This window comes from Rhinolophus sinicus, chromosome 17, assembly GCF_057876585.1.
Source record: "Rhinolophus sinicus isolate RSI-liver-muscle chromosome 17, RSI-T2T, whole genome shotgun sequence".
NCBI lineage: Eukaryota > Metazoa > Chordata > Mammalia > Chiroptera > Rhinolophidae > Rhinolophus > Rhinolophus sinicus.
This window is the reverse complement of record NC_142517.1, coordinates 72,435,723-72,507,811: the sequence shown is the minus strand read 5'-3', so window position 1 is coordinate 72,507,811 and position 72,089 is coordinate 72,435,723. Positions and strand designations below refer to the sequence as shown.

The following is a 72,089-nucleotide window of genomic DNA, read 5'->3' as shown; positions in this document are numbered from 1 at the left end:
GAGGTGATATCTCATTGTGGTTTTGATTTGCATTTCTCTGATGATTAGTGATGTTGAGCATTTTTTCATATGTCTATTTGCCATTTGTATGTCCTCTTTGGAGAAATGTCTCTTCAAGTCCTCTGCCCATTTTTCAATTGGGTTGTTTGTTTTTTTTTGTTGTTGAGTTGCATGAGTTCCTTGTATATTCTGGATATTAGCCCCTTATTGGAAGCACTATTTGCAAAAATCTTCTCCGATTCAGTTGGTGGCCTCTTTATTTTGTCGATGGTTTCTTTTGCTGTGCAGAAGCTTTTAAGTTTCATATAGTGCCATTCGTTTATTTTAGCTTTTACTTCCATTGCCTTTGGACTCAAGTTCATAAAATGCTCTTTGAACCCAAGGTCCATAAGTTTAGTACCTATGTTTTCTTCTATGCAGTTTATTGTGTCAGGTCTTATGCTTAAGTCTTTGATCCATTTTGAATTAACTTTGGTACATGGTGACAAATAGCAGTACAGTTTCATTCTTTTGCACGTGGCTATAATAAGGAGGGTCTTGATGAGATAGAATCAGAATCTCATTTCAGCTAAAGGGATTTAGATTATATATAAGGATAGGTATGGTATGTATAGTTTACTTTGAAATGGATAATTGGGTTGTTGGATAAATATGACAAGATACAGTGAAATAAATGCAATTTGCATAGGTATGTAGGTTGGGTATATGTGACTGATTTCACTACCCTGTGAGAACATATACAATAATATTAACATTAATATCTAGATCTCAATTGCACCAATACCCAGAACAATTTGTGTGACCTTAGTCTACTCCCAAATATTAAGTCTCCCTTGGTAATGTCAGATGGATCCAGCATGGTGACATCATCTGTGCTTTTGAATAAGGCTTCTCATGCGCTCATGCCGATTCCTGACACGTCAAATTGTTCCACCAGTCTTTGACATTGGAGACTTCTAGGTACAAATACTTTCTTCTATTGCTCTCCTTTAATTCTCACTTGGGCCTCAAAGCAGTACTGAATAAGTTCAGATTCTCATAACATCTTTTATGTATATAACTAAGTTTCTACCCTAATCTCTTCTTCTACAGAGGTTTAAAGCTAGATAATCGGTTCAAGTATGGGAAAAACATCTGTCTCTTTTACGGAGTTTATCAAAACTTTCCCAACAGATCTTTGTCTTAGTAGTAGTATCATCACCATAAACAACAATGAAACACCCCCTTTCTCCTTCAATCAAAAATTTAAAACCCCTCTCTCACATCTACAGACACAAATAGACATCCGCAGGTGACACCACACAGAAAGCAATCCAATTTAGGTTCAGCTAAGACACTCTGATAAGGGGCTCTGCGATGACTATCTGTACAAATTGGGTGTGTTTGGCTCATACAATTAATAAGTTGTCTTTTACTTTAGCTAATGCAGAAGTTTGGGTGTCCAAACTACCCAAGGTCCTTGTTCTAGTAGTGTTTTATAAGTTCAAATTGGGCAGGAATGGGATCTTGATTTAGTTAGTTAAATAAAATTGTTAAAATGTGGCGTTAACAACAGGAATGTACCAGTCTGGCTCAGTTCAGATCAGAAACAGATCAATAAAGCAGGAGAGGCTGTTGTGTCCTAACTGAGCAGCTTTGCTTAGCTGTTTTTGAGCAATTAGTAGCATGGGGGAAAATGCAAGGACAATTTCACAACCATGTATAGTTGAACACCTTGCATTTATATGTGCAAATTCTTCAAAGAGATCAAATTACATTTAAAAATACTTAAATTTTTCTTCATAATAACTTATGGAAAAGAAAGGGATAAGTATTCATACTATTATTTTATAGATTAGGGAATTGAGTTGCTGAGAGAGTGTGAAAAAGGAAAAGGTGACTAGACTAAACTAGATTACTAGTCTCTGGCCTAAAATTCTTCTTATAGTCTGTATGATAATGCAATTTAAAACATGGACTCTCATTATACATATTCCTATCATTTGTATGTTAGTATTTTGATTACATCTTATATATGCACTTTCATCTTTTTTTTTTGCTGCATAAGGCTTTATTGTTTCAATTTTGTCCATGGCATAGGAGAGGGTTCCAGGTGATTAGAAGGCTTCCTAGTGGTTGCAGGGAGAGGCTCAGGCAGAAGCCCCACACCAGGGGGATCCAGAGTGGCCCCTCAAAGACCTCTGAGCTCCAAAAGCTCCTAGTCATGCTTTAGGGTGAGCTTTTTGCCAAGCCTGGCCTAAGCGCTGGCCAGCCTGCAGAGGTTAGTCAGGTGGTTGCCCATCTTCTTGACAAGTTTCACCTCCCCATCTAGGAAGTGGTTCTCCAGGAAGTCACAGAGATGGGATCTGCGCGGGCAGAACCCAGGGCATGCAGATGCAAAAGGCCCTGGTTCAGGTTCTTCTCCATGACCATGGTGACTTCCATGGCATCCAGAGTTTCACCCCAGTCATCTTGGGAAGGCTTCCGCAGGTCTTAGAAGAGGGCATGGCCACGACGCTGGTTTTGCATCTTTAATAGATACTCAGTGTCCTTGTGCTTCTCCTTGGCCAACTCATGGAAGAAGTGGCTCATGCCTTCTATAGCCACATCATCGCGGTCAAAATAGATGCCTTGAGAGAGGTAGGTGTAGGAGGCCCGCAGATGCAGGTTGACCAGGCAGCTGATGGCGACCTCCACCTTGGTGGAATAATTCTGACGAACTTGGGCATTAATGGTTGCTCGGCAATAAGGAGTTAAGCTTAAACAATGGTGTTGGCTGGTCTCGGAGGCCGAAGATGGCAGAGTTGGTTCTGAAGATTGAGACTAGAAGGGAGGTTGGAGGGTAGTTGGAGGCTAGAAGAAGGGACGTCCCTGGGTCTGTTCCGTTCAAACACTGTTGAAGCAAGAGACAGATCTGGGGAACCGCCAAGTTCACTCTGCACTTTCCATCTTGATTTCATATTTAAGTCCTTTGAAAACTGCTTTTTCTTATCTAAATTCCTTACACAGATGAATTCACTATTCAGCATGAAGGCATTTTTGGGGTTTATAAGAGCATGGATTCATATAAAGACTTCCAGAACTGCTTCAGAAAGTGGCACGAATGATGGTATGGGTAAGTGTTTGAAGCGAGGGGAATATTTTGAGGGAGATTAATGGCAATGTGTTTTTTACTGTGATAAATTTTTTAAAATGTAAACATTCACCATATTTTTTGATCACACCTGATTTTGTGGGGTAAAGGGGTGATGGGTCAAAAATATTGCAAAGTTTTTGAAACATAGTATTGAGCCACAAATATTCAGGTGTTGAGAGAAAGAAAATAGAGATGACAAAGATAAAGAGCCTGAACTGAAGAAAGAGAATCAGGATATGTAGAATAATGGAAACCTAGGCATTTTTGGGGTTTATAAGAGCATGGATTCATACACGAGGTATGATAAAAAGTTTCATGGGTATTTAAATAAAAAATTATTACAGTAAAAGACACATTCCCATTAATCCCCCTCAAATACTCCCCCGCGCTTCAAATACACTTATTCCCTCATGGGGATGACAAAGTTTTTTGTTTTGTTTTTTTAAATAGTCATAATAGTAATAATATCTACCATTTATTTAGCATGTTTCATGTGCCAGGCACTATGCTAAGTGGTATACACACATTGTTATTTTTTTTTATTGATTTCAGGTGTACAAAACACTGTACTAGTTAGACATTTATACTCTTCACAAAGTGATAATCCCGCTCCCCCAAGCTACTACTCCGCTGACATCATGTATATAGCTGTTACAGTCCCATTGACTCTGTTCTCTACGCTGTTCTCCACATTTTGTGTAGGGATGACAAAGTTTTAATACTAAAGGGGGAACTTTCACCAAAGAGCCCTGTTTATAATTCAGGTCCCCCAGCTCCCATTATTGTCATCTATCCAGTTACTAATTTGGCTACTGGGATTTGAAATAAAGCTATATTTCTTTAACCTATAAACTCAGCTCCTTAGGTAGAAAAAAATGATAGGTCATAACTATTCTGTTTTGAATTATTCTGATTTTCATTTTTAACTATTAGAAAAAAAATAAATCATTTCTATAAAACAACAGAACGTTAACAGTCTCACTTAAGTCTTCACTAACATCATTGTGGATGGTCTATTCCAAGAACCTCTTTCTAAGTCTGTTTTTTTTTTTTTTTTTTTCCGTTTGTCTTATCTCTTGCTCTCAGTTCCTGGGAAACAGAGCCAATGAAAAACCAAGCAAACGGACTGAAAAACAAAACTAGACAAAAAAAACCGCACTTTGGTATTTGGATAACATGAGGTGATAATATCTTGGTTACTGCCTGTTATATTCCAACTATGTCATTTAGTACTCTGAAATCACAAACTCTAATTGATGCACACAGATGGGAGACTGGAGAGCAAAATCACAAAATCTGGGAAATCTGAGGGTAATGTCATCAGTGAATCTTCACTGTAAATTTCACTGTTGTAGTGAAAGTAATTTCTTCTTTCAATAGTAGGGAAGATACTTTCCATGTTGAGTCCTCACTGAAAGATGAAAGACTATTGGTTAATTGCTTTATAACTTAAGTTGATAAAAAAGTTATCTTGATTTTTGTTCCTAGATCCAATATAAATCAAAATGGGTTTAGTTTTTGTCTTTAATCACATAGATATTAACTAATAACAGTGGGAAATTTAATTAAAAGAAGGGAGAACTGTATTCCTGCATAGTTTTTGCATCAGACTTATTGTATGAAGGTAGGAAATTAATTAAATGACTCCTTCACAACATTTGTAATATGATTTATTCTAGAAAGGAGACCTTCAAAAAGTGAGACAATAGGGAAAATAAAGCTATATTTATATCATTAATAGAACATTATATCACATATGGAAAAATACCTATTTTGTTAGTCATTGTCTTTAATTGTGCACAAAGCAAGTGTATGCCTAGATTTAGTATGTGCAGTTTGAAAATATATATTTACTATTGTAACTGAATGCATATTTAGGGTGGATTTGTCTGCACTTTTGTCTATTATTGCAAAGCAAAGCAAAGCAACAGACTTGGTGTGAAAACTAATCTGCAGTCTTATTTCACAAGAGCTAGAAAAGAATTTGTGGTAGGCAAACCCTCTGCACATATTGATAACATATATATTAAACATATATATTAAAATGATCATTTTGTGATTTTTTTCTAAGTAAAATATTTATGTTTAATTTCTAACTAATTCTAAAAAGGGATATTTCCATATTTGTCCAAAGAACACATGGGATAAAAGAGGGTGGGATATTATCTTTTCTAATATTTGTGACACAACTGGTTTTGCAAAAGCAATACCTGGCATATAGGGAGCACTCAATAAATATTTATTCAACAATTGGCTGTAAAATTACTTCATCTTTCTATGTTCTCCTTTCCAGTGGTTAGCTTTAGTATTCCTCCAATATATTTATTTTACTATTATTATAGAGCAGACTGTGAAACCTGGAATAAAGAGATACAGTAGGAAAAAAGTAATGGGACTTTTGGGGGTGTAAAGCTGTGTAGTATATAATACTATTTAAGCTTATTCATTGAGATTTGGGTAAGACCATTTATAAAGGAGCAGGCCACAGAAAAACTTTAAGCTTGGGAGCTACACAGCTTAGGAGAGCAATGGCTTTTGTGGTTGAATTAACGCATTAGAACATTGGTTTCTTGACTTGCTTTGCTGTTGTTCATCTGTAATTTGGATGCAAGCTTTGCTGCTCTGGTTGACTTGGGGCTACAGTGGCTTGAGAATATGTTTTCTTGGCACCGACTTCTTCTGTGACAGCCATAGAGGGGCTCTGAAGTGCAATGTATGAAAACAATCACACTGGAAATAAGCTAAGTGGGCTACACTGAAACACAAATACTTGTTGATTGACTGACTGACTGGATGTATGAGTACATGAATAGACTCATCTCTTTGATAAGATAATGAAGATAAAGATTATATTGATGATGATGACGACAGTTGTGATAAAACACTTACCGAATGCTTTCTATGTACTAGATAGTGATCTAAGTGTTCTTATTTATTTAATGCTCATAATTAACCAATAAGGAAGATATTATTATCACCTCCATTTTACTGATGAAGAAACTGAATCACAGAGAGGTTAAGAAACTTGCCCAAGATCACCGCGCTAATAAGTGATCATATTCATGAATAAATCTTATTGATTAATATTAATATAATGAATAATGGTTAATGCAGTAAATGAGTAATTATCTCTTTTGTATCTATATATCTATATCTGCATCTATTATCTTTACCCTGTGCCTAATAATGTGTGAAGCATGTAGGAGATATTAAATAAGGAATAAAACATAGTTCTTCCTTTGAAGCACATATAATTTTGTTAGAAAGACCTACTTACACATAATACAACCCAATTCAATTTATTTAAATTATTTATTTAATATAGTAAAAAAGGCAGTGAGAAGTCAGAGATTACTTGGTGAGTATCCTGGAATAGTTATTAGAAGGCTTTGTTTAGAAGACGGGACATAAAATCAAAAAATGTAAGATAGGTAATATCGATAAAATAATTTTCTAGGTTGGTAGGAAAATGAGGGAAGACATGAATTACAAATACATACATGCAGGTGCCAATGTAGAGTGAGATCTGAAATTAGGTTTTGGGTTGGGCAACAGAAAAGCTGAATTGAAATGATGATACAGTTTTTGGAGGGTGTCTTAGTCAGCTCAGGCTGCTGTAACAAAAGACCAGAGTTCGGGTGCCTTAAACGATAGACATTTATTTCTCACAGTTATGGAGGCTGGGAAGTCCAAGATCAAGGTGCTGGCAGCTCCCGTGTTTGATGAAAGCCTGCTTCCTGGCATGTGGATGTCTGTCTTCTCGTTGTCTCCTCACATGGCAGAGAGCAGAGAGAGAAGTAAGTTCTCTCCTGTCTCTTCTTATAAGGGCACTAAGTCCATCATGAAGGCTCCATCCTTATGACCTAATTATCTCCCATAGACCCCCATCTCCAAATACCATCACATTGGGGAATACGGTGTCAATATATGCATTTTGGGGGGGATGCTAACATGCAGTACATAACAGAGGGCCTTGAATAGAGAGTATATAACTGTGTTCTACTTTGAAATTGTGAATGTTTTTGAGAAAACAAAGTAGAAAGTGGGAAGTAGTGTGATGACAGGAGTGCTATAGCAGGGTTAATGTATTGTTGGATACAATACAAATTAGTACAGAGACTGAGTAGACCTTGAACTAAAGAAATGTGTTAAAGGTGTTGCAATAACTTAGGAATGGGTTAATGAAAAATCAAATTGAAGTCATGGTAATGGGAATAAAAATCAGGAGAGAGAATGAGAGAGAGAATTAGGAATATATGTTTTTTTAAATGATTGGTATCTTTTTCTTTCTTTCTTTCTTTTTTTTTAATTGGGGAAGGGGAACAGGAGTTTATTGGGGAACAGTGTGTACTTCCAGGACTTTTTTTCCAAGTCAAGTTGTTGTCCTTTCAATCTTAGTTGTGGAGGATGCCGATCAGCTTCAAGTTGTTGTCCTTTCAGTATTAGTTGTGGAGGGCGCAGCTCAGCTTCAGGTCCAGTTGTTGTTGCTAGTTGCAGGGGGCGCAGCCCACCATCCCTTGCGGGAATCGAATCCACAATCTTGTGGTTGAGAGGACGCGTTCCAACCAACTGAGCCATCCGAGAGTTCAGCAGCAGCTCAGCTCAAGGTGCCGTGTTCAATCTTAGTTGCAGGGGGCGCTGCCCACCATCCCTTGCAGGACTTGAGGAATTGAACTGGCAACCTTGCGGTTGAGAGCCCACTGGCCCATGTGGGAATCAAACAGGCAGCCTTCAGAGTTAGGAGCACGGATCTCCAACTGCCTGAACCACCGGGCCGGCCCAGGAATATTTTTGATGGCTGAATTCAGTCACTTGCATTTGGCCACAGGTTAGAAAGTTCACAGTGAGTTTCTGCTGAATATTTTCTGAGGTGCAAAAACAACTTTGTAATTTGGTAGTAAAATAGTGTCTGCCAGTCCCAGATTGTTCAGTTTGTTGCACCTGTAAATCACTATATAAATACCTTGCAACAGGAAACTGTTGTCAGACAAAAATTGTATAAAACTGAAAGAGGAGATATGGCACTCTCAAAAAATAAATATAAACAACTTAATAATAAGAGAATTTGGCATAAATATACTCGTATTAATTGAAAATCAAACAACTCACCTGCATGGATCATCTATGCCCATGTCTAATTATGCTACCATGGATAAATACTTGCTTTAAAAAAACAACCATAACGTTTTGCATGTGTCAGAGATACAGTGCTCTTCAATTTTATGAATTTAATACACGAAGTCATTTTAAACATTAGCAGCAAATTGCTGTAATTAGAAAACTATACTCCCATAAATTTTCACCAGAAAAAAATGGTTACTGGTGATTTTGAGATGTCATAACCATTTCGTTTTACCTGATATGAATATCAGGACAGCAGGAGATGGCAAACTTTTCCAGGGGAACTATCTTGCTACCCTGAAATTCAGCAAATGCCATGAATGCATAGGTGTCAAAGCGTGTACTACATATTTTTTACTGTAGTATTTAACTAATGCCTTTACTGCCATCAGTAGCAGCATATTTTTCAGTTCTTTGGATTGGAATCCAAAGTGATATAATTGCTGAATAGTTTATACTGAAAATTAAGGGATGGCATTTTTCCTGTGCGACAAATTAATAGGAAAAATGGTAGTGACGGCCATCAAATCTATGGACCTGTGAATTTACTCAGCATTATATAATTTCTGTCACCATGAATGACTTCCCTTCGTGAATAGCCCTGGAGGATCCCCAAAACTGGCTCATGGCATGGGGCTGATGAGGAATAAAAACAGAGAGAGTGAGAATTTTCTGTGAGGTATCTTGTAGAAGGGCTGAAAGGTCAAGAGGTAAAGGGCTAGTTTTTGTGCCACAGTGTGAACTTCCCTCTGAATTCCGGCATGCTGAAGAGTTGAAATATAGCCGCTTCTCTTCTCCCATTCACCTCCTTGCTTCACCATCCCCACATTTTTCAGGGTTGGAGGATGAAGCCGCCAAGGATGCTTTTTCACTCTCAGGTTCTCACCAAGCTCTATAGGAAGACAGTTGAGAGAAGACAAAAACTGAAGGCCACTTAAAGCTGGGTTGGGAAGGACACCAAAACTGACTTTCCTCTCTTCTCACCTCTCATTTGTTGCTTTTCTCTGATCCCCTTGTTTGTCTCCTTCCCAGTTTTTATGGACTGAGTTATGTCTCCACCAAATTTCTATGTTGAAGTCCTAACCCTCAGTATCTCAAAATGTCACCGTATTTGGAGATAGGGTCTTTAAAATGGTGGATAAGTTAAAATGAGGCCATTAGGGTGGGTCCCGGTACAATCTCACTGGAAAGGAAGTTCGGATACACAAAAAGAAACACCAGAGGTACGTATGCACAGAGGGATGACCATGTAAAGAGGAAGCAAAGGTGACCATCTATAAGCCAGAGAGAGCCCTCAGAGGAAACCAACCCTGCTGGCACTTGGATCTTATACTTCTAGCCTCCAGAACTCTGAGAAAATACATTTCTGTTGTGTAAGCCACCCAGGATGTCGTATTTTGTGTTGGTCGCCCTAGCAAACTGATATATCAGTGTTCTCATGAAACTCATGGTCTCTCTATGATTGCCTCATTTCTGCCAGTATTTTCCTCCCGTCTACTCATGGGAATTTTTCTGCTTGATATAAAGAGTTACTGCATTAAGCTAATTCACAGTTAAATAATCACTTCATAGAATTATATCATGGCCAAATTGCCCAACAGTATATATTTTGTAAGTGTCAGAGCTGGGATGAAAACCTGGATATTTTGAATCTTAGCCCTAAGTATTTTTTGCCACACACTCTTCCTCTTATGATAAACCATTAGAGAACTGTGACTATGAACCAGGTTGTTTGGGCTTTTCATGATATTTTACTAAACTGTGCTTTGGTGTTTGCCATTAGACTGCATCAAACAACTCATTGAAACTCACTGTTGTATTTGTTGTAGTAGCATCACATAAGGTTGTCATTCTCAGCATCCCACAGTGTCTCTTTGAGGACAATCAAATTATTTTGAAGGAACCGATGGATTGCACTTTTGTGTCTCTGGCCTTTTTTCTGGCTTCCTTTTCCCACCCAAAATATTCTCTTCTCTTAAACTTATATGTAATTTATTTCTTTATGTATACATATTTAAAGTAACTTCTAGTTTATTAATTTAGGAGTATTCATATTTTTCACTTATATTTTTAAAAATTATTAAAATTTTTTTCAGTTACAATTGGCATACAATATTATATTTGTTTCAGTTATACAACACAATGATTAGACATTTATATAACTTACGAAGTGCTCACCCTGATAAACCTAGTACCCATCTGACACCATGCATAGATAATACAATATTATTGACTGTGTTCCTATGTTATACTTTACATCCTCATGGATATTTTGTAACTACTAATTTGTACTACTTAATCCCTTCCCGTTTTTAACCAGCTTCCCAACCCGCCTCCCATCTGGCAACCATCAATATGTTATCTGTATCTATGAGTTTGTTTCTGTTGTTTGCTCATTTATTTTGTTCTTTAGATTCCACGTATAAGTGAGATTATGTGGTACTTGTCTTTCTCTGTCTGACTTACTCCACTCAGTACAATACTCTCTAGTCCTTCCACGTTGTTGCAGATGGCAAAATTTCATTCTTTTTTATGGTTGTTGACTCACATTTTAAGAAGAGGTTTAGTTCAAGCTATTTGCATGCATCTTTGCCATCAATATCTTTATAATCAATAGGCAGTTTTCCAGAGAATGTCCATGGATTGTGAGTATGAATTATGACTGTAAATCCAGTTTTTATCATAGCACCATATCATTCTCAACCCACACATTGATATAGCAACATTCAGGGAAGGACACCACATCTTCTCAGGATCAACATAATAGAGTTGCTTAATTTACACCCACATGAAACATACATGCAGATTGGTGGGGGTAGTGGAACTGAAATATGCAATAATAGTATCTGAGACCAGCATACAGAAATTCACTAAGTATAAGCACCCTGAGCTTACACAGCTTAATATCACTAATTTGCTCTTATGGCAAGGAATGCTTCAAGGTTGGGTCTCTGTCCAGAGGCTCTAGAATGCTCTTTGGAAAACAGTTGTACCAGATCCAATCCATAGTCATGGCCTAGCAAACCCTTGGAAAAGCAAAAGCATCTGTCCCCACAAGTCAAATAATGAATCAACAGCGACACCCATCTATGTGGCCTGATATCCCTACTCCAAGAAATATGTGTTGATGTAGTGAGTATGTTAATAGGAAAGTTCAGTTTAGATTCATTGGGTATTTTTAAATTGAATTTATTTTTGTTGTGTAATACTATAGTAAATATAACTAATTTGGAAAAGGCTACCTCTGATCAATTTCCACATTATTCTGTCAAAGCAGTAAAGTATAATGGAGTTCACTTTAGGTCTTAGGCTGCTGGAGATATGGTCATGCCATTTTCACTTCTGTCTAAATTTTTTTGAGATATGCATTTAATAATTCCATGTATGACGTCATTGGAAAATTCAACTTATGCTACAAAATCATCACATTAGGAAGTGGGTACTCTTATATGCTCTATTGGTGTACATTCATAATCTCCAAAACTAACCACTTGCTAATTTTTTTTTTTTTTTTAGTTTTACTTTTTTCCAAGTTGTACATGTACAAAGTTTAAAGAGGCAAATAGTTCTTACAAGATTTGTTACGAAAACCAGGAGTCTACTTTTCCTTACTCTCACTTTTGGATTATTTTGGGATACACTTTTTTTTTTTAAAAGAATTTTTATTGGGGAATGTTGGGGAACAGTGTGTTTGTTTCTCCAGGGCCTATCATCTCTAAGTTGTTGCCCCTCAATATAGTTGTGGAGGGTGCAACTCCACTCCAAGTCCAGTTGCTGTTTTCAATTTTAGCTGCAGGGGGCGCAGCCCACCATCCCATGTGGGAATCGAACCAGCAAACCTGTTGTCCAGAGCTCGCGCTCCAAGCAACTGAGGCGTCTGGCCGCCACTGGGTTACATTTTTATGTCTCTAAATAACATACGTCATTGCCACTCCTTGGTTTGTCAATTTTAAGCATGACCTATTGACTTCCAACTATGGAACCTGCAGCTTAACTCTCTATCACCACTTCCCCTCTCCACTGCACACTGCCACTTCTCAGCCTACATCCTCTTGATAGAATTAAATACAATTGATAGTTGAGCCATGTAATGAATCTTGATAATTTTGCTTTCCTTGCACCACTTTACGTTTTCCCTGGAGATCATAATTGTCTGAATATCCTCAGGATGTTGAAATATATTAGGTGTTCTATCAGTTTCATCTTCCTGAAGAAATCTCTTCCTGAATAGTTTTCTGCTCTATCCCAATCGGGATTGTTTTCCTTCTTTGCTGGGGCGCAGCTGTTAGCATAGACACTTCCTTTACCATCATCTGGGAATTATTTTTCCCCCTCTCTAGTGAGTATCCATTTTTTCCTTAGTTTCTTATCTTCTTTCTTGGCTTACACCTTCATGTTAGTGAAGCTAACCCTCCTGTAGATTTCTGAGAGGGGGATAAATTTCCAAAATCCAAAGTCCAAAATGGTCTTTACCTTCACACTTAATTTTTTACTCTGGCTGTTATATACCTCCTTCCTTCAGTACTTTAAAGTTATTGCTGTATATCTTTAAGGTTCCAGTTACAGCTCTTGAAGTATGATGATACTGTTTGTATGTGACCTGTTTTTTTTGCTATTCTCTTTGTCGCCAGAGATGTGAAATTTTATGATAATATACCTAATGTAGTATACTTTAACCTATTGTCCTGAATTCTTTCAATCTGAAAAAGCAGGAAATGTCCGTTAATTCTGGGACATTTTCTTGAAAAATCTAAATGATTTTCTCTCTTCATTTTCTATGTTCTTTTTTCTGCAATCTCTATTATTCAGACATTAGACCTCCTGAACTAGTTATTCTCATCATTGTTTTCTAATTTTTCTTCTCTAAATTTTTTTACTCTTTAATATACCTAATGTAGTATACTTGAACCTATTGTCCTGAATTCTTTCAATCTGAAAAAGCAGGAAATGTCCGTTAATTCTGGGACATTTTCTTGAAAAATCTAAATGATTTTCTCTCTTCATTTTCTATGTTCTTTTTTCTGCAATCTCTATTATTCAGACATTAGACCTCCTGAACTAGTTATTCTCATCATTGTTTTCTAATTTTTCTTCTCTAAATTTTTTTACTCTTTAAAATTGAGAATTTTACTCAATTTTATCTTTCAACACTTCTACTGAGGTTTTCACTTCTGTAATCATATGTTTAATTTCAGAGAGCTCTTTTTTTTTTGTTCTGTTTTGTTTTTGGAATAGTTCTAACAGCATTGTTTCAGCCTTTGTGGATGCAATAAATTATTTTTGTCTCTTTGGATATGTTAACAATTTTTATGTTTTCTTCTCTTTGTGTAGTCTTTGTTTCGCCCCAAGTTGTTGTCTTTTGCATGAGAGGCTTTACTCAGATGTTGGTAGTTTTTGCTTGTTGCTCCCATTTAAGAGGAATTTTTGTTTGCTTCTCCCATTAAAAAGCCATTTAAAAGGATGGAGGGTGAAGTTAGGGCTTGTGTACCATGAGTTTTACTGTAAGTTCATGTGGCTGGGCCTTTTGGGGTGAACCTCTGATGTTAGTATCTTCTAGATCTTTCCTCTTAAGTAGTCAGATTCTCCAAAGAAGGCCCTTTGAAACTTCTTCATGGAGATGGAAGGTCTAGCTACTGCTGGTGTTCTGAGACCTGAGTCAAGAGAGTGTATTGGGATCCAAGAACCCAGTAAGCATTTAGTACTCAATCTCTCTATATTTGGTATTGTACTTCTACCCTCAACTCTTTCTGGTATCCCACCACCCACCCCCATCCTGCCCCCAAATTCAGAGGCTCTGTTTTTTAAACTTCTTTAATAAAAAAAACTTCAGTCTTTTGCTGGGGAAGGAGAGAGGATCTGAAGAACTACTGCTCCAAGCAAACCTCCTTATTTTAGGACATTTTCTTTGTCATCATTTCCAAAGTGAACCAGTGCCATCAATTCCTGACTTTTTGAGGATTCTGTTGAATAAATAAGATTTATTTTTGGCATTCTCTTCTACTGCTTCAGGATTTTGTTTCTTAGGTAGTTTATGTCATTACCACTAGCTCATCTATTCTAAAATTTTGCTGCTTTTACCTCCTGTTCTTCCATCTTCTGCTGTTATGTCTTAATGTCCCTGTTTCATTATTTGAGAGGGGTTTGAGGAGAAGGGAAATTGGTGTGCTCAATTTTCCACTCTAATACCTAGATGTATCAACATTTATTTGTTATCTATTGCCCTCTTATTGTATTGTATATATTTCTGTATGCTACCTTAAATTTTTTTTAGAGGGGGAAAAAGGATAAACTAAATAGACTACCCTGATTAGAGTTCTACATGTGTCTAAACTTCATCATATAACAGATAACCTTTTGGTTTAGTGCTACAGTAGAAAAATGTGAATTACTATTAGTTTAATTCTTTGAAACTCACTTTATTTCCAAGGTCTTGAAGCACACCCCAAGATCTTTAATGCATCCCCAATGGCAACTTTCCTACTTCATCATTCAACCTAGAGATCACGTTCCTAAAGTATGTGTCTGTGTGCCTAGTGGCATCTCATCATTTTTAGTCAGGCAAATCGACTTTCATCCTGGAAGAAACCCAGGGAGTGGAGTGAAACTATATGCTAGATTTGGCTGTGCCAAAAATGTTTCACTTTGAGATATTATCTGTTCTGAAACAGTAGGAACTCGGTTGTATTAGGAAATGACATGAGTTTAATTGGTTTTTAAAAAGCCCTTTTTAAATGTGTTCTCACTAACAACCAGAGAGGTCTGGTCATTCTCTTTGCATTCCATGCATGGAGGTTTTAAATGAATGACACATGTCATCTGTTCAGTGAGGTGTGTATTGTGCCGAGCCATCTCAGGGTTGGTCAAGTGTTAGGAAACTTCCTCGAGATGTTGTATATTCAAAGGAAAAAAAAATCATTTTTGAGAAGTTAATCTTAAATCATGGCTGACTCTCTAGTAGCTTGGTTTGATCTGAGACTATGTATACAAAGTAATTTTTAAGCAGAAAAGCACTACATAATTCCTATTATTTTCTTACATTTATTATTTTTCTATGCTGAACTTTGAAATATGTTCTATTTTATGTACATCGTTTAAAAAAGCTGCATTTGGAAAAGGGAATGAAAAAGTATTTTATTTAACAGGTTTAGGGTTCAATGAATGCTCCAAACTTCTGTTTTTAAGATCCTGTGCTGGTCCAGCCTCCGGTTGGCATCTCCATCGATGTGGGCATGGGTGAGTTAGAAGACACAGGAAACAAGCACACACACGGGCTTTCAGACCTCCCTTCATCAAAAAGGTGAGTTTTTGAATGAAACGAAGTTAGTAGGCAAATTTTTATCCACAAGTACCAAACAATAAATCAAGATGAATGTAAACATCTAAGATTTTGCTAAATTTATCTGGGCAGCAGTAATTGTTGCCACCAGTGAGTGTCCTGAAGGGATGAAATGACTTCAATATCCTATACATGGAAATCAAGAAGTCCTCTCTCCCTTCACCCCATATACCGATTAAATGCTGGCAGTGCAAAAACAATATTTTACCTTTATGGAATCTAGTCTGTGTGATTAATTGAAACATGTTTCAAAACAAAGATGCTTCATCAGAAAATACTTGTTAAATAATTTATGTGATTCTAAAAAGGTACTGGCAACAATAAACGGGCAAGCAACTACCCTGACAAAACTTACAGATGAATGAAAAAGATATTAATACAAAAATAATCTTACTTAGGTGCAAAACTCTGTATGATGTAGCTGTTCAACAAATTTGCTGCATTTTTTATTAAGGATGCTTTTAAAAGTCAGCTTTGTTGAGGTGTAATTTGCACAATTAAAATTTATTTAAGTGTACAATTCAATTATTTTTAGCAAATATGTACACTTACTCAGCCACCACAGTCATCATACAGATATTTATATTGTACCAAAGAGTTCCTTCATTTATGATCATTTCCAATCAATCCTCTCCTGTACTTCTGCCATCACTCACTGTTTTCTGTATCTGTTAGTCTGCCTCCCTAAGAATTGTGTATGAATGGGACTGTAGAGTTGAGGGCTTTTGTGTCTGGCTTCTCTCACAGAACATAACCACTTTTGAAATTCATCTATGGTCTTGTGGGTATCAGTAGTTTATTTTTATTGCTGAATAGTATTCTCTTGTATGGATATTTATTTATGCATTCACAAGTTATTGAACATTTGAGTTCTTTCCAGTTTTTTGGCAGTTATGAGTGAACCTGTTATGAAACAGTCTTGGTGTGGACATAAGTTTTCATTTCTCTTGGGTAAACTTCTAGAAGTGGAATTTCTGGGTTGTATGTATGCTTAGTGTAACCAAACAACTGCCAAATTGTTTTCTAAAGTGACTAAAAGCAAAAAATATCTATTTTGCTTTCCCAGTGCCAGTATATGAGAGTTCCAGTTGCTCCACATCCTCACCAAAACTTGGTATTTGGCAGTTTTTAATGTAATCAGTCTAGTGAGGGTTAGTGGTATTTTAAGTTTTAATTTCTATCTCCCAGTTACTAATAATATTAAGCATCCTTCATGTGCTTACTAGTTATCTAAATCTTTAGGGAAGTGTGAGTTCAAATATTTTACCCATTATTTTTTGACTATTTGCTTATCTTCTAATTATTGTGTGTAAGAGTTCTTTATATATTCTAGATACATGTTTATATTTTCTCCTAGTTTGTGGCTTGTCTTATTACCAGTGCGTTTTGAAGAGTAAAATATTTTAATTTTGATAAAGTTCAATTTATCAATTTTCTAAAAGAGTTTGAGCTATTTGTTTCCTATTTAAGAAATCTTTATCTAATGAAAGGTCACTACCAAGTTTTTTTTTTTTCCTAGAGGTTTTATAGTTTTAGATTTTATGTTTAGGTCATGACCCATTTTGAGTTAATTTTTGCATATAGTACAAAATTTTTATCTTCATATTTTTTTATCTTCATATTTTTTTTGCATGTGAATATTCTAATTCAGTGGGAAGAGGATAGTCTTTTAAACTAATGAACTAGTTCATATGTGTTCAGGAGGATAAGTATGATGAGTTCTGGTGGTAAGGCATCCACCTGTGAAAGAACAAATAGTGCAGCGTGAAGCAGTGTGTCCGAGCACTGCACTAGAGTCATACTCATGGGTATAAGTCTGGATGTATGTCATCAAACACCCCCACACACATATGTAAATATATAAATTATATTTTCCTTAATGTTTCCATCTATTTGATCCTTGATTAGAAAATGGCTTAACTCTATGATCCTGAGGATATAATGTAACCCATCTGTACCTCAATTTCTCCATCAATAATGTGGGGATTGAAATAGTATCTGCCTCATAGAGCTCTTAAAGAAATTAAACAAGTAATGCATATAAAGCACTCAAATATTAGACATTATTATGAGCCCCTTCCCCTTCCCAGTGAATGCCCTAAGCAGCTAGCTCACTTATACAGGAGCAAGTCTTCATGGTATCATTCATATTATCTTGCCTCATCTCTTCCTTCTGAGCAACAAGAGTGTCAGCACGAATATCTAGTTACTTTCCTGTAATTAACAATTCTGGAAGAGCTTCTTCTGTCTCAGTCATTTACAAAGACATCAAAAATGATTAATTTAGAACAAGTGAACTCACATCATGAAATTAATTATATAGATATTACTAGCAGTTCATTTAAGCATAAACACAGTTAAAATGATATCCAGAAAAATGTATACCCTTTCATATTTATTACTGACTATTTTTCCAGAGGCTTTGAAAAAATACTGTGCAACTCCTGCTAAGGATATTGTCCTGATATTTACCCATGACTGTTATTTCACTGTCCTTGTTGCTGCTGTCCATTGATCCACTTCTGTATTCCATGCTGGGCCAGTACCTGCTGATCTAATCTGCTTCATGTCTGTCTTGTCGCTCCAGTGATTTAAGACTGATATACTAATTACAAGGATTTCTAAGACCCCATCTGTATTTCAGAGTCTAACAATTCTCTTTTCATTTGTTATTACAGATATTTAAGCCACTGCCTCATTTTTGCCAGTGTGTTGGCTGTAGCCATATATTACAAAATGTCTCCTTTACGTATTGCTCTGAAATGAGGGGCGTTACAGAACCTCCTGAACAGAACCATCCACATAATTTTCTGGAAAAAATATAAAATGAAATTGGGTGGTTCTTTATTAAAAAATCATCAAAATTTTCAAAATAGTGACACCAGGGAGAGAGAGGTGGTAGATGAGAGTAAACGGGGTCAATTATATGGTGATGGAAGGAGAACTGACTCTGGGTGGTGAACACACAATGTGATGTATGGATGATGTATTACAGAATTGTACACTTGAAACCTATGTAATTTTACTAATCATTGTCACCCCGATAAATTTTAATTAAAAAAAAAAAGATAGTGACAGAGAGCATTAAACCAAGAGATGCCTTTTAAGCATGAGTCCTATGCAACCCCACAAGTTGCACACCATAAACTTGCCCTTGATACTGGATTTTGATGGGAAGTAAAGAGCACCCACCTGGGTGTTCTTGAAAATATCTCACCTATTGCTTAGAAAATTTAACTCAATCCTTACTTTCTCTATATTATTTCATGTTCCATTTTCTGCCATCTTTCCAACCCCACTGGTAGCACTGTAGTTAAATATCTGCTTACTGTTTTAATGGTTTTTGTACATACAAATACACATTTGTATGTTTTCTGATTATAAGAGGAAACAACATAAGCCCTGTGATGCTGATGATAAATATGTATTGAACATCAAACTATGTATAGTCTTGTGCTTTACAGTCTACAGAGAAAGCTAAAGAGATACAGTCCTCATGCTGCTCTCATTACAATTGTGTACCAGAGTCTACCTGCTACTGGACCTGAATTACTTATTTTGTCTGTACCATTCCCCAGTTTCCTCATCAGTCAAAATAGAGATCATAAGCTAGGGCTGTTGTTGTTACAGTGAAAATAAAATATACTTAAGACATTTGGAACGGTGCTCGACATATAATAAGTGATCAAAAAATATTAGCTATTTCCCTCAGTTTCCATACCTGGCCCAGGAGAAACACATAATATTCCTACCCTTGGATTTCATGCCCAGCATTTGGATCAATATAGGATTTTTGTGCCTGTATAAGCTGACTGTTGTGCTTGTCAAACATAAAGCAATAAATATCAATCCTGACTATACTTCAAGATTAGAATCTTTAAAAACATATGTCCACTGATTTAGAATCTCTTGGCAGGGGGCTAGGTTGTAAATGTGTGTGTATGTGTGTATTGTAGATGGTACAAAGAAACTGAGCCTGTGATCTTCCTCCCTCCTTCCCTCCTACTTTCCTTCCTCCCTCCCTCTCTCTCTTTCCTTTTCTTTCTTTCTTTCTTTCTTTCTTTCTTTCTTTCTTTCTTTCTTTCTTTCTTTCTTTCTTTCTTTCTTTCTTTCTTTCTTTTTCTTTCTTCCCTTCCCTCTTCCCTCCCTATCTATCCATCCATCCATCCATCCATCCATCCATCCATCCATCCATCTATCTATCATCTATCATCTATCTAGGTTGTGGAAGATAGTGACACTGTGCTAGGTCTTAGGAATTCATTAGCTTCACAGTATACTGAAAGAGAGAGGAAGAAAATAGGACATATTTAGTAAATCTATGGGAACACAAAGGAGAGATACAGAATCTAACCTGGCTGAAGAGTCTCTGGAAGCCCTTTGGGAGGAGGTAACTTCTGAGCGGAGACTTAAAAGTAAAATTGGAATTAACCAGGAGAAAAGGGTGTTCCAGATAGGAGGGATAGTATACACAATGTGAACTTATGCTTTTTTAAGTTCCACAGGCAGTTTTGATGTGGAACTAGGGTTAAAGTTTTTAAATTTAGAGTTGCTTACTAATTCTGAAAATCTGAATAAGGAAGCAGAGAGACCAGAAGAACGACACTAATGTCTTTAACTCTGCTGTTGTCTGACCCAGGCCTGCATCCCAATTAGTCAGTCTGTCCTAGTGCCTTTTGCCTTTTTTCTTTGACTTTACATGGGGACTAAACCAACGATGTGGCTTTTATGTTTTGTGGTTATGATAACTGTCAGAGGATCCTGACAGTATCCTGGGACTATATCGAGACACTGAGTTTGTCTTCCTAAATCTGATTAATAATTTTTTCTTTGAAAGTTACATATTGGCCGTTTATCAGTTCTTTTATTTTCTTTCGCAGGGCCTGCTCCTTGCCTGTTTTTTCTTAGTATGATCTTGTAAGAAAATAATATGAGATAATCAGTTTAGATGAATTGTTTGAATTGTTCTAGGTCACCTTAGTTTATAAATTATAGAACCTGGATTAGAACCCCAATGTTCTGATTTCAAGATCATATTTTTCCATTCTCTTTCAATAAAATTCAGAGACATTATTCACAATTTATTTTGTCTTTGGAACTACTCTCTTAATTCCATTTGTTATACATCAATAGATAAGAAATCTGTGGGGGAAGAGGAGGGTTTTGGTTATCATGATAGCCAATCTCCGAAGATGGCCCCTCCAGTTCCTCCACTCTTGCACTGTGGCCACGCCTCACAGGAAGAGATAGAGTTACAGATATGCCTCAACTTACAATGGGATTATGTCCTGGTAAACATCATAAATTAAAATTATTGTAAATCAAAAATGCATTGAATACACCTAACCTATCAAACATCACAGCTTAGCCTAGCCTATGGTAAATATGGTCAGGGCTAATACGCTTACATTAGCCCACAGTTGGGTAATTGTCTTGCATTTCATCTTAAGTAAGTGCCTTCCTCTTTTTCTTCTTACCAGAAGTAGGAGACACAGATGAGTATCAGTTGTTTACCCTCATGATTTCATGGCAGACTGGGACCTGTGGCTTGCTGCTGCTGTCCATTATCACAAGAGAGTATTGTACTACATATTTCTAGCCTGGGAAAAGATCAAAATTCAAAGTACAGTTTCTGCTGATTGCATATTGCTTTTGCACCTTTATAAAGTTAAAAAATCATAAGTTGAACGATTGTCTGTCAGGGACTGTCTGTATACCCCCCCTCTTTGAATCTGAGCTTCTCTTGTGATACCTTTGACCAACAAAATGTTCTGGGACTTTTGAGTCCAAGCCTTAAGAGGACTAATAGTTTCCATTTCTTTCCTCTTGAAACACACACTCTTGTGATGTTCATTCTGAAAACCCAGCTGTCATGCTATCAGTAGCCTGAAACCTGAGGTGCTTCGGTTTATAACCCAAGAAAAGTCCCCAGTGGACAACCAGTACAAGTACCAACTGCCAGCCTCAGAGTGACCTTTCTTGGACGTCCCAGTGCAGTGAGACCCCAGACAACTGCAGACCCAGTCAATATCCTATGGAACAGAAGAACCGTCTAGCTGATTCTAGTCAACCTGCAGAAACACGAGAGTTACTAACATGGCTGTTATTATAAGTCATTACCATTTTGGGATGGTTTATTACACAGCAATGGATAGCTGAAAATGTTACCTCTTATAATAAGGCTTATACCTTCTTTCAATATTTTGAATAATGAAAGCACTAAGTGAAAAGTAATGAATCCCATGTGACTTACTGAATAGACTGGCTTATTATATATTAAAGTAACAATGATCTCTGCTACAATAAGAGTATTTCTGAAAATTATTTTTTAATGGCCAGAAGTATTGTTATCCCAAGCAGAGCCAAAATGAAAATGACAGTGGAGTTTAAAAAGCCTCATTAATTTGGGCAGAGTGCATGCTCTAAAAGCAAAGGAACTTGGATCAGCTTGCTGAATATCCTTTTGTGACATTAAAAAACACATATTCATTGTTTGACACTTGAGACTTGATTTTGAGCTAAAGTATCTTAAAGTATCTTTTATGGGGACACAGAAGAGGAGCAGAGTGCTAGGGACGAAGAGACATCAGGAGGTATTTCCCACTGGGGGACTCTGCAGCTAGCATTTGAGTTTAGGGAAATTGAACAGTGGTACTAATTCAGAAATATGTTTTCTTTAATTTTGATATAATATATATATATATATATATATATATATATATATATATATATATATATATATAGTAGTTTTGCACTCCTCTTCCACAGAATTTATTTTGTACCTGTTATACCAAACAGCATTTTAAATACTGACATACAAACTCACTAATGAGTAAAGCAAAAACAAAAGTATTTGTCTTATGAGAAACAAGATAACACCATCATTTATTCTTCAAACATTATTGCACTTTAACTTTCATAATTTGACAATGCATTCATGAAAGACTCTGCAGTCTACTAGTTTTAACAGATAAAGAACACTTTTAAGCAGACATGACTGTATTTAATTGTTTACTAGGTAAGAATTTTACAAACATTACTCATATTAGCGGTAACAGTGGAGCTGGAGAGTATTGTGCCTTCTCCAAGCTGCACGGTGAGAACCACTAACAGAATGGTGGAACTTGTGGCCCTTTCCAACGCCATGGCTCTTGCGGCCTGCAGATGTCAGCTTTGCATCTCTCTGTGCATGTGGACTGGTTTTGTGATCCAGTGGGTGTCAGGATTCCGTCTGATAGCTTTATAGAATGAATCAGTGAGGATAATCTCAAAGAATTTGTACCCAGAATTTTCACCAACCCAGTAAGAATTCAGGACTCTCAGAGCCCCACAGCTGGCTCCACGGCAATGGACTGATGGCTTCGAGGAAACCATCTGGTTAATACCGTGATGGACTGGCTTGCCATAGGCTGCACCCTTAGGAACTGGGCATTTGTGGCCCCTATGGCGCACACAAATCTGATAGAAGATGACCTAACTTTACGTGGTCTTGTATCCCAGCTTGCGTGATTTGTCGGGCTTGGTGGGGCGGAGGGCCTTGTGGAACTCAGAGAGCTGGCGGTACTGCTAGCAGCGCACCCTGAGAAGAACCCACATTACATCGGATTGCTGCTTCCCCCATAGCTCCTGGATGTACTTGTAAATGCCCATCTTGGCTTACTTGACGGCCACAGCCAGAAAACAAAGTGCCTTTCTACTACCTGATGGAACATACTTTCCAAACCATAAATTGGAACATCTGGTTGACAGACATATATGAAATTATGAACACATGGGACAAAATCATCAGGAAAAAAAATAATAAAGCATAGCCACACAGAAGGCAATGTAGGTGATAATAAAAATTAGTTAAACAAAATTTATATAGTGCTTATGATATGCCAGGTAGTGTCCTAAGTTTCAGGAATTAACTCATGTAATAGGTACAAAAACTCAATCACATGGGTCCAATGTTAATTCCTATTTTACAGATGAGGAAATTGAGGCACAACCTTTTAGGTGGCAGAACAAGCTGTGAAATCAGTCTTATTCTAGAATCCATATTCTTTATTTTATTTTATTTATTATTTTTATTGACAAGGTTTATAGGAACAAATTAAATATTTAAAATCCAAGGCCAATTCTTAGGTCTCATTTAGTTTATTCCATTCATTTGTATTCTCTAATGTATTAACAACTTTATCAAGAAACAAGTCAAAACTGAAAATCCCTTTTAACTGTCAATAAACACTCCATTGGTTTATCAAAGTCCTAAGTCTCTCATAAGCAGCATGTTTTACTTTAAAATTTGGAGATTACTTAATAAAACTGATTAAGGCAGTCAATTTAAAAGACAAATTAGTCTCATTCAGGGGTGGTCTATATGTTAATCACCTAGACTCTTGACTGGCCCAAATTTAAAACCCAATTGTTCTAATTCCACAAATATGTTAAATTTCTTTAATGTTAACAATAGATCTGTTGTCTCTTTTGAGAAATACTTTGTCAGAGATACCCAGTATTGCTTACACATTATCTTCTGGCATTCTCCTGGTACTTTCTGTCATAATTGTAAAGGTGGCCAGGTTCCCTGTAAATGTCAGCATTTTTATATGGGCAAAAGCAGTTAATAAAAATCAATTATGTATTATAAGCCAAATCCGCTTGTACTTAATCCCAGTCTTCTGCAAATTTGTGGTTTTGATGTGTTGATTTTAGCCTATCCTTAGTATAAAATGTATCTATAGACACTGTTGCTCAGTTAACACTAAAACTACAAATTGACACTTTTAAGACAAAGCAGAGAACTCTGTTCCTTCAGTGCTTTCATTGAATTCTGACTTTCACTGCTCCGTGGTACCATCCCAGTGAACACTGACACTTCATAGTTTATACCTGTAAAGATAACTGCCTATGAGTTTAAAAATTGATCTGCACCAAGGAAATAATAAAAAAAATTATATGCAACAAATTTGTTTTTAAAAATACAAAAATACTATCTGTCACTTTGTCATGCTGACAATTTGACATATATACACCTGCAGGAGAAAAGTTCCAATTTAGTCATCTGGGCAGCTGAAGCTTGTATATTCTTTTTTTTATATAGAAGTTCCTTAATGAATTTTTTTTAAAAAAGATTTTATTGGGGAAAGGGAACAGGACTGTATTGGGGAACAGTGTGTACTTCCAGGCCTTTTTTCCAAGTCAAGTTGTTGTCCTTTCAATCTTAGTTGTGGAGGGTACCATTCAGCTTCAAGTTGTTGTCCTTTCAGTCTTAGTTGTGGAGGGCGCAGCTCAGCTCCAGGTCCAGTTGCCGTTGCTAGTTGCAGGGGGCGCAGCCCACCATCACTTGCAGGAGTTGAACCGGCAACCTTGTGGTTGAGATGATGCTCTCCAACCAACTGAGCCATCCAGGAGCTCAGCGGCAGCTCAGCTCAAGGTGTCATGTTCAATTTTAGTTGCAGGGGGTGCTGCCCACTGTCTCTTGCGGGAGTCGAGGAATCAAATTGGCAACCTTGTGGTTGAGAGCCCACTGGGAATTGAACGAGCAGCCTTCGGAGTTAGTAGCATGGAGCTCTAACCATCTGAGCCACCAGGCCGGCCCAAGCTTGTATATTCTTAATTGATGAACACACAGTCACTGAGGTTTTACACTGACAGAGAGATGTGTACATATTAAAAATATTTCATATACTAAATACTGCGATAGTCTCTGCTTATATGAATGCCAATCATAATAGTTTCTGTTCTACTTGATTAAAAGTATGTCTTTTTTAAAAATTAAAGTTTATTGGGGTGACAATTGTTTGTAAAGTTATATAGATTTCAGGTGTACAATTCTGTATTACATCATCTATAAATCCCATTGTGTGTTCACCACCCAGAGTCAGTTCTCCTTCCATCACCATATATTTGATCCCCTTTACCCTCATCTACCACCCCCATCTAAAAGTATGTCTTAAGCTAATGTTAAGTGCACTAAAAACTACAAAAGTTCAAGAGTATGTTCTTTTTTTTTATTTTTAATTTTATTAGTTTCAGGTGCACAAGACAAAGTAATACTTAGATGTTTATCATTTATATCCCTCACACTGTGTGAACCCCCCTCCCCCATCCACTATCAAGAGTCTATGTTCTTGGGGCCGGCCGGGTGGCTCAGGTGGTTAGAGCTCCATGCTCCTAACTCCGAAGGCTGCCGGTTCGATTCCCACATGGGCCAGTGGGCTCTCAACCACAAGGTTGCCAGTTGGATTCCTCGAGTCCCGCAAGGGATGGTGGGCAGCGCCCCCTGCAACTAAGATTGAGCACGGCACCCTGAGCTGAGCTGCTGCTGAGCTCCCGGATGGCTCAGTTGGTTGGAGTGCGTCCTCTCAACCACAAGGTTGCCGGTTCGACTCCCACAAGGGATGGTGGGTGGCACCCCCTGCAACTAAAATTGAACACGACACCTTGAGCTGAGCTGCCGCTGAGCTCCCAGATGGCTCAGTTGGTTGGAGTGCATCCTCTCAACCACAGGGTTGCCGGTTCGACTCCCACATGGGATGGTGGTCTGTGCCCCCTGCAACTAGCAAACGGCAACTGGACCTGGAGCTGAGCTGCGCCCTCCACAACTAAGACTGAAAGGACAACAACTTGAAGCTGAACAGCACCCTCCATAACTAAGATTGAAAGGACAACAACTTGACTTGGAAAAAAGTCCTGGAAGTACACACTGTTCCCCAAAAAAGCCCTGTTCCCCTTAAAGTCCTGTTTCCCTTCCCCAATAAAATCTTAAAAAAAAAAAAAAAAAAAAGAGTCTATGTTCTTTTATAAAGAAATCCAAAATGTACAAAATACAACTATAAAGGCAAGGAACGTTGACTGCCATGCAAAATTTTAAACTAAAAACTGCATAGAAATGCAATTTAAAATGACAAACTCAAATTTATGTTAATACTCAAGATAAAAAAAAGTCAGCAGTAAGTTCTATCAACAATGCTTGCAAGGATTTCGAAAAAGAAATACATCCTCTTTGCAGGAATAATGGTGTAAATCAGATCTTGAAGTCTATGGAACAAGTCATCTGTCTCCAGAAATTAGCTCTTTAACAGTCATTTTTATGAAACCTTTTCTTTCATTTAAATCATAAGCAGTATAATTTTCATATACCTTTTTACAAATCTGCTTCATTGTAACTTCCTCCAAGTTACCACTGGCAAATAATGTCTTTACGGTTTGTTTCCTTTAACTCTTCAACTGTAGGAGGTTTCTTCTATTTTTCAATTAAAGTTTCATCATCTGAACTATCCTCGGCTTCACTTTCTTTTTTTTTAATTGTTTTGATTCTTCTTGATGGTGCTGCTACCTGCTTTCTTCACATTAGCACTCTTTACAGATTTTTTACTTTTAGAAGGGGTTTTCTGTTTAGGTTTTCACTTTCATTATCTTCATCCCCTGAAGTTTCTTCCTTGTTTTTCTTTTCATCACTGGTAGATTCATCTGACAGGATTTCAGGACATGTGGTTTGCTTAGCTTACCTTGCCACTCCAGAACTGTTCTGTGCCTTTGTTAGAAGTGTTTTTAGATTTTGGCAGTGGTTTGCCAGAAGGCTTTGGATACGTTAAGAAATTCAAGATCCCCTTTACCAGTTCACTATTTACACCTGATCTTTCCAAATCAAGAACGTCACAGATGCTCTTTAACATGGCATTTCTAAATTTTTTCAACATTTCTTCACTCTTTTCATATGGGGTACTTCCTTTTTCAAATGGAAAGCCACTAAACTGACCCACATTCTTCTTTAATGAGGACACTGTGAGTGGTCTGTTGTAAAATAGTTTATGTAGATTTGTAACTTCATCTATTTTCTTCTTACTCAGAAAGAAATATAGTCTTTCAATTTCACAATGTTTCTGCCCCTTTCCTTGTGCAATTGTAAATGGCTGTCTTTGTAAAGAAGAGACTTACATTGTCAACCTCTCTACTTTTTTCTTTTCCCTCTTGCCTTCCACGATGAGGCTCTTTTCTTCCTCCTCATCCAGTATCCATATTCTTTACCACTATATTATACATCATCTAAGTACAGTCAGTGTACAAGGTTAAGTATAAAAGGCAGAAGGCTATAGTTCTTAAGTAACAAGAAGGGGTAGCCATGGCTGGTACAAGCTGATTGCATGTAAAAGAGTTTTGGATAAACAGTGAAGATATCACCTGCCTATCTGACTTTCATCTCCTCTAAAGACACTGATGGCAAAGGTGGAACTACTGTCTAGCAAGTGGCCCCAATGACAAGCTCCCTGGTTACCCAGGATGCTAACTAAACAAGGAGAATGTAGAGACAGCATTGCCACCTCTCCGAAAGAACTGGCCAATGGTAGGGACACACTCATGGCCCCATCAGCTCAAGATCCCATGGGAAATACGAGTTGTTCTTTGAGAAAATCCAATGCTTTGTTTTCTCTGTTTTATGCACTTGTAGTATATCAACAATGAGGCAGCAGTTTGGGTGTCTGATAACAAATTTCAGTGTGCCCTGATTGTCAAGGACAATACAAAGGTCTTCTTAACTATTTCTGTGCAAATGATAGCAGGTTGCTAGCATGTAAGATCTGACAATTAATTTCGCGAACTCATCCTAGAAAAAGTGCTACATACCGCATTGCTGAATATCACTATGGTTACCTTCGAAGTACTCCCCTTGGGAAGCTATGCACCAAATGCCAGTGCCTAGTCCACCCTTCAAAGAAATTTTGGAACTTTTTCTGAACTGGCCATTAGAGCTGTCGTCGTATTACCCTTGATGTCCTGAATGTCATCAAAATGTCTTCCTTTCAATATTTCCTTCATCTTTGGGTAAAGAAAGAAGTCATTGGGGACCAGGTCAGGTGAGTAGCAAGGGTGTTCCAATACAGTTATTTGTTTACTGGCTAAAAATTCCCTCACAGACAGTGCTGTGTGAGCTGGTGTATTGTCGTGATGCAAGAGCCATGAATTGTTGGTGAAAAGTTCAGGTCGTGTAACTTTTTCATGCAGCCTTTTCAGCACTTCCAAATAATAAACTTGGTTAACTGTTTGTCCAGTTGGTACAAATTCATAGTGAATAACCCCTCTGATATCTAAAAAGGTTAGCAACATCGTTGCAACAAGTTTGCAAACTTAATTTACAGACCTCTTATATCAGGACCCAGAAGGGAGAATATAGGATACTATAAATGCCATCCCCTTCAGTAAATGGTTTGATATTTTAGACATAAATTAATTTTTTACCTATTAATTTTTTTGAGTATTTGGAAACATATGTCATTCCATAACCTTGAGGACACTATGCTATTAGCCAGTGTTAGTATTGTCAGAATTGGAGGTTACATTGAGGCTGGATCCCAAGAACTTGGACACAAGGAAGATAACATAACAGCAAAGTTAAAAGTAAGATCAACACAGGAAGGATCTGAGCAGGCAAATCCTAATTCACCTGAAAGAAACAGGATTGTTCCCAGGGCAACCAATCTTACATTAACAATGAAGAATGTATTAAAATATCTATAGAATAGATTTTTAATCAAAAGAGAGTTAATCATCCTAGAGGCACAGAAAAAAATGGAGAGTTGTTGAAGTGAAGTTGGACATAGCCATAGGTACAATACAAGAGAAAAGGATTCTCAACGATTGGAGCAGGAGTATCTCTGAGCTGATGACCAGACCATCTTTGATTTGGACATAGATGTGAGGAATGGAGGGAGTGAATTTATAGTGTTTCTGATCCTCATGGACGGCGCTGTCCCTAATGGAAACTACATGGGACTTGAATAGACTGGGGACATTAAATAATCACAGATCCTCTTATTTTAACTTTATAAGGTAAGCAAACATTTGGTTATGATGTGACTGTCTATGTACTCCTGCATAGGAAAGGTTGTAAACTGAGGACCCAGAGGCCAAATTCAAACCAAAAAATTTTTTTCTTACGTAGTTAAATGTTCATAAATAGTTGTGAACATATGAAAATTGGGAAAGTAGTTTGGGATCAATCTTTATCTTAACTCATCTCCAAATATAGAAAGTTTTTATGAGATTAAGTTCAAATTTCTAGATAGTTGCTACTGATAATGGATAGCAGCTGCTCCATTTAAATAGGATATTTATATTTAATTTTACCAGAATTTTCATCATGCCTTGTGACATTATACCCAGCTGTTCACCAACTTAACTGCCAGCCCTGTAGACTTTTGAGTTTTTATCTTCTAAGCCTAAAGAAAAATTCTCTTATTATATAAGAATTAATTTTTAATATATGTGATAATTCCTCATAGCTAATGAATAAAGTGATCTATGTCTAGCTTTCTATGTAGGTTGGCTGTTATAGTAATTCTGACCTGAATCCACAGAATTTTCTCTTTCTCATTGTTAAATTATAAATTATCATCCTTAGAACTGTTTCAGTGTCAGATACCTTTGATTTAGTGAGATTTTGCTCTAAGGACTTAATTATCCCTGGGCATAGAAATAGCAAGGGTGACCTGTCTAGGCAGAGCATCAAATCTCCGGACATGGAGAATAAAGCACTCCTGGATGAAGGCCACTCTGTCTTCACCTAGATAACACAATTACCACTTCTGATTTTATATAGGAAAAGAACACTGAATGAAGAGCCACTAGAAATCGGGTTCTGTGTAGCTTTGTCATTAAATTGGCTATGTGACCATGAGCAAATACCCTAATATACACCTTGGTTTCAACTTCTTCATAAATGAAATAGAAGAATTGAAGAGAAATATCTCTGAATTTTCATCCTGCTGTGGCATTATGTAAGTCGACCAGACGTACTCTAACATTCTTGAGATCATGTGCACATTGTCTGTATGATTTAGGTATGACTTAAATCCTGTCTGTGTGAAGAATTTCATGAAACACAAATTATTGTGTTACAGGCATATTAGCATCCATATTTATATCCAAACAGAGGAAGTTAGATTTTGAACATATTTCAACAGCATTTGGATATCTGATGATTTTTATAAACTGTTTTTAATCATTCAGTATCACAGAATTCAAACCAAAACAACAAAATGAGCACATAAAAACATGTTTGACTTGCACAAAAATAGGTAGCTGGGGACCCAGGTACACTATGCAAAATAGGCCTGCATATATCACACTTTACATATTTATGACTGTGTAGTTCCAGCAATATTGGCAGTTAATAGAGTGTCAATGAAAGAAAAGCTGCCTCAAAGGCTTGTTTTTATTGGACAAAAGGAGAAGAGCCAGGAAATCTAGTTTTCTTTTTGCCAAATGAAGTTAGCTGGGAGAGTAAGTCATCCATTTTCTTTGGACGTGCCACATATGTTCCTGTTTATCCAAGAGCCAACCCAGCAACACCAGGATAGACTCATCTTCATTTATGTCCAAGTTGAATCTAGGAAACAGAAGCAGAGTTTTCTATATAATTATATTAAAGATTATGGATGAAGGTGATGCATTTGACCAGCAAATTGCTATAAATAAAACAAATAAGTAAAAACAAAACAAAACGAAACAAAAAACTAAAGATTTAACATCTATGCAGAATATAGAGTAGTTTTCATGACAGAATGGCAGAGGAACCCAGGGAAAATTAAAATCATCTAACTCAAATGAGATACAGGGATTTTGGTGATGGTGAGGTAGTGGAAGCAGCACAAGGAAGAATGAAGAAAGCAAAAAAAAAAAAAAAAGATTTATTAAACATAAATGTCATGAGGTATCAGGTATCTACACATATAGGTACTTGTTTTCTACTCAACAGAATTGAAAGGAATAAAATGTAGAAGCATAAGATATGGTTTCTCCCTTACCACAATACAATTGAGGTAAACAAGGAATACACAATTGCTTTAGGTCTTAAATAATATAATAATGCAAATATAATTAGAAAATGATAAGAAGAATGTGACATAGAATTGGTCGTAAAAATCTTTTCATGATCAGGATTAGAGAAGTAGTAAATGGGGCTTAGATTTTGTCCATGGTCCAAGAGGCAAAATTGTGGGGCACAGCTGGTGTCATGGGCAGGAAATTCACTAAGATATACCAAGAGCAAAATTGTGGAGGAATTCAGAAGCATGTCTGGTAAGAGCATCCAAAGATTAGTCACTAGGGCAAAAAAGTGATATAGCTGAAGACAAAGAGTTCTAGGGTGATCCTATATTGAGTGTGCATTACACCTCTGTGGCCTAAAACTCTTTAAGTAGGGTATGTGTCTGTCTCTGTGTGTCTTACTATATTAGTTATTTATTAGCATTAGTTATCTATTGCTACATAAATTACTTCCAAAAACTTAGCAGCTTCAAAGTACAAATACTAACTCACATTTTTTAAAAAAGATTTTGATTGAAATATAGCTAACGTACAATATTAGTTTCAGGTATACACTATAGTATTTCAACATTTATATATCTAAAGAAAGGATTAACATGATAAGTTACAACCATCTCACTTCATACCATGTTATCACAATATTATTGACTGTATTCCCTATGCTATACATTACATCCCCATGGCTTATTTGTTTTATATCTGGAAATTTTAACCTCTATTCCCCTTTACATCCTCCCCACCTTAAACATTTTTCAATTACTGTTGGCATTCAATATTATTTTATATTACTTTTAGATGTACAGCATAGTGGTTGGACATTTATATAATTTAAGAAGTGATCCCCTGATTAGTCTAGTACCCACTTGGCACTATGCATAGTTAATACCATAGTATTGACTGTATTCTCTATGCTGTGCTCATCCCCATGATTATTTTGTAATTTACCAATTCATACTTTTTAATCCCTTCACCTTTTTCACCTGCCTCTGAAACTGCCCTCCCACCTGGCAACTATCAGCTTGTTCGCTGCTTCTATGAGTCTGTTTTTGTTTTGTTTATTTATTTTGTTCTTTAGATTCCACATATGAGTGCATCTCACAGTTCTGTGGATCAATAATTTGAAAGAAGCTTAGCTGGGTAGTTCTTGCACAGTGTCTTTCATGATGTTTAGTCAAGATGTCAACCATGGCTGCAGTCATTTGAGGGCTTGACTGTGGCTGTAAGATCTGTTTCAATCACTCACATGACTATTGGCAGGGGGTTTCAGTTCCTTGCCACATGGGCCTCTATCTAGAGCTGCTTGAGTGGCAACTGGCAAATGGCTTCCTTACAGTGAGTGATTAGAGAAAGAGAGAGAGACAGAGAGAGAGAGAGAGAGAGAGAGAGAGAGAGAGAGAGAGAGAGAGAGAGAGAGAGAGGTCACAATGCCTTTTGAGTCTAATAAGACTGGTCATGTGACAACAGCTCTGTCACTTTCTACAGCCCACAGGAGAAGGAAATTAGGCTACATTCTTTGAAGATAGGTGTATCTGAGAATTTGTGGGCATATTTTAAAGCCAACACAGCGTGATAAAAAATATATGCTATCACCTGAAAGTGAATGGGAGTTATTGGCTAAGGCTTCTTGCAAGACATGTGTATCAATCAGGATCTTAGCAGGAAGTAGATAATTTCAGGAAGGTTTGATAAAAGGTCCATTTGCAAACATGCATTCAGAGTATATGGAAGCAACAGGAAGAGTATATTACTACAGAACTAATAACAATCATCACTATCCTAAGAGACCAAGGAATGGAGCAATTCCTGGAACATGGAGGAAAGGATTCCTGTGGAGACGGCTGCCTTTGGTTGAAGGATGCAGTCGGGAAGGGATAAGTGCAATAAATACCACAATCTCCCGCTCCTCTTTCTTCCTCTCCTATCTCTGCCAGGGTTCCCCTTTGGCCAAACTTCACTGACAGCTAGAAGTCAAGGCTGCCTGTTGATGTAGTCCATCAGCCATCTGGATAGAGGTCAGGGTGGAAAAGTGTGGAGAGTGGATCTGGAAGGGCAGACAGAGGATCTCTTTCATTAGACGAGAATTTAACTTGAAGGATGAGTTAGAAGCAGAGCTATTAGTAGCTGGATCGTATGTTAAGTGAAAATGATAAGGATAAGCAAATTTTGTGGGATTAGAAAAATAACTAAAAGTCAACTAAAACAAATTATGTCATATGGAGAGGCTGAAATAGGCTGGATATGGTTATGGATGAAGCCAGGTATGGAGGATACTGGGAGAAACAGGGGTTTAGACGTCCTGTGAGAAGCAGTACTTGACAGTTTTTAAGCATAGATGTGCCAAGACAATAGGAATGGGAGAGGTAGGGAAAATCTCAGAGACATATGTCTGTTTAGATAGCAAGAATAAATGAAATAATGTCAATAAAAATTTAGTTTTGAAACACTTTTCAGGTAAAATAAATAGTAAGTATTAATGGACAAATGAATAAAAATGTGAATTTGTTAGAATGAGGTATCCATGTTTACAGACTCGTACTTAGTCTACAATTTGCCAGAACTGCAAGCAAAGTAAGCTTATAATTATAAATACTTTAATTTAGAAAAATTATGTCATACTAAAGTATGAACCTAGGGATGAAAACAGTGTTATAACAGAAACAATCATGCCAAAATAGAGTCAGTGATCTGTTCTTTGGAGATCTGTTCTTTGATGACAGCATGGCTGAAGGTTTGGTTTGAGTACACAATGTATTCGAGCATTCATGTATGGTCTGGATACTTAGTACTGCACGAAAGTCTTGTGAGATTCATGGAATCCTTAATTTCTAATTTGATTTGAAACACCCAGAAATTGCAGTGTTTCATATCTATAGAGACTTCAGTGAAGGCAAACATTAGTAGTAGGAAGAAACATTGGAATTTATGCCATGGTTCAGAAAAAAAAATAGAAGTATGATAAGAGTTTACAATGAAAACTGCTTGAATCGCACCCATGCACTTACCACATCTGACCTGCTATCAAAACAGTAAATCAGAGGGGAAAAGTAGCAATAAATACTTAGTGATTGCTAGTGCAGAGTGGGACATGCAAGTGATATATGACTGATTATATTCAGTGACACTTTAATATTACGTATTATAGTAAAGCCTGTTTCACATGGCAGGATGTTAACCATAAATTTCCTAACTGCACTTCCACACATTTACGTAGAATGTAGAAATAATTGACATTAACACAAATGACCAGGGAGTGCTTGCTGAGTTTAGGGGGAAAAAAAAAGAAAAGAGGATGTTACATTCTGAATGCGTGTACTTTAATTTGCAGGTTCTTTCCTGATAGTTTGAAAATTACCAGTTTAGTTAAGAGTGTTGTAACAATTAGTCGGGATAAGGATAAGGGGTAAAGTGTGAATCTTGTTCAAACCTTACCTAACAAGCATAATTGACTGTTACTATTTTTAGGGCTTAACACTTGTTGTGCAGGACCTTCCAGAAACTGTGTGTCTCAGAGGAATGAACACTTAAAAAAAAAAGAAATCTGAAAAATGTTAATATAATGCTACTTACATTCATTCACTCAAATTTTTGAGTGCTTAGGAATTGCAAGTCATAGTAAAGTGTTGAAAACACAATATGTTCTTAGCATGAATGACTGCAAGCTAGCAGTTCTTGCTTTTAATAAATAAACACAAATGATTAATTTACCATGGTAATAAGTGCTACAATGATCTGTTCAGATGCTAAGAGAAAACAGCAATGAAAGATTAGCAATGGCCTAATATGGTAAGTTAGAGGATGTTAAGCTCTGTTAGTCCTAGCTTCACAACTAACACCTCCCTCTTTGATAGAAAATCAACACTTAAAACGAGGAAGATAGCACTAGCCAATAAACAACCAATAATTAACATCTCTTTCGCAGTTAAGCTTTTCCTTAAATTAAAGAATTAAATTTCACCTTGTAGATCTTTATGTGTCTATGGGAACCAATGAAATAATCAGGAAGGTCTTTGGTGTGAGGGAAAACTAGCTTCAGTGTTTTCTCAATGATACCTGAGAAATAGTGACCCCCCCTCCCCTCATGATCTCTTTATTAAGAGTCACATGTAGAAAAGAAGATGAATCGGAAGTAGTCCTACTCCATGGTTATTAAAGATAAACTCAATCCAGTAGAATTTATATCTTAATGATTAATTCTGCTTCTGTCCTGTGCTACTGTTTATCTTGTCGGAAGAGGAAGAAAAATAGGCAAATGACGGACTGGGTGTATGGCAAGCGTTCTACCCCCAAGTTAGCTGGGTCAAGCACAAAAAGGGAAGTGGAAGAGACTCAGGGGGCTAGAAAGATGCGAAGTATAATTTCCAAAAGTAAAAGAGGCCAGAATGAAAGGTTTGGGACTCAGCAGAGTCTTAAAACATCATTTTGCTATACAATCAATTATCAAAATTGTGGTTGGATTATTTGAAAGCTTGGAAAATTAGTAGTGCTATGTTGTGTACTCATATATGTGTGCATGTATGTGTGTGTAATGTACACACACATATGATTTGAAATAATCTGTTCAAATTGGAGATTATATAAATAAAAAAAATATCAAAGAGGAAACATCCAAATAGCTTAAGAAAAGGGAAATGCTATTGTATAAGCAGCCATTCTCCACCTGCAGCTGGGTAATAAAACAGCACAGGTCAGAAAGAGGCCACGCAAGACACTGCCTGACGGACCTGAGACTCAATCCTTCCAAAGGCCTCATCTCATTTGGGGCTTAGGTTTGCCTGCAAATCATGGTAATTGGTAATCAGCTCACACAGCTGTGAACCACAGCTCACAGATACAGAGGGAACAAATTTGAAGTTGAGCATCTCTGCTGGAAAGAGAAGGGAAGTGACTTGTTTATGTACCATTTCATCACTCTCCCCAAGAGGCACTAGTCCCAGGTTTGTGTTCCATTAAAGGTATAGTGACAAGGTTGTAAAGCATTGGCCTCTTATTAGAATTAGGGAATTTGGATTCAATTCTAAGTTAAAAAATCATGAAATGTTAGTTCTGCAAGGAAAGTAGGTATAATCAAATTAATTAAAATTTCCCCATTTATAGGTGAGAATACTTTGACCTAGAGATGTTAAACAATTTGCCAAGTTAGTTAATGATGGCATCTGGACTAGAATCTCCAGTAGCCTGTATTACCACTTCTATGTTATTCGCCCATTCAGGAAAAATATTCCTGGAACCTTGAGGCTCATGCCAGTCAACTTTAGCAATCTCCTTTCTCTATGTAGCAATCTCCTTTCCTCTATGTAGCAATCTCCTTTCCTCTATGTCCTCGTATTTATTATGTTCAAGGTTTTCCTACATACATCGAGAACTCTGTCATATGGTTTATCGTTTTTGGTTTGCCATCCTCAGTCCTGCTCTCATCGAGGTTATTTCCATAACCATGTAGACTGTTAACCCAATTTGCTAAATTCAGATTTTCTTTATACCTTTCTTACTTATTTCACTTTCTATCAGCAACCAACTCTCATGATCCCTTCCTGAACCGTTTATTCCCTAGAACTACATAATGTTTGAAGTCACAAAATGTAACATCCTAATTGCTGATTATAACTCCTTCTGGATAGTACATCATCATTCCACTCACATTCATTGCAGGGTGAGCTGTTGAAACAGACAGACCCCAGAATCCAAGGGCTTTTCCTCATGTAATAATTTAAAAGTGGGTGGTCCAGGGTGGCAGATGGCTCTATTCTACAAGGTCATCAAAGGACCCAAATTCCTTCTATCTTATAGTTCTGCTGCCCTGTAGGTTTCTTCACATATTTGAAGGTGGTTTGCTGCTATTAAATATACTTTCCAGCCCTCAGAAAGAAGAGAGAGAATGAAGGACTAGCATCTTTTTTACTAAAGGATGTTACCAAAAAGTTGCTCATATGTCTCATACCCATATCCTATTGGCTAAAGCTTGGTCACATTGTCATACTTAGTGACTTAGGCCATTTGAGTTGCTCTACCAAAATACTATAGACTAGGTGGCTTATAAACAAAAGAAAGTTATTTCTCACAATTCTGGAGATTGAGAAGTCCAAGATCAAGGTGCCAGTAGATTTGATGTCTGCTGAGAACCCACTTCCTGGTTCACAGATAGTTGTTTTCTTGCTGGATTTTCACATAGTGGAAGAGGCCAGGTAGCTCTCTGAGATCTCTTTTATAAGGGTACTAACACCATTTATGAATGTCCCACCTTCAAGACTTAAGCACTTTCTAAATGCTCCAATTCCAAATGCCATTACATTGGGGATTAGGTATCAACATACAGATATTAAGGGGATATAAACATTCAGTCTATAGCACCTAGCTAAAAAGAAACATGAAGAAATGTATCCTTAGCTGAGCAATGTTGTTTGAAGCCAGAAATTGGGATATTCTATTCCTGAAAAGAAGAAAGATGAAAAGGTTTTTTAGGGCACAGTTAGCTGCTTCTGCTACAACTCTCACTGCACTTGAATTCATTGACTTCATTGGAATCTCCAGTTTCTTGATCCAATATTTATAGCCAAGTTTATCAGTCCCTTTCTAAACTTACATTCTTTCTCCCAAATACGGATCCTATGGAACACAAGCTGAAACTATATCTCACCAATCCTTTCAAAAGTTTATCTCAGTTACCTTCTGCATCATCTCTTAATTTATCATTGTGCACTCCTACTTTAGAGTAGATTAGTGACTCTGGAGAAAAAAATCACACAACTCTTCTCATAGGTGTTGATAGACTGGTGGTTGCCAATCTAGTAGGGGCCATCAAATTTAAATATCAACTGAATCTACTAAACTGTAAGCTCTTCCAAAACAAGAGTTAATTAATTTTTTAATTTTATTTTTATGTTCATTGCCTAGTTCTCTGGCTCTGAATTAATTTAAAAAAATTGTTTGTTGAATGAAAATGGGAACACTAGTGTCTTTCCAACTTTGAAAATTTATTAGTATTTTAAATTAGCCTTTTGTATTTTATGTTTTAGAGGCAGCATTGCCCTTTTGTTTTTACATATTTCTTTTTAATTTTTTTATTTATTTTCATTTCAGGTGTACAAAACAACATAATAATTAGACATTTACACCACTCACAAAGTGATAGCCCCTCAAGTCTACTACCCTTCTGCACTCCTATATAGCTATTACAATACCATTGACTACATTCCCTATGCTGTACTTTACATCCCATGACTATATATATACTGGGGGTGCCAAAACATGTATACAAGTGGACACTTTGGTCACTGTTGCTCAAGCAGTAGTTCGCCGTAATCAGAAGTGTCTGGACACTGATGGTAACCACTTTGAGCACCTCTTGTAATTGCAGAAGTCAAAGGTGACTTGTGTTCATCTTTTGTTATGGTTATGTATTGAGTATTATAATGTTAATACAGTATTCCTTTCTTAAAATGTGTATACATTTTTTTTGTCACTGTGTGTGTGTGTGTGAACTATAATTAATTATAGTTGACATTCAATATTATTCTACATCAGCTTCAGGTGTGCAGGCAGTGGTCAGGCATCTGCACAATCTCTGAAGTGATCCCCTGATAAGTCTAGTACCCATCTGGCAACCTACATAATCTTTATAACATTATTGATTGTATTCCCTGTATTGTATTTCACATCCCCATGACTATTTTGTGAGCACTAGTTTGTACTTGGCCCTTGTGAATGATGCTGCAATTAACATATGGAGGCACATGTCCCTTCGGAGTAGTGTTTTGGGTTTCTTCAGATAAATACTCTGAAATGGGATTACTGGGTTCTTCTTTGTCTCTTGTTATAAACTTTATTTTAAAGTCTATTTTCTTCTGGTGTAAGTACTGTGACTGCAGATTTTTTTTTTTTTTTTTTAATTTCCATTATCATGAAATATATTTTTATGTTCCCTATCTCTTTGTTGAAGTTCTCATTGAGATAATTGAGCATCCTTTGATCACTATTTTGGACTCTGCATCTCGTTGATTGCTTGTCTCCATTTTGTTTAGTTCTTGTTTTGAGCTTTGTTCTGTTCTTTCATTTGGACATGTTTCTTTGTCTCTCCACTGTTGGTGGGAATTTATATTGGTAAAATCACTATGAAAAACACGGAGTTTTCTCTAAAAATTAAAAGTAGCACTGAGACAGGATAGTTAGCATGTTGCTAGGTAGATGGGGGGGTCCATGGTGGAATAAACAAAAAAGCACCATATCCTGAAACTCCAGGTCCTGAAATGTCTCCTTCACTCCAGGACAGAGACATGAGAATATGCCTTGAGGTTAATAAATTATCTCAAATCCCTTCTGGCCAGACAAAGGAGCAGATCTGATAGATAAGAGTGGGTTATTTCCTTAATCCCTTCAGGATGGACAAACAGGACAAACCTGATAGATGAATTCCATTGGAAGGCTCCAGCCCTGTTCCCCAAACAGGCAGGGGAAGATATATAAGTAAGAACTTTTGCCTCAGTCACGGGCACCCCCATTCGGGACACCCTCCATCTCGGGAGCTACAACCTCTTCTTCTGCCTCTAATAAACTATCCTCCTTTACAACTTTTTGCCTCCCCCTGGTCCATGTGTCCATTCTTTGGCTTCACGAGACGCAATCCTGGCCCACCGAGATGCAATCCTGTTGGAAACTGTTAGCAGATCCAACATCATTTGGGGACTCACAGAGAAATATTCACTACTTCAGCACTACCATATAATCTAGCAATTCTACATCTGTGTATTAATTCAAAGCAAACAAAAATACTAACTAAGAAAGATATATGCACCCCCATGATCACTGCAGCTTTATGTACAAGAGTAAAGATATGGAAGCAACCTAAGTGTCCATCAATGGATGAATGGATAAAGAAGATGCGGTATATGGAATGGAATAGTATTCAGCCATAAAAAGAAGGCTATCTTGCCATTTGCAACAACATGGATGAATCATGAGGGCATTAGGCTAAGTGAAATAAGTCAGACAGACAAATGCCATATGATCTCACTTATATGTGGATAGGAAAATAAAAGCAAAGTAAACAAACAGCGAGCTCATGGATACAGATAATAGATTGGTAGTTGCCAGAGGTAAGGGTTGGAGGGTGGGGGAAATGGGTGAAGGGGAGGTAAAAAGATACACATTTCCAGTTATAAGTAACAGGGATGTAATGTACAGCATGGAGACTATAATTAATACGCTACTGTGTATTTGAAAGTTGTTAAGAGAGTAGATTTTAAAAGTTTTCATCACAAGAAAAAAATTTTGTAATTGTTTATGGTGATGGATGTTAAATAGACTGCAATCATTTCACAATAATTACATATAAAAATATATTATGCAACTGAAACTAATGTAATGTTGTTAATTATATCTTAATTAAGAAAAGAATATAATCACACTAAAAAAACTATAAACATCCAAATTTATTGTCTCACAGTTATGGAGCCTAGAAATCTGAAATGAAGATTTTGACAGAGTTGACTCCTTCTGAGAGCTGTTCTAGGCCTTTCTCTTTGACTTGTAAATGACCTTTGTCTCCATGAGTTTCTTCCCTTCATGTTCTCTCAATATATGTGTATCTCATGTCTACATTTTTCCATTTTTATAAGAACACTAGTCATTTTGGATTAGGGCCCATTGTATGACCTCATTTTTTCTTTTTTTTTGAAGGTTTATTGGGGAAGGGGAACAGTGTGTACTTCCAGGACTTTTTTCCAAGTCAAGTTGTTGTCCTTTCAATTTTAGTTGTGGAGGGTACCGTTCAGCTTCAAGTTGTTGTCCTTTCAGTCTTAGTTGTGGAGGGCGCAGCTCAGCTCCAGGTCCAGTTGCCATTGCTAGTTGCAGGGGGCACAGCCCACCATCCCTTGCGGGAGTTGAACTGGCAACCTTGTGGTTGAGAGGATGCGCTCCAACCAACAGCCATTTAGGAGCTCAGCGGCAGCTCAGCTCAAGGTACCGTGTTCAATCTTAGTTGCAGGGGGCGCTGCCCACCATCCCTTGTGGGACTCGAGGAGTTGAACCGGCAACCTTGTGGTTGACAGCCCACTGGCCCATGTGGGAATCAAACCGGCAGCCTTCGGAGTTAGGAGCATGGAGCTCTAACTGCCTAAGCCACTGGGCCGGCCCTGTATGACCTCATTTTAATGTGAGTACCTTTGTTAAGACTCTACAAATTAGGCCTCATTCTGAGATACTAAGTAGTGTTAAGACCCCAACATACCATTTTTGTGGAACAAAATTCAACCCATAAAATATACATAGTGAAATTCAATTTACTTTATAAAACCTGCATAAAAATACAGCCTGTTTGGAGAATCTAGGTTTCTCCCCACCACCTCACTACCATCACTGAAAACTATATGAATCACTGCAACCCTGTATGTTTTCTATTGTTGCTCTTAGCTTAGATTGTAATTTATTTATTTACAAAACAATATGTATCTCTTATTAGACTAGGCCAAATTTCAGAGCAGGAAGTCTTATATTGAACTCATTATCCCCAGAATGGAGAATAAAATAATATTGCTCTTATTATCATTACTATTACAGTGGACACTGAAAAGCTTCATAAAAATTTATATTATTTTAATTCTTAGATACATAAAATAGTATAAATAAGTTTTCAACATCTCTTAGAATAATGTGTTTCAGAAGATTAGCTCCAGAGGCATTTTCAACATACTCCTTTTACTTGTATTTTTCAAAGTTGTTTTCTAGAAATCAATACAAACTTCATTTAGGTGTTGGTGAGTTACCAACTTGAAAGTCCTTTTTATCTGGATCAACCATACCAAAGAATTAAAAAATATTGAAAGCTGGTTGAAATATGTATTATGAATATGTGTGTTTCATATAAACAATATTGTAATAGTGGAGATTAAAAATGTTTAAAAAGTGGAATTACTTAGAAGTCAGTAACCTTAAAAAAAGTAAAATACCTTATATTTTTCAACATTTCACTTCATTTCTGTTCACATATCTATGAAATATATGTCAGTAATCTCAGCATAAATGTGATTTTTCTCACTTTTTAGAACATAAGATTTTATCAAGAACATTTTTCTGTTGCATGAGGAAAGAAGGCTTTAAAAAACACAGCCTTGCTGTTATTAAAAACAAAGATATTTTTAGTTCTCAGTTATGCTTAACCAGTCCTAGCGTAATGGTATCTGTTGCCTATGGCCATTTAGGCCAATATGGTACAGAATCGTGTTCCTGGGTACAGGCTGAGTGGAGGAGTTCTAGCCCTCTCAGGGCCTGTTAGTCTCATACAGTTCCACAGCTGCCTTCCTCTCTGGCCATCTGAAGGCATAAGTATGCAATGGTTTCCAAGGGACCAATTCAGAGAGGATACGTGGGGGTTTCCAGTGTAGTGACAAAATACTATGAACTCCCTCTTTGAGAACAGAGTATTAAATCACAATTCTGAATCAACCTTTAAGAAGAGATTTAATTATAGGAAAATTATGAAGTAATCAATTTGACTTACTGCTTATGCAGGGCATTGCCTTTGAACGATTACTGTAGTTGAAATAGGATTAATTGGGTTAACAGCAAAGGTCCTAGGTCAAAGTGCAGATTACTATGCTCTTTCTCTTGAAGCTTCACACTACTGTTCTGTTTCTTCAAACCAAAGGCTGAAGAACAGCGCTTTCTCAAATGTATTCACAGTCTTTTTCTTTTTATAAAAACATAAATACCAACCTCTATGTGTCTATGGACTTTACATTTCATGAAATAGTTTTAGAAAATTACACCAAGTCACAAGCCAGGAAAAATTTGGAAAATGGCTATCAGTTCATTAGTTTTATCTGTTGTTAATCGATTTTGTTGTAAATTACTGCATAATAAACTCAGTGATTTTTTTTTTTTCTTTCCTTGTCATCTTTCCAACTATATCTAGTGTGTTTTTTGTATCAAACTCTGAAAACTCACTGCGAATCCTGATATTTGAAACAACAAGTTGCTCTTTTTTCTCTCCTGTGCAATGGTTTTAAAAATGCCTCCAATCATTTTTAAACCTAAACCCAACTGGAGCTTTGTTTGTCTTTGACACTGTAGGAAAAACAACTCAATCTGTCCTTTGAAGGAGAGAATACATAATCTAATAGAGTATCAAAATGGAGGACCATCATCAATTTCCAGGTACTGGGTTTGATGGCTTGAGGAAAGATGATTTTTTTTGTCTTTTATTCTAAGTAATGTGGGTCAGAGCTTTTTTTTTTTTTAATCTGGAGTTTCTTGTTTCAGGTCCTGTCCTTGGGAACCTATTGTAGTTTGGGTAGTTTATTTAAAATTAAAAACAAAACAAAACACGAGTGTTACGTTCTGCAGCTATATAACTATACAAATAATGATATATTATTTAAACAAGACTTTGCAAGAAAAGTGTTGCTATTTCATGAGAAATGGAAATCGCTCTGTTATTTAGAATTCAGAGCTTTACTTTCTAAAATGTCTCCTGTGGCTAGGAACAAGATAACCGAATGTTCATATTTCCAAAGAGTTTCAAAAAATGCGGCTCCAAGCCATTCACATTGAAATTCAGTCGTGCACAGTATAACCCTGCTTCAGAAAAAGGGCGCAAAAACTGAGAAATATCTTCAAATTGTCCTTGGTTTTTCAGAGAAATGTGATAAGATTCCTTTGAATGACAAACTGGGAAAGAACATTTGATACGGTTTCTCACAATGTGGTAAACATAAACCAAATTGACCTGGAAAATAATGGAGCTGCATGAACTAAAACCTAGTAAAAAATGCCAGTAAAAGTAGAGGCATAATATAAATGGATTTGAGAGGCTCCCAATCAGGAAAATAAGAGAGTGCAGAGAAAAAGCACCTGGGATGATTAAGAGGATGAAGGCAAAGATTGATGATATTATAAAGGATGTCAGTATGAATAGTCTAAGAAAGCTCTGGAACAAGTTGGAATATCAATAAATAAAATCTAAGCAAAGCAGGCTAAGAACAATCTACAAATGATGCTAACAAAAAAAAATTGTTTAGCACAATACCAACTGAAAAATAGAATTAGGAAAGGGAAAATGAAGGAATAGAATAATAAGAAAAGAAAGCAGCTTATTTGCTGCTTAGAAACGACCTAAACATGCAAATGTCTGTTGCCATTCTCTTTCACAGCTCTCTTCCTTACCCCATCACCATAAACCACGCACAGACCCTCTTTCTCTTTTCATTGTCACGTGAAGAAAGCCACTTCCTTATTCTCAAGAGCCCTCAAAACATTTTCCTGCCTTGTTGTTAGCCTCATTTACAGGCCTTTCTGAGCCTGCCTTGCTTAGATTTTATTTATTTATATCCCAAGTTGTTCCAGACCTTGTGAGACTATTCACACTGACACCTTTTATGGCATAACAAGGTAGAGATGGAAGAGAAGGGAAGTGAATATACTCGTAGATGAGAGCAGGTCCCTGAGAGAAAGACTCTGCTTTCTCCTTACTGGTCAAACTCTAAGGAATGCAAAAGAAGTTGCCTGGTGTTGTCCAGGGTTGTTGACAGCCATACCTCAATTACTGAGCCCCAGCGTGGCATGAAAGGAGCAGAGAGATTTAAGTGAGTCATGGAAGTAGCAGAGATTTCTGCTTTGAAGAGGCCAGTGACAGGGATAAGGAGTGTTTCATGGGGAATCCCTGTGAGGTGAAGACTGAGAACCCAATAAGATGTTTCTCTTTGGACAGACAGCGTCAAACACTAGAGGTCTCAGCCAGATATCCCGGGACTGTGTGAAGTCTCTATAAATTGGATGCTATTCCTAGGAAACTCAAAATACAGAGAGGAAGTTACTGCCATCCCGGCTGAAGGCTGTGCAAAAAATTAAATCATTATAGAAAATTCAGCAAAATTACAGTTTTAACACCTGATTTTGAAACTAAGATTCATCCTTTTACACTGATTTGCTAGTGTTAACTAAGAACACATAAAGCTTCGAATCCTGAATCCATAAACAAGTGTCTTTTAAACAAACAAAAAATACTTTTTTGAAATTAACTTGCAATATTTTCCTCAACTGAATTTAGCAGTATTGCATGCTTTCTTTTTGCTATTTTTTTTCTAGCATCAAAGCAATAATTAGTAAGCTTAAACTCCAGAGAAATATTATCAGGAAGGAATTCTGCATTGCCTCATTTAATTCAACGAAACCTTAGGTAGGAAGTACTATTGTTCTCACTTTTTAGATGAGGAAATTGAGGCACAGAGAGGTTAAATACATTATTCCATTTTGCATATGTGGTAGATGGTAGATCCAGGATTTTGAACTTGATCCTTCTGTGTCTAGAGTCTGCAGTCTTAATCATCTACGAATGTGGATGCCACTGTGCTCCCACTTGGCTCATACATCCACCAAGAGCATGGCAGGAGCTCCAAAGCCCTGTTCTCCTGCTCCTCCAGAGTTGAGCACTACCCATTCCATGCTGCTTGGGGCTGTGTTTAAGATTAGGCAAACCCATGTTCATAGCTCCGTTATAACCATAATTGTGACGTAGAGCAAACAGCTCCCTCTTGTTTCAAATGAACACCTACATAATCTCAAGTAATCCTCAGGGCAACTCTGGGAAATATTATGATCACTGTTTTACAGAGGACGCCACTGAAACTCATTGACGACTCACTCACTTTGGAAATGACATAGCCAGGATTCCAATCTGAGTTTGCTTGCTTTTTCGGTTTTTTAATTTTTATTTATTTTTTATTAGTTTCAGGTGTAAAAAAAAGATAATGATTAGACATTTATACATCTCATTAAGTGATAACCCCAACAAGTATACTATACATCTGATAACATACCTAGCTATTAAAATACTATTGACTATATTCTCTATGCTGTACTTTACATCCTGTGAATATATATATATGTATATATATATATATATATATAAATAAATAATATATGTTTATATGTAACATATATATAATATATGTTATATATATTATATATATAAATATATATATTTAGTTATAGTTGACATTCAATACTATTTTATATTATTTTCAGGTGTACAATGCAGTGGTTAGGCATTTATATAATCTGTGAAGTGCAACCCCTATAGGTCTAGTACCCATCTGACACCATACATAGTTTTTACATTATTGACTATATTTCCCGTACTGTATTTCACATCCCCGTGACTATTTTGTGACTACCCATTTATACAGCCTAATCCCTTCACCTTTTTTACCCATCTCCTTGACCCCTTCTCATCTAGAAACTGTCAGTTTGTTCTCTGTATCTATGAGTCTATTTCTATTTTGTTTGTTAGTTTATTCTGTTCTTTAGATTCCACATATAAGTGAGATCATATGGTATTTGTCTTTCTCAATCTGACTTATTTCACTCAGCACTATATCTTCTAGGTCCATCCATGTTGTTGCAAATGATAAGATTTCATTCTTTTTTATGGCGGAGTAATACTCCATTGTATGAATATACCACAATTTCTTTATCCAATCATCTATTGATGGGTATTTTAGTTGTTTCCATATCTTGGTTATTGTGAATAATGCTTCAGTAAACATAGTGCTGCATATATTTTTTCAAATTAGTATTTTGGATTTCTTTGAATAAATACCCAGGAGTGAAAATACTAGATCATAAGGTAGTTCAATTTTTAATTTTTTGAGGAACCTCCATACTGTTTTCCATAGTGGCTGCACCATTTTGCACTCCCACCAACAGTGTACAAAGGTTCCCTTTTCTCCATGTCCTTGCAACACTTGTTGTCTGTTGGTTTATTGATGATAGCCATTGTGACAGGAATGAGATGGTATCTCATTGAGGTTTTTATTTGTATTTCTCTGATGTTAGGGATGTTGAGCATCTTTTCATATGTCTAGACATTGGCCATCTGTATGTCCTTTTTGGAGAAATGTCTATTCAGCTCCTCTGCCCATTTTTTAATTGTTTTTTTTGTTTGTTTTTTTTTTCTTTTTTTTTGGTTTTGGTTTTGAGTTGTATGAGTTTTTTTTTAATAAATTTTGGATATTAACCCCTCATCAGATTTATCACTGGCAAATATCTTCTCCCATTAAGTAGAATTTCTTTTCATTTTGTTGATGATTTCTTTTTCTATACAAAAACTTTTTAGTTTGATATAATCCCATTTGTTTATTTTTTTTTCTTTTGTTTCCCTTGCAAGGAGCTATATCAGTAAAAATATTATTAGAGTAATATCTGAGAGTTTGCTTCCTATATTTTCTTCTAGGAGTTTTATGGTTTCGGTCTTACATCTAAATCTTTAATCCATTTTGTGTTTATTCTTGTATATGGCATTAGAAGGTTGTCCAGTTTTATTTTTTTGCAAGTATCTGTCCAGTTTTCCCAGCACCATTTGTTGAATAGATTGTCTTTACCCTAATGTAAATTCTTGTTTCCTTTGTCATAGATTAAATGATTATATAGAGATGGATTTATTTCTGGGTTCTGTATTATCTTCCATTGATCTATGTGTTGGTTTTTATGCTAATACCGTGCTGTTTTGATTACTATGGCCTTGTAGTATAATTTGATATCAGGTAGCATGACATGTCTAACTTTGTTCTTCTTTCTCAAGATGGCTAAGGCTTTTTTTTTTTCTTCTTTTTTTTTTTATGATTCCATATAAATTTTAGTATTATTTGTTCTAGTTCTGTGAAAAATGCCATTGGTATTTTGGTAGAAATTGTATTGAATCTATAGATTGCTTTGGGTATTGCTTTGGACATTTTAACTATATCAGTTCTTCCTATCCATGAGCATCGTATATGTTTCCATTTATTTGTATCTTATTTAATTTCTCTCTTTGGTATCTTATAATTTTCTGATATCTCTCCCTATTTTTAACCACCACATGTGGGTGTGGGGCTAGTCCTTCCACATCTTTGCTCCTCCTATCAGTCTCTACATGGCTTTTTCTGTATGTCTTAGTTGTAGGACTTCTGTTCAGCTAGATTGCAGGCCATTTTCAATGATGGTTGTTTTGTAGTTTAGTTGTAATTTTGATGTGGCTGTGGGAGGATGCAAGCACAGCATTTTCCTACTCTACTATTTTGACTGAAAGCCCTATGCTAAAGTTTATGAGATACTTTCTAGTTCACATTACATTTTACTGTAATTGTAGTAGAAAAAAATGCAGGAAGTCACTTATTTAAGATATGGTACACCAGGATCCTGGGAACCACCTTGGTTGTAATAGTCAAAGATCCGGGCAGTGCACCATAGGCAAGGCTGTTGATCCCCTCTAGCTCTATTCTTGATCAGCTCAAGTGTTGGTCTGGAACTACTGACTCTGGTGTGGTCTTCCTCATCTCAGATGCCATATATCTTCTCTTGAGTGTGTACCTCAATCACATTGGAAACTTGTAAAAGCTTTTTCTATGCCTGACAAAAAGTTCCTGGCTCAGACCTGTTGTGGGGCTCATATATCTGTACTTCAAATTACTCAGGTATTTCTTCTGATGCAGGTAAGCTGTGAACCACATTTTGGGAAATAATACTCTTCTATAGTAAAAACATTAACTACGAACTTACTGAGCCTGGAGGCACTGTAAGATTTTACTTTTTAACTATCTAGTTTCATATTCCAATCTCTGGTGTAATCGTGACTCCTTCCCACACTGGACTTTATCTGATGGCAGTGGACACACTGACTTCTGTCCTTTCTCAGTACAGCTTTGTTTTCTGCTTCCACTTTCCTCCTTGGAATTTCTTTAGTCCCTTACTATCGTGACAGTGCACCTGTTTTTCCCTGAATGTGACAGCCTCTCTAACAATCCCCAGCTACCTTGGCATGCTGCATTACCACTTCTGCCATTTCAGCTGGGTTAAAACTGTGGAAACCTTATTAACCTTCTGAACCCTTTCATTTAGCTTTCCAGAAACCAACACATTAAATTGCTTTTTACTTCAAACCCACATATTCTAAATCCCTAGGACCTTACTGAGACAGTACTCCTCTCTAGGCATAACTATGTTAATTTTTATAAGCATATTACAGCGCATTTTGAATCCTGTCATTTATTTCTGCCAATGCCACCATGTCCAATTATTCTTCACTTTTAAATTTATGTAGTCTACATTTCAAAGATCCCACTGTTCCAACGTTTCCCCCAATTTAAACAGTTTATAAACTCATTAACCAATTTAAGTAAAAAAATATCCCAATAAGCATGCCTCCTCTTGTCACTCTAGTGGTCTTGTATGTTGACAAAAGTGAGATACAGCATGGTAATTTTTGTTACCCAGTATATTTATAAAAATGGCGTGGCATCTCTGTATCTCCTATTGGCATAGTCCCAAACCTTAGTTTCTGAACTTACTGTAATGAAAAGTTCATATAGAATTGCCTGGTCCTAGGTAACATTCCATGTAGCCATCAACTATACTTCTGGTGAAATCTAGATAAGCCATTCTTATAGATATGTAGTCTGTCCCCGTTGGAAGTAATGATGCCCAATCTGTGCCAGCCTGTAGCTTTGTCTGATTACTTTTCCTCTTTCCAAGTATTCCTAAATCCCCCAGCTCAACTCCTCTTTCCAGTTTATTCTGACACAGCAGTCTTAATGCTGGGGCTGAGGGATTGAAGATGGCAGACATCAGCATGTTGAATAACAAGGACATTGGGCAGGAAGAAATTCATTATCATCGTCATATATTATCTCAATTTTAATCTTCAGATCAGTTCTATATGAACAAGGAGGTGAAGCATATTGCCTACTGTCATACAGCTTCAACATGAGAGGACTGTCTGCCTCTTTTCACAACTGTCTAGGCACCCACATAGAAGTTGTGATTTTTCTAAAGGAGCCTTGGAAAATCTTAGCCCCTTCACTGGTTTACAACAGCCTAATGTGTAAACCTGAAAAGTGGCATGCTGACAAATTACAACCAGATAATGGCCCCATCAGAGTTCCAACTCCCTCCCTATGCCTATGCCTACGACCACTGGCATTTTCAGTAGTCTGCCGAAATGACTTCATCTTTGCAGGAAAGCTGGCAACCAGTACAGTTTCCCTCTTCATTTTTATTTGCAAATCAGCATTAAATCTGCCCCAGGTGAAAGGGTCTAGGGCTTGGCACATTCTTTTTCTGTTTTGCAATCCATGTCCTGCTTCAAATCAAAGGCAATATTAAGAAATAGCACAGGTTCTGAGCCCTAGAGTAGGGTATTTCAATCTCAACATTTTGGGCCAGATAATTCTCTCTTGTGGAGAACTAGCCTGTGCATTGTAGGATGTTTAGTAGCATCCTAACTTTTACCCACTAGATTCCAGTACCACCTCCCCCCACTTTGCCCCATGCGACAACCAAAAATGTTTCAAGACATTGCCAAATGTCCCCTGGGGAGTAAAATTGCCCCTGGTTGAGGCCACTACCTTACAGAAAGTGAAATGTAACCAATGCAATTCCCATTATTACTTCTTTTTTAAAAGAAAATGTGATATCTATATCTATCTATCTATAGATATCTATAGATATAAAATCTTTGATTTGTTTTTAAGACAATTTACGTGACTTTAGAGAATTAGCAAGAGTTCACTCTTGGTTTAAATGTTAACATAACAAGGCTGTTATGAACTTCTCATAGGAATAGAAATGCTGATGCTAAATAAGGTGTTCCATGCAAATTAGCTGCCATCTGAATTTATTATAGCTGAAAGCCCAGCCTAGACTACAGGCATTTAATGTTAAGTACCCATTCAGTAACATATTAAACGAAGTTGTTCAGATTATGAATTAACCCATGTGGAAAGACAACATAAGGCATTTTTCTAAACCAAAGCTGTTATCTTATCAGATATCTAATTTTTAAAGCTAATATTTGATACTCGTCTGATACCATGCCTCATAGGTGTCTCTGAGTTCAAGAAATATCTGATGAAAGAATGCTAATTCACAGAGAAAAATGGGTGTATGTGAGTGGGTGGGTGTAGGGTACATTTCAGGGTTTTATCTATTCCTAAAGTATGTTCTCTAGTACTAGGACTCAACATGTAGTCCACAGACCTGCAATACTGGGGTCACCAAGCAGCTTGTTAGCAATGCAACTCTTGGGCCTCATCCTTGACTACTAGATTATGAATGTCAACACTATGCTAGGTGATTCTTTTACAGTTAAATCTGCTATAAGCACTGTCCCAAAACACTAATTCCTCAGATGATTAAAATATAAACTCTGGGAAAGGATTCTGTAAAAAATAAGTTCAGGGAAGTGTGGGTTAAGTAAAGTTGTATAGGTTGATATACAACAGTATCCCTCAAAAAATATCCATGTTTAAATTCTTTCCAAAGTTGGCAAGTGGTGGGAGATGCTAAGAAGTGATTTCCAAATTTACTTGATGATGGAAACTTTCTCTCATAGACAGCATTTAGAAAACATTGCTATATTTATGTGGTACAAGCGTTCATCTCATAATTAAGTGGCACTGGATCTCAAGTAAATAATTTTAATCAGATAGCTAATGGTTAATGATTTCTGATAATATGCTGAGTGGAAGGAGAAAACAGACTTTCCAGAGAAGAAAAACTAATCATCATCATCATCAAACAGCAAACAATAAAGCATAATCACTAAGAGTACTAACTACTTAATTTAAAAACTATTAACAAAATGAAACAACAATTACAAAAGTAATGGGTTCACAGCATTTAGTATATCCAATTTTTTTTGCAATGAATTTCCTGAATTGAGTTTCAAGATATTTTTACATAAGTTTAGTTCTTATTGTTTATGAAATTTTGCGTATTAAGATTTAGACAAAATTAGCAATTCAAAAATATTTTTTAAACTACTTTATCAAGGTATGATTGACATACAAAATCTGTATATAGTATTTGTCGCATATAACCTGATGAATTTGGAGATAAGTACATCACCACAATTGATCCATAAACATATCTGTCACCTCCCAAAGATTATGAATGTCATAATGCCTGCTCTCTTAAAAAAATAAATACCTTTATGTTGCATAAAAGTCTTACATGCTTATCACAGGAAATGTGTAGGATACATAACAGTATACAAAGAAAATGATATAATCTTACTATTTATAGAGAAGCACCGATGCTGTTTTAATTTATTTCCTTTAACCCTCTTTTTTGTATGTTTATGTATATAAAATGTTAAAAACGTATATACTAGCTTGTATTTTACTTTTTTAAATTTAATATTACACTGTGAACATTTTCTAAGGTATTAAAAGTTATTGAAGACATATTTAAAGAATGAATAATACCCCATTAGATAGATTTACTAGAATTTACATATTCAATTTTTAGTGAGAGATTTTTAGGCTGTTGATGCAATTTTATTCTTATTAATAATGCTCAGTAAACATCTTTATTTGAGAAGAATTCTGGTTATTTTCTTAGTATAAATTCCTAGAAATGTAATTATTATTTCAAAGGAAAAAAAATTAAAGGGCAATTTAAAAAATGAGAGGTTTTAAAGGTTTACCACATTCTTCATTTTTATTTATTCTTTCTTAGAACTATGTCTTCATTTTTATTAAGGCAAAATAATATTTGACATAACTATTCACTTGATATGCATGGACATTTATAATGAGATTTTTTTGTGTTAAACTCATATTCTTCACTGTTCTCAAAGAAACCTAGTTTTCTAGCTGGAGCATCTGGTCTCGTGATTGACTCCATCACAGTGACTGACTCTGATCAAATGACATTCTGTAATTCACTTTCAATTGACAGATCTATAATTATTCAAAGCGAAGAGAAAATTAATGGTTCAGAATCTACAAAAGCTGTTTCTCTTCAGTGAAATCTTGAAAAGTTTCCCAGGAGTCTCCTAATTTCATATTATGCATATGGATCATCTCATGGTGTGACTGACGTTTTTTTTTTAACCATTGTTCAAGCATATCATTCATTTTTGTTTAACCAGAAATTTTAGATGGAGAAAAAATTTTATGGTTTAATATTATAAATGAATAATGTTAATGGTATGGGTATATGTGTATACATCAGAGTAGATTATATCCATTTATAAATATAAATATCAGATACAAATAGTGACATCTTATAATCATTTGTACTTTGTGAACTTGACTCTCTATATAAATGTGTCTAAGAAAGTTATATGCTTGGCTGTAGGGCTTTGGGCTGCAAAGAAGAAATTGAATTTGTCCCTAACAGGCTATTTACTCACAATTGCAAGGTATAAAAGTAGACGATTAGGGTCACGGTGTTTCAGGTTTATTCTCTTTCCTTGGATATTATTTCTAAGAGCAGTTCAAGCTAGAAGAGCAGGTGAAGAACAACTTTGTCAAAAATTGTTTTTCAGGGCTATTTTATTATAAGCCTTTAAGATGTGAAAAGCCCATGGAATAGCTCCCACAGGACATGGCACATAGTAGGCACTTGAACATTTGATTTTGATCTGTCCTCCTGCTATGGCTTAAGTGTATAAATAAAGGCCTAGGAAGTGGGTGAATTTCTTAGGCATTGGGAAGTAGATCAGTATTAATTTAAAAGGGTAGCTCGGTGTAAATATCTGAAGTTCAGAAAGTATGGATTTGCAATTTTTGCCATTGGCTTTGTTGTAGTTTAGTTTAATTCTTAACCTACCTGGTGGGTTTTCTTCCTTTCTTCCTTCCTTTTCTTTTCTTTCTTTCTTTCTTTTTTTTTTTTTTAGCTATAGTTCTTAAAGGGTGTCAACTATTCTTTAGAAATGACTCTTAGAATACACTAACTTTTAATCCCAAGAAATCTCAGACATGTTGGACTCTAATTTGACCAAACTAACAAAGAAAAAAACCTTAAGGATATTACAGATTACCTACAGCTCAATTTTTAAAACTGATGAAATAATTTTTGTAGAAAATTTGGAATCAGTTTTCTCCACTCTCCTTATTTCTATTGCCTCTGCACAAAACCTAGACTGAGTAATTTGGGGTATCCTAGAAATAAAGAGATAGCTAGCCCTAGCATGGTCAGCCTCATTTATATCACACCTTTTTGACATGTCTGGACCTATGTTTGTACATGCATGTGGCAAAGATATTCTCTTTAATTAAGGAAGGATTGTTATGACAACCTTCAAAAATCTTCCATTTTCTTCGAAGTAATCTTCCAGATTACTTAGTTAACCCAGAAGTAGAATTTCTAATAAAATTATTTATAATACCCGAATCATAAAGCTGTATGATTTGGGTTGTTAATAATAGAAAACTTGAGAATCTATTATTTTAAATGTTCATATTTGTCTTAATAGTCCTAACTGCACATTGAAGACACCAGTAGACAACATATAGATAAATATAAACATATATAAACACTTGGTGTGACCTTTTCAGTCAGTGCAGCACTAATGTTTACATCACACATTTTAACCAACGTCGCCTCTACTTATTAATTTAATTTGAATTGGAGGTAATAGTAACCTTTCACTCATCATATCTTTTCTGAAAATGTATGTATTCTCCCCACCTCCCGTACCCATGCCCTTTCCCCAGTCTTCTCACTGATGAAATTTATATCGAGGAATACTCTTGCCTCTAATGGTTATGGTGTTCCCTTAAAACTAGCTTAATTGTGCAGATTCTAATGACTTGTATCCCTGAATGATATTCCACATATTAACTTTATCAGAGATTTTCTAAGACAATTTGCTCAATTACCTGGATTTAATTGAGGTGGGGGAGCTTTGGCTTTGTATCTATTTCTATTTTAATCTTTGAAGGCCCTTTTAGGACTAGGACTTGTTTTGTGTATATTGGGAATTTGGTTCGTGACACATATTTACAGCTCAATAAATTGTGTGCTCAATATATTTGTCATTTATATTTTGTACATGCAAGAACATTTCCAACTTGGGGCCTCTGCTCTTGAAATTCTCTCTGCTTAAAATGTTTCTTCCTTATATATTTCCCATGTTTTTTTTTCTTTCTCATTTTATTTATATTTCTGCGGAAATGTCACCTCCATAGACGAACCTATCCTAAACCACCAAACCTTAACATCTTAAATAGCGTGCACTCACACATAAACTCAGAGGTACTCTCATCATTCCCTTTTTATTTTTCTCATAGGATTTACCAATACCTTACATTGTATTTGTTTATTTATTGTTTCTCTCTTTAGAATATGAAGCATCCCAAGGAAAGGAGATGTGTTCATTTTGCCAGTATGTATAATAGGTCTGGCATATTGTAGCCATTTGATAAATATTAGTCCAATAAGTTAGTAAATTATTTGATTAAACCCTACCTCTGTCCCCGAACACATATACACATATGTTGGACTAAGCATTTCATGAAAATTACAGACAGTATCTTTCTTGTTTATCATTGTATCCAAGCAGGCAGTGCCCAAATGTTTGTTGAATGACTGAATGAATGTTGACTGTTCAGTTGCTTTGCAGGCATTGTTTGTGCAGTGTTTGGGACTATAGTCTATTAGGTACTTTGTTTTAATCATTGCTATGCTAAAAGGAAATAATTGCCTTGCTTTGCATTATTCTTGTTTTTACATGTTGACATGAAAATTTTGAGTGGAAACTTTACACAATAGTCACACTGGACTCTCTGGGGAAATTTAGTGATTTAATTCACATTTTCTTCCCGTCCTTTATTAGACCTTAAAAATGATAATAGCATTTAACTTTGCAATTACAACTTGTATACAGTCCCCGACACCCAACTCCATAACCCACTACCCCACCCTTATTTCTTCTCCCAGTTCTGTAGGAATCCAAATGTTGATTCCTGCAGAATCTTATTTGCTATGGGCAAGTGACCCGGTTCTCTCCTCCTCAGATCCTTCTCTAATGTATCTAGGCATTGGCCTTTGGGAGTTGGGGACCCATGTGTCTCAAGTACAAGCAAACCAGGGGTCTGTCCAGCTTCTCTTGAATTCTCCAGGTGACTTTTTGACCAAGGATGGGTCTTAGCACTTTGATGACTTCAGTGCCCCTACACAGTGTGGGATCTCATAGTACCATACTGACCACTGAAGGGGCCACTCAGACAAGAAAGACATGTGTCAGAGATGATCTGAATGGACTAAAGCCTAGATAGGAAGATGGATATCAAGGCAGATATTTTTTAGGACAAAGGACATGAAAAGTCCACCCTGCTGAGAAGGAGTAGAGGAAATTCTTTAATTGACTGGGATTACATTTCTTCCATCCTACCTCAACCTTGATACTGAATCAAGGTATACATAAGAAGTATAAATAGAATTATAAAAAGTTATAAATAGAATTGAGAATTGAAATAAAAAAAAACAAAGAATTAGAAATTACACATGCACATTCCCTCAGGCGCGTGGGTGCACACACACACACACACACACACACCTTGCATACTTGAATTGTACCTCAAAGAGCATAGTTTGTTGTATACCTAATTAGCAGAGGCCAAGCCGTTCAACTGTAGGCATTCAAAAAATGGCTTTCCCTAAGGAGAAATCAAAGAATTTATTAATGGGAAAAAAAAAATCTTAAAATTCTGAAAGGAATACTATGTAACTGTCAGTAACTTAGATAACTTTTCTTTCATGGGGAAAGCTATTATTATTAACACATTCTGGGTCTACTCATGTATTTGACAGTACTTACATTTCATACTCTGAGTGGAAAAAGGTATGTTTGAGCATTAATCTATTACTGTAAAGTGTCTCATTACAAACATCTAGCCTTCAAACTGTCATTAACAAACTAGTCAGCTTTTTTTTTTTTTTTAATTTTATTGGGGAATATTGGGGAACAGTATGTTTCTCTAGGACCCATCAGCTCCAAGTCATTGTCCCTCAATCTAGTTGTAGAGGACGTTAGCTCAGCTCCAAGTCCAGTTGTCATTTTCAATCTTTACTTGCAGGGGGTGCAGCCACCATCCCATGCGGGAATTTAACCAGCAACCTTGTTGTTGAGAGCTCACGCTCCAACCAACTGAGCCATCCCACCGGCCCTCCAGCAGCTCAGTGGCAGCTCATTGTCTTCAATCTAGTTGTGGAGGGCACAGCTCACTGGCCCAAGTGGGAATCAAACTGGCAACCCTGTTGTTCAGAGCTTGCGCTCTAATCAACTGAGCCATCCCGCTGGCCTCAAACTAGTTAGTTTTTAAAGTTACAAACACGGTAAGAATCTTGATATTAAATTTAAACATATTAGCTACATACTGGATTAAAGGTGACTTTTTATGAGGCTCTTATTATTTTTAGTCCTTAGAGTTGCATAAATTTCATAGAATATTAGAACATCAATTTAAAATTGGTATTAAATAGGTCACTAAGTGAATGTGTCTAATTTGGCTGATGATTAAAGGCTTATAGTGTTTATTTTTTCATAATTATGTTCCTTTCACTGAAATTACAATTTCAAGCCAGTTAGTTCTACTAGCTATACTCTTACTCCCTTCTAGAAAATGGTCTCCACAGAGCCTCATTTAGAAGGGGTATGCTGAGGATATATATATATATATACATATACATACATATGTATGTATATATACATATATATATATATATATATATATATATATATATATATAGAGAGAGAGAGAGAGAGAGAGAGAGAGAGAGAGAGAGCGAGAGAGAGAGAGAGAGAGAGAGAGGCATTTTGGTGCAGTTTTTTGGAAATAACCAATTAGCATGTATTTCTTAACAGAAAAAAGTAAGAGAAAAACAATGCTGCCATTAACTCAACTCTTGCTTCTCATCAGATAATTTTATGCAGACAAAACAACAGACTCATCAAAACTGTTTAGTGCTCCAATCAATCATAATCAAATTGGGTAGAAATTAGCCAAGACTGTCAATTATTTCTTCAGGTATTTATCATATACCTGTTATGTATCTAACAGTACCTGTTATATATTTAGCATAGAGCCTGGCATGTGGGGAAATAGGAAATACTTTATTTTATTTACATAAGACTTTATTTCCTCTTTAAGATCAGCAACAGTGTCATTTATGTTCTATGTGCCACATGCTCAGTGTGATAGCTTTTTGATGTCAACTTGGTTTGACTGAACTACAGTTCTCAGAATTCTGTCTCATATGTGTCAGGTTAGGGCAGGTTGTAAAGGGTATCCTCTCATGAGAACAGGAAGCCAGTGGTCATTCTGTAGTACACACCTAACTTCTAGTCATTGAAACTCTAATCCAGGTGCTGCTGTGAGGGATTTTGCAGATGTGATTTAGGTCCCTAATCAGCAGACTTCAATAAAAAAGAAGAATACCCTGTGTGGGCCTAACATTCAATGGGGAAGCCTTGAAAAGAGGACTTAGAATTTTTCCTAAGGTTAGGACTCCATACAGCTTCTGGCTCTATAATTGCTCTTCCTTTCTTCTGGATCTTACTTCCTGACCATCACCCATGAACAGAAGCTTCAGCTTGTACCTGTGAGGTTGCAGCCTGCTTGTCATCTTCCCTTCCTGACTGCTTGTATTATGGACTTTGCTTACCCAGCCCCCACCCCTGTGCTAGCCATTCCCCTGTAATAAATATATCTCCTACTAGTTCCACTTCTCTGGTTGAACCCTGAGGAATTCACTCAATAAATATTTCTTGACAAGACACAGTCTCTTTCTCAAAAGGCTTACAATCTCATAGAACTGGTCGCTGAAGACGAAATCATAGACACTAGATCAGGATCATATTTAGTTATAAGGTAAAATGTGGGATTCAGAAAATCGGCACTATAGCATGGCAGAATAGCATGAGATCAGTACAGCCAAGAATTAGTGAGAGAACTCTCACCAATAACATGGAAGTTGTTCATGAAGGATGGATTAACAATTAAAAGGTCAGAGAGAAGTGAGAAAATCATTCTGTTTCGTGAGCAACATTGGCAGTTATTGAGATTAAATTAGCATGTTGAGTCCAGAGCACAGTAAACTGATTTCACATTAGACCAACACCCCACTTAAACTTTCACCTTAGTTGTCCTTCTATAAGCAGCTGGAAAGTCTAATAATGTCTTCAAATGACGGTGAATTATTACCAGGAAAATGTCAAGTATATTCAACCCTAACAATCTTTAGTTAAATAGCAATGTTAATTTTTACTGTAACTTTTCAGTGTGAGGTTCATAATCCCGGGTACAGTGTGGTCTTCTGTAAAAGAAAAGTACAAAGACTCAGGAACAAAGTAACAAAAACAAAGATCCCCCTCCCTGCCCCTGCAAAATATTCTTCAGCTTGTGGGCAGCCCTTCAAATTCACTGGGGCATGAATTTGTTGAAGAATGAACCAGCACACTTACTGAAAGTTTCAGGAGAGTAAAAGATGGCAGGAGTGTGTGGGTTTGTGTTTGTGCATGTGGGAGGCGGGGTAGCAGTGAAGGAGCAGCTACTGGTGTTTGGAGAAAGTAATTCCAGAAGACAAGAGTTTTTTCCTGATAAAAACCTTGGAGGTTTTGGGGTTGCTGTGCTAGATCAAGAAAGATTAGTTTGGTTTACTAAGAATACATTTGGGGAAATCACTTAGGGCGTATATTCTTGCTGTAAATACATTTTTCATTCTGGTTTGTGAGCAGAAAACAATTCTGATATATGTATATGGAATAAAAAGGCCCCAACGTTTCCAATAATTTCTTAATTTTAGGAAGCAAGCACCATACTGGCAGTTATAGGAAAAATAATTACTAGTTTGTGTATAGTATTTTGCAGCTTACAAAGCACTGGCATGTATGCCACATAATTTCCTTCCAAGGTCATTAGAACTTCTTGGCAGGTCACAGTAACCCTGTGATACAGGCTTAGACTATTTAAACTCATACAGTTTAAGGCTTTCATCATCTCTCTCTAATTAGAACGCCTTCTTCCTGGAATGGTTTGCCAGCTGTTAAACCCCAAAATACTTCTGTTTCAATTCATAAACAGTTTCATCCCCTAACCTACTGCGTTTCCCCCACCGCCTATAACCCCAAATTATCTACCCGGGGCTCTAGACTCTCCACCATCCATCAATGAAAGGGTTAATATCTAACTCAGCAGGGAGCCTCCAGGACCCAGATCGAAGATCTGTGGTTTTCCTCTGACTGAGTAGTACCCAAGTCATGCTGATTGTTAAATGTCTTAAATCACATCCCCTAATTACTGATTTTACATCTATTATCCATCTTTCAAAACTGTTGACATCTGTCATCTCTGATGTCTTTCTTTCTAGTTCCATTTGTTTGGGGGCTTTATGCCTTAAAAATCTGAATACAGTAATTTCAGTAGTGTCAGGAAGGAGAAGAGGTAAATGTATTAGTCAGTATGCTTTATTCAACCATAAGTTTGATTCATAATCTTGAAGGTTGCTGAAAACATCCACTGGAATAAGGTTTATATAAAAATGCACCGTGGAAGCTTGTTAGTAAGTTCTACATGAAAAGAAAAAGGACTCTTTGATCCAATAAGTGTGGAAATGTTGCATTAAATAAAGTCAAACATGCTATTCCCCCACCCCCCCAGCTTTTTAGGACCTTTTCAATGCTACAGTTCATTGTTATTAGGTAGGTGCAAAAGTAATTGCGGTTTTGCAATTTTTAACCTTTTAAACCACAATTACTTTTGCACCAACCTAATAATTTCCAAGCCAGAGTTTAAGTATGTGTTTGTCACATGTCTTCCCCTTCAGAATCTTTCTCCTTTTTCAATGGAACACAAAGGTACTAACACCTTATCATGCGAATTATTTCAGAAAGTGTGCGTAATTTGGGGGAACTTGTGCTGTATCATCTATAATTCATTGGTCATCTAACACTCTGTTTAAAGAGTCATCTGAATTTCAGCGAAGAAGCTGGAATTTCCCAGAATCCTCTGTGTAGTCTCAGATTTGAGTTTGCCTATGAAAGGAACTCAAAAGAGAAGAGGAAACCAACATTCTTTGGATCTAGTACAACTAGATGTACAGTTAGAAGTGAGCTCTTGAGAACAACCAGTTAATTGGGTTTAGTCTGGGTCAGTTCATAGGACCTCTTCAGAGATACTGGAGAATTGAGGCATCTTCCAGGCAAGACGACCTTTAATCAACAGGTTTAGTACTTTGGGCTGAGACGACTTCTCTGCCCTTCAGTGGCAGCTCCCCTAACCTTTGGTAGAATTTTTCCTGATCTCTGTTCTTTCATCTCTTCTAAGAAAAATGTAAGCCTCTAATTCTTAATGAAACCCTTCAGATCATGATTCATAGGTTAGCTTCTGTTTTCCTGATGAACTGATTCAATACAGAGGGTGCCAAAAAAATGTATACACATTTCAAGAAAGGCAAAAAATTGTATTAAAATTGTAATACTCAATATATACCAATAACAAAAGATGAATACAAATCATATGTATACATTTTTTTGGCACCCCCCCCCCATCCTCCAGTATGTACAAATAAAGAGTAAGTGTCAGTCAATCAGAAATGTCTCTGTAGCTGCCTAGACAAATATTGGAATAACCACTTAGAAGTTCATGAAATTTACTCAATTTCAGAAAGCCAATGTTTAGAGGACTTTTTTATAGCCTTTTCCAGTTTAAAGTTAAGCAGTGTGACTGAAAATAATGCTGTTGTTCATATAGGCAAGTGTTTACCCAAAGGGTATCAGTACTACTTAAGTCACCAAAACTTTGACCAGTACTGAAAAACATAATTATCTAGTGTAATATCCTACAATTCAGATAAATTAATAATATTGAACTGGTGAGCTTTCTTGTTGGAAAAAGATCCCTTCTTAAAAATTGGTAGCATGATGACTAAACTGGGATTAACGGGCAAAATTAAATTAAAAAACAAAAAACAAACAAAACAACATTAAGAAAACAACAACTTCCTCTTCCCTACATCAGGGTATATAAAGAAGTCCCCTGATATCTCTCTCCCTACCCACTTCAATTATGCATTCATTCAGCTTCAACTCAAAGGACATTGAACACTATATATTGCAATCGCCTTATTCTTCAATAGTTCTGATTTCAGAAGCCAGCATTCAGTTACTGTGAACTCCTACAAAATCAAGGCCAGGTCTTTTGTATTCTTTATATAGAAACTTGAACAACACACAGTTTAGTTGTAAAATTCTTCTTGGTGTTATTTAGGGCATTAAATGTTGAGTTGTCTTTTATGTTGTATGTGTATCTTGCTTTTACTCCATCCATGTTATGGAAAGTCCAGTACACACAACTGAATATCAGTTAAATTTAAGTTACATCTCCTCTCTTCCAGGCCAAAGAAGTATGGACAGAACAACAGAACTGGACATACAGGCACTGATCTTCTAGTTCTTTCCTGAGTAATGTGTTTTCTGAGCGTCCCAATCTGTAAAATATCATAAAGAATCACATAGTTCACTTACATGTCAGTCAGTCGATGAGACAGTATTGAGTACTTCCGATGAGTTTAGCATTGTAATCATTTCATATTATTTTCATTGTCAATAAAGAATACTATCTTTGGCCCTCACACACAGAATAAATTATATGAAAGATTTAATTCTTTCCATAAAAAGAGTCAAAATTATATTGCTGTGAGTAAAATTATAATGCATATAAAGCCATTGTAAATTCCTAAACAGGTTGCTTTAATCTAGCATGGGGCAGAGCAGGCCTAATACAGCATATTATTCCTCTCGCAAAAATATATCTGATCTTGTTTTCAAGGATGGTCTGGGAGATTCTAGTCTCAAAAATTGGGTGACGTATCGTAGGTGAAATGCCACCAACCTGAAAACAGAAGAGACCCTTGCAAGGCCAGAATTCAGTTGTTTGTTCAATTTTCCGAGCACAGAAACCATTCAACTCTGAAAAGCAGCCAAGGAGAAATATGTTTAAAATGAAGTCTGGAAAGAGATTGCAATTTTCCCAAGTTCCCAGTCAGCATAGGGAGGTTGTTAACAAGACTTCTGACTCCCAAACTGCTAATAATCAACATTTTCTCATAAAGCCCAGGATTAGCCTCATAAATGGTGTCTGACTTGAATGTGGAGGCCTAACTTTGAATGATTTCATTACTTGGTCTTTTTGTTTGTCTAGTTATTCACTACCAAACACCCAAATGAGAAAGACACAACACAGAAAACAAAACTTGTATATTTTTGTTAACCCATTGTATAGTTTTAAACAGTTTAAAGAAAGGGATAAACTTATAAAACAGACAGTATGTTCTATTAAAGGGATTTTTAATAGTGTAATATTTAAGTGGTTGCAGAAAAGTAATTACTTTAATTTTTGGTTGATTTGGATGGAGAAATAAGCAAGATAAATTTTGAAAATGGAGTTTAAATAGACTTCCATTTATAAAAATTGAATTTTTACCCCACTTTAAAATATTCATTTTTTTGCACAAGGTGACACGAACTGATAGTTTTAATAGCTGATATGATTATTAGTGGGTAGATATTATATATGTTATTTCTGCTTTGTTCGTAAATACATATTGCTGATTACACAGCAGCAGAATCTCAGAACATAGGTCTGGGAAAAGCTGTTACTGCAACTGAAAGAACAATTTAAAATTTGTGTTCTATTAAGAACACATCATCTCAAAATTATAAGGTTAGTTGTATTAAGGAAGAATGAGTTTAAGTAGAGTGTCAGGATGGTATCATATTTAGATATATGGCCCTGGAGTTTCACTATGCTACTCTGTGGCATGTCAGATTAGTCAATGAATTCATGTTCAAATGATTCAGAGCAGATTTAAAACCAAACTTTACTACCAATTTTTAGCACATGTATGATAAGATGAATAAAGCACAATAATCTTAAGTGTCAGCTCAAGGAACTTTTTGCGCACATATCCAAATAATTACCACTTAGATACAACACATGTCTAGTGGCCCAAAGCTTCCATCATATCCCTCTTCAGTCAATACCCAGTCTTTCAAGGTAACCAGTATTCTGATTTCTGTTACTGTCAATTAGTTTTGCCTGTTCCTGAGCATCGTGTAAATGAAATCATATACTATATACTCTTTTCTATTTGACTTCTTTTACTCAACATAATGTCTGTAAGTTTCATTCATATGTAGGTACCATTCATTTGCCCTTATTTTGTTTTTTACTGCTGTGTAATATTTGCATGAACCTTTACAGTGTATGAATCCATTCTCCTATTAATAGATATTTCAGTTGTTTTCAGTGGGGGAGATTATGAAAAAAGCTGCTGTGGACATTCTTGTACGCATCATTTGGTGGAATCAGAGCAGATTTTACCTCTCAGTAATGCTTACTTAGACAAGACGTTTGTAATTAATTCCTCTTTCATAAAAAAACGAGGTACCCATTCAGTTGTAAGCCATTCAGCTTCCTCCAGACAGGGAAGCTTCTAACCCTGCAGCTGTGACTAAGTTACCAAGGATATCATTTTCAAACTCTAGAGAGAACAATTCTCATTGTAGTTTGGGCTCCAGGGGGCACATAGAATAGTGCAATGAGACCAGCCTGAAACTAATAATCTTGCCCACAGGGATGGAGGAACTGACAACAACTCTCAGGTCCATAATTTATTCATTGTTACTTTGTGCAACTTGCTAAACTTGTACTATGCACAATTGTTACTTATGGATATAGGATAATAATCTACTAGGATTTAAAATGTGCCTTGTGTATTGTGCTACATAATGGATGTATTATGTAGCATTACTAGGCTGTTTTTCATCCTCCTGTTTTTGAACATTGGCATTTCAAATAGAAACCCTCAGTAACATTCATGACTATTTTCAAGATACAGCACACCAAGTATTTTCTTTTTTTTTATTTTATTTCTTTTTTATTAGGGAAGGGGAACAGGACTTTATTGGGGAACAGTGTGTATTTTTTCCAAGTTGTTGTCCTTTCAATCTTAGTTGTGGAGGGTGCCGTTCAGCTTCAAGTTGTTGTCCTTTCAGTCTTAGTTGTGGAGGGTACAGCTCAGCTCCAGGTCCAGTTGCCCGTTGCTAGTTGTAGGGGGTGCAGCCCACCATCCCTTGTGGGAAATCTAACTGGCAACCTTGTGGTTGAGAGCCCATTGGCCCATGTGGGAATCGAACTGGCAGCCTTCGGAGTTAGGAGCACGGAGCTCCAACCGCCTGAGCCACCGGGCCGGCCCCCAAGTATTTTCTTTATTCATATGATTATTCTATGTATTCAGATAAACAAGTGTCAAAAAACCATCCCTCAAGGCTTCTTATATGCTATAAAGCATGTTGGAAATAGATTCCTCTGCTCATCAATTGCAAGGACATGTTAAATCTTATATATAATTTATTGCTCTAACTGCTCTTGCTTATCTACTCAGCTTTACATACAGATAAGAGGCCATCTACTCATTATGCCCATAATGGTTTTTAAAACAATATTTTAAGAGCTGGACAGATGTTTTTAGGCAGATGTTAAAACCAACTGCCTTACAGAAGAAATACAAGGTCATTCTGACTCAGCATGGTGAATGGTGATAATGACTCATATTTTCTCATAACTGAATCAGGAATAGAAGAGACTAAGCCCAACATCAGGGTGTCTTTTTTGGGACAAGCCATGGGGGAATGAAATTCTATTTCCTTCATAGACATGCATAGTTCATCTTCATTTTTTAATAAATTCAGTGGTGTTTGTGTTTTGTCAATCAAGATTATCTAGTTGTAAGTGATAGAAGTACATTTAAAATAGGTTATGCATAATAATAGTAGTATCCACAATAATTGACATTTTTTTAAGACATTGCCTCCATAGACTTTCTTTCGGGGCTGATGGACCCATCCCTCCCTACTTTTCAGTAGTTATAGCTTTAGCACCAATATTCGTCTTGAGTCCAGTAGGACTAATCTCATTATGCCCTCTCTCCTTATTTGATTCAGTTATTCTAGGAAGTCCCAGCCAAGCAGGCTACCCCTCCCTCACCCCCCAGTCTCTTCCCTTGTAATTCCTATAGGTTCTGCATACCTATTCTTTTTTAAAATTCAATTTACTTAAACTAAAAACAAACATCTCATCCATATCTCCCACCCTCCCACCCCTGCTTCTGGCAACAACCAATCTGTTCTCTGTGTCTGTGGGCTTAAACTTACTAATTTACAAAACTTCAAAGTCCAGGAGTATATTTGGTTTTAGGCATGGATTCACGCATGACATGGAGCTCAAATGCTGTCATCAGTATGAGTTTCACTTGGAAGTGCTGGACAGATGATGACCAGGAATCCAGTAATTTCACCTGTTTGCTTAGCAGTTGTCACAAGTTTCATCCTCCAGTAGGAAGAACCAAGATGGAGTCTACAGTACAAGCTGTTTATTAGGAATCAACACTTGTAAAAGGAGGAAGGGAAAACAGGATTGGGCAGAGGAAGAAGTCAAACTGAAATTCAGTTCTGAAAAAACCTCAACCATTATGGAGAGGAAATTTGGAGTGAGTACTGCCTTCAGAGTGTTCTTGCATCAGGCTCAAATGGCTGGGTCATTATACCCCCACCTCACTGAGTCACTGGATGCATGCTGTCTGAAGAACTATGCGACCTCTGGCAAGATGAATCTGTGTGACTAGGGAGCGAGGGAGCTGACTGCTGGAGGCTGTCTACTGACAGCACTTTGTGCAGTTGTGCAGAATGCTTTGCCCTCACAGGGGATCTTTGTGTCTACCACAGTTTACCTGTTGGGCTGCTCAGATCTACTTCTTAAAATTACGTTTGGGAGAGAGTTTAGTGGGAAGACCTACAGCTCCTGCCACTGAAATTGGCTTTGGGATCATAATTGATACTTATTTCTTCCTTCTCTAGTTTTCATCCAAGATTGTTCTTAACTACCCTTGGTGCCCATCTGTGCTCACCGTAATGGCCTACCTATAGTCATGATCTAGATCCTCAATCCAAGGGGTCTGGGTCCTGGGTTGCCATGCTTTTCTTAATCAAACTGTGATTCAGGCCTGACAAAGCCTCAGCTGTCCCTATTGAGAACTAGCAAACAGAGCTTGTCAGAGTTTCCTTTTTCCAGGCAAAACGAATGAGACTTTATAACCCCACCTTGTTCAGTCACTGGATGCAGGCTGCCTGGAAAGTTCATATACTCAGGTGGAGGTGAGTTTAAAAACTTAGGTAGATCCTGAGAAAACTGAAAACGAAAGGCCATTTGCTTACTTTTAACCCTACTGCAAAAGTTTTCTTTATAATAGGATCTGAGTAGTGCACCTTCAAGTCTGCCATAGCCAATCCAGTTGAAAGAGGCAATCTTTTCCCAGAGCTATGGCTGTCAGAACAGTCCAGCATTGGGCTGGGGGCATGCACTGTGATAGGCCTGCTTGCTGAACTTGCCAGTCTCTTACCCAATCACTGTGGTCATGAGTACATGCTTTTCCCATTGGCCAGGCTCAGGTAATATGACCACCACTGTGGTCATGGAGAAAAGGAGTGGTTCTCCCATCCATCCTGTGGAATTCGTTCACTATAGAAAACATAACTTTAGTTACCAGACTAAAGGGGGAGGAACCCTGGGCAGCCAAACATAACTGATGTCCACTCCTTACAGAAAGAATTTTAGAGCTAGCTGCAAAACATCTACAAAAGTGAGCTACTATTAATTTAAAGTCCGAGTCTCTAAGAAGTCCTGGGATCAGCATTTTTAGTTCAAACTTGCAGAGAACAAAAGAGAAGCAGTTTCCTTTTAGCAAGTGTAGAGGCAGTAGCAGCAGTAGTGAAAATTACACACAAATGCCACAAAACTCATCTAAAGAGATGCACTCTCACTGTGTGCTGATGAAAAATAGAAGTGCACACAATAAAGTCTTGCTTAGGAGGAAACTCACAGAATTTTATCTTGGTGTATATTTTTTCTTATGTAGAATGACTATCATAGTCCATCTAGGGAAAATAGAAAACTTTGCAAGTGTTTCAATTAGAAATCATATGTGCAGGGAACTCATCAAACATGTGATGGAAGACAAATGGGATGGAGTAGCAGCAGGAAATCACAATCATCACTACAAGGCTAGAGTGATAAGGGGAGGCAGCGTGGTTCAAGGAGCCAAAGGGCTGGGGGCACCCAGTTAAATCCCTGCAGACCAGTTTAATGGGAGGTGAAGCCACATAAGAAATGCAGTTACTACCATAGACACTGTCCAAGGTTGAGTGGTAAGGGAATGGAGAAATATCCTGGCTTTTTCTTTTGGTAGCTTCTCAGCCTCTGAATAGCATAGCTAGCAACCAGCTCTTGTAATCAATCAGTTAATACAATGCAGCCTATTGTAATCAATTCCCTACTCATAGATAGCAGAGGCTGGAAAGGACAAGGGATGCATCAGAGAGCAAGACCCAGGAAAGGCACTTGTAACCAGGATGAAAACACTATCAGTCTTAGACTAAATGCCTTAAATTAGAGGTGAAGTAAAGGAAAGGTAGTCCAGAGACTAAAGTAGATATTCTTTCTTTTCTTAAGTAGTTATCATCCTTCAAAGTCTCCAAGACCAGTAAATTGGTCTTTATAGTTACTTCTCCAAGTCTCTTATCTGTGACACAATAAGGCTCTTTCCACACGATTTATAACCTGGGAAATGAGCTATGCATTAGTGAACTTGACTTGTCTCGTAGAGTTTGGGGAAAGTAAGCACTGAAACAGTTTGGAAGTACAGGGTAGTACACGCAAAATTACAACTGAGGTGTTAACTTTGCTAATACTGAGGTTTATTGATGAGCAACTTCTATGTATCTGGAAATAAATGTTACAGCTTAAACTTAATTCTTTCTTAGAAATTACACCAGTAAACATCCTCCTGGCAATAATAGTCCCTTAGAGTATGCTGTTTAGCTGTGTAAAGCTCCATAGTAGTCAGGTTAGATAATTTTCATCTGGCTGAGAAACTGTGAGAAGAAGCCTTTATTAAAGCCACCAGACTTCACCATAAAATAGATATATTTTGTATGTCTACCTGAAAGTAGAAAGCTAGCTTGTCTACACTCAAGCTAGCTTTCAATAATATGACTTGAAATTCTGAAATCTTTGACATAAATACTGTGTCTAATCATCATCTATTTTAATCTATGAAATTGTAGTACGTAATAGACCAGATAGAGATAAAGCTCATTAAAGATGAATATTGAGAACAGTTGACCATTCTTTGCCCATCTAAACACTGGACACTGTCAGCTATTTTGGATCTACTGGATTCTGCTTACAGCAATAGCCAGAGAGCTTCTTCAGATTGAGAAGAAATTAAAGGGATTTGCTGAGATTGCTTAAAGTTATGCTCCATAATGAAAACTATATATTATTTCCTCTCTGTATTTACATATAATTGGTCTTATTCCTAGTTTCCAGTTTGTGTTCTCTAAGTAACTATTACTACTTCCAAATCATGTGAGCGAGTTTTATTTGGACCTTCTGTACAGTGTTCATTATTGTTCTGCTTGGTGGTGAAATGTCCATTTCTTACAACAAAGCTCTCATCACTCAGGTTGTTTTAATTACTGTGGTTTCATGATTTTTGAATGTTGAACCAACCTTGCATTCCTGAGATAAACCCCATTTAGTCATAAAATATAATTCTTTTCATATTTTTCTGGGTTTGGTTTGCTTTTCATATTTTTCTGGATTTTGTTGAGGATTTTTGCACTTATGTTAGTGAAAGATATTGGTACATAATTGTTTTGTTCTGTAAAGTCTTTGTCAGATTTCTGTAAAAGAACTGCCATACTCTGCTTGGCTCCTCTTTTCTATGCCATGCTTAGAAAGTTATTCCTAGGCAGAGAGCTGGGTACAGGTGGGACTCAGCTTGTAATTTTACCTTCTGTCAGAAATTGTAGTATTTCACTATCTTTTGTTCACTGTCCGAAAATGTTTGCCTCATTTATTTGTTCCACTTTTATTGTTATTTATGGTGGGAGGGCTAGTCTGTAATGTGATAGTCAGTCATGGCAGGCAGGGTATAACCTCATAGACTATTAAGATATATGATATGTTGTTATTGTTTTTCAAAAATATGTAGCCTCTTGTTCCATATTTACTATATCAGATTTATTACTTAGATTATATTTATTTATTCAGTTAATGAATTCAGTCAAGAGCTGAGTATGTGCTACCAACAATAACAAGTACTGAACATAGAGTGAAGAGTGAAAGTGGTGTGACATTTGACTTCATATGGTCTAGATATACTTCAGCACTAGCTTGTAACATTAAAAATAAACTTTACATTTTAGTGGATTTAATTGTATTTATACATTAATTTGGGGGAAGATACTTATGCATTATTTCTTTCATGCCACAGATATAATTTCAAAACACCTTTCTCTCCTTGAAGAAAAAGTTTCATAGATTCTGTTTGTTTGTTTTTCCCTTAAATATAGGACTTGCATATTTTTTTTTAGTTAACTCTAGATCTTTTATAGGTTTTGTTGCTATTGTCAGAGTGTTATTTTCCCCCCATTACACTCTGGTGATTATTGCTGATATAAAGGAAAGCTATTGCTTTTTGTGCAAATCATTTACTGATCTCTCTATGAAATCCTAATAGTGGTTTCTTTGGAATTTGCCAGGTAGTGCTTATGGGACCTTTATTTTCATGAAATACATGCTACACAGTACTGTATAGCTGTGAATTAACAGTGTCTGTGTTTTTCTAATGTAAGCAAGCTATGTATGTATTTTCTGTGCAGGAATTGGTATTCAGTGTAGTGTGGTATGACAGGATTTAAACCTCTTTTGGAAAGATCAGCCACTTCCTGCTTAGAGTCAGGGTTCAAAATCGAATTCCCATCTATTCTGCATCATGTCCTACCCTGTAAAACACCAGTAAATATCCTCCTGGAAGTAGTCTCTTAGGCCAGGCTGTTTAGCCATGTAAAGCTCCATGATAGTCAGGTTAGATAATTTCTATCTAGCTGAGAGACTATGACAAGAAGCCACACTTCACCATAAAACAGATATATTTTGTATGTCTACCTGCGCACTCAAGCTAGCCTTCAATACGATTTTAAATTCTGAAATGTTTGGCATAAATACCATATCCAATCATCATATTTTTCCAAGTAAATGTTATTAATAATGGTATAGTTGAAATCATCAGTAAATGGATGAAAAAAACCCTCATTTTATAGTATTCCATCACCTCAATAGATTGTATTTTCATTTATCTTAAAAATATATTTTAACATATTACATTATTTAAGGCGATTAAAGGCGGTCTTAACATCACCCAGATTTTATTTATGTAAATATAGTTTCTAGTAAGTTTTATTGTTGATATCCATTGAACATTTCTACCTGATAGCATTAAAATCAATTAAACAGAACTTAGGAAAACACACGCGTGCGTGCACGCGCGTGCGCGCACACACACACAGAGAGATATATCATAGGGAATTTTTATTCTCCGCAAATATATGAACACTTTGACACCGTGTTGGGGAAAATGTCTCTTCTCATTCCATGGATTGATTTAGAAGATAAGAGAGAAGAGAACGTTGATTGGCTAGTTTGAGTAGTAAACCAGCTATGATTTAAGAAATACTCTGAAAAATTGGTAAATGATGACTCTTCTCCCTAAGAAAAATGCACATACACGCAGTATTTTACATTTACATTTGATTTAGTCCAACTTTCTCATTTTACAAGTGGTAAACAGATACAGGGAGGAGATAAACCACATGATTCAGTAGAGGTAAATTCTGGTTTAGAAGGACTTCTGATCTCCTAATTTAATGTTTTCATGATGCTATAGGAAAGCTTAACAAGAAAGAGGCAAAGGACAATATATAAAAGTCAGATGACTAGATAGAAAAAGGATGCAAACAGAAGCAAATAAATATTTAACAATGTTTAT

At 36.6% G+C, this 72,089-nt stretch overlaps 2 pseudogenes; both read right to left on the bottom strand.

Annotated features, from left to right (window-relative positions):
* Window positions 1-22,617: 22,617 nt before the first annotated feature.
* LOC109434571 (large ribosomal subunit protein eL15 pseudogene) lies at window positions 22,618-23,222 on the bottom strand (annotated as a pseudogene).
* A 3,387-nt stretch (window positions 23,223-26,609) lies between these two features.
* Window positions 26,610-45,818, bottom strand: LOC109434564 (protein DEK pseudogene; annotated as a pseudogene).
* Window positions 45,819-72,089: the final 26,271 nt, after the last annotated feature.